The sequence below is a fragment of the Malus sylvestris genome, chromosome 4, assembly GCF_916048215.2.
Source record: "Malus sylvestris chromosome 4, drMalSylv7.2, whole genome shotgun sequence".
NCBI lineage: Eukaryota > Viridiplantae > Streptophyta > Magnoliopsida > Rosales > Rosaceae > Malus > Malus sylvestris.
The window spans coordinates 30,331,739-30,389,053 of record NC_062263.1 but is presented as its reverse complement, the minus strand read 5'-3'; the positions used below and the strand labels follow the sequence as shown (position 1 = coordinate 30,389,053).

Sequence of the window (57,315 nt, the reverse complement as noted above, 5' to 3'; positions counted from 1 at the left end):
AAGGTTTATAAATAGAAAAGAGTAAAGAATATGCATTTAAGGAACGTGTTCAGAGCATACAACTAACTAGAACACTAAAAGAATGATATAAAATTGAATGAATAAAAGAATGGGTCCCACACCAAAAGAACTCGAAGACGCCGATGCGGAAGTGCCTTGACGTCGAGATTGTATACCTCGATTCTAAGCCCTGAAGGGGGCGCAAAACAAACATGAGTGGACCAATTTGATATATAAATAGTAAAACAGTTATCAAAGTACTAACCCCCAAGTTTTATGAAAACACATATATAATGATAAACATAGGTTTTCCGAAACCTAGCATGCCGTGCATTGTCTCAAATCATAACTTGTATATATAATAATCACTAGTGAATTGTCCGATAACCCCCAGGCCCCATGCCGGCTCCCCGTCTCTGAGCAGACAATCAGAGGAAAATACACTTCAGGCCCCATGCCGGCTCCCCATCCTTGTGCTAAATAGTCAGAGGAAACACACTCTAGACCCTATGCCAACACCAAACCGTCGCCCGGGACGGACCGGAATCTATCCCTACGTCCCGTAGCGGAAAGGACCACTAGGTAAATACAAAACCATTGAACATATATATATTGAAAAACAATTTCATAGTATAAAGTCATCTATCATCTATACTATAAAGAGGTGTTCGAAACATGTTCTAAATATCATCTCGTCATCCATCAGATATTCTATAAAAACATGGGTTATAGGAAAAATAGTAATAATTCAAACTAGCCTCAATAAGCATGTTATCTCACAAAACGTTTCATAAAACGTAATCATCAAATCATGCTTTTCATGTATGCATTTCTACTATTAAAGCATGCATTTTTAGAAGGGGTCCACTCACAGTACTTTGCCGTCGAAAAGTCACGCAGCTAGCGAAGACAGAAACGCCACTATAATTGCCCCTAAGCACATAAAGAGTCCAATAAATAAAACTATATAATAGCAATTGAATTTGGGAAAACGGACATCAGAAACGGATTCAGAACGTCGAATTACCTTAAAAAGGGTCTCGGACAAAAACCCGAAAAGTCAACCCTAAAGTCAATGTTGACCGGGGGGTCAACGGTCAAATTAGGTCTAACGGGTTTTAGGCTTGAAATCCGGATTAGGGTTTAGGTTAAATAGGATTAGGATCTATTGGGTTTGAACTAAATAAGGGAATTGGGTTAGATGAATTTGGGGTTTTAAATGGGTTAAAAGGGTATTAGGGTGAGAATTGGGGTTTGGGCTTTAGCCCAAAACACACACACACGGGGCATGCATGTGCATGCATAACCACACACACACACACACGCCTAACATACACACACACACACGGGCACAAAGGCCCTAAGGCCTCACAATAAAAAAACAGGGCTTTAAGCCCTTAGAAATAATCGGCCCAAGGCCATTTAATAAGGCCAGAGGCCCTTGGGGTGGGGGGGGGGGGGGGTTTAACGGGCTTAAGGCCCAAGGGGAAGGGAAAGGGAAGGCCAGATGGCCTTGGTTTGTCGAGAGGGAAGGCCGGAAATTCGGCCGGAAAACTACCCAACTTTAAACGGCCATAACTTTGTCACTACTCAACAAAATTAAGCGAGACAAAAACGAAAGTTGTAGTACTCAGCGAGACGAAGAGATTGATACCTTGCATGCCGGCCAACTTGCCGTGGTTTGGCCGGTGAGGTGTTACAACTGAGGCTTTTCAACTAAAGTATTCATATAAGAGAGAATAGGAGGACAAATATGATGGAAGAAAATAGAAGCAGAAGGAGGAAGTTGTAATTTAGTTTGTCATAGCTGTTTATAGGGGTCAAATGTAATATACAAACAAATATATATGGGGGATTTTGAAGTTGTTAGGATTAAGGACAACCAATGACCCCATGCTGACTCCACCACTGAATAAAACAGTAATTTAAAATTTATGTACTTTTTGCAGATTATATATGTGATATTGGCTCATTGATAACTTGAATTGAAATTGATTCTTCGCAAATAAATGACATTATTAGAGCTATTGGTTATGATAATGGATGAAGAATTGCTTCAAGGCATGTAGTGTTTATGTTATCTTTCAGATTCTATTCGGCCTCACATCCAATGCGCAAAAGGGTGTGTTTGTCAAAGTTTGGCACACGCCTTAAACAAATCTTAATACTCAAAGAAAGTTTACAAGATGGCTCATGGTTCCTAGCTAGGAAATAACATGTTCACTTTGTTAGATCCTAGAAGCATTTGTATGTGTGTTTTCATTCATCTTTTTCATGTTTTTCATATGAAAATCTGCAGGGAATTATCCTATATATACAGTGACGAAGCCAGGATTTTGGGTTAGGAGGGGCCTCTCACAAATATTAAAAAAAAAAAATCGATGGTAGTTACAAAATTGTTAACCAAAACATCATAGTATATAGAAAAGTAACCAAAATTCAAAATAACATAGCATTGATAATATTACATATTTCCAATAATTAAAATAATTGTCCTCGACGAGTTTTCATATTTTGAAACCGTTGCATAGTATATATATGCTAATTTTACAAACTAAAACAAATTAGGCAAATAGTTAAGAGAAATTGCAAGACATCAATTTAATCATAATTTATAAACAAAAAATTGTAAGAGAAATTGAGAGTAAAATACATACTTTGGGTTGTTGATCAATTAACTAAACTTCAATGTCTTTTCTTTGATGGAATGATGGAATAATGGAATTCTTTAATCTGCAAAAAAAAAAATGTTAAATTAATTTACAATTGTAGATGACAACATATATGAATTAGCAAATTGCAAAAAAATTGAAAATGACAACTTAGAGATTCGAAGTTCATACCTTTGAGGATCATGGAAATTGAAGATTGATCGAAAAGCAATACATAGATATCAACCTTAACCCAGACTGACAGACTACAGTTGACTAGAAACTTGGAGAATAATAAAATACTAATTTTTAGTATTGGGAAAATGAATAGAAGTGTTGGAAGTTGGAATCGGTAGGCTTTAGGGTTAGACTAGATTACATAAATATCCTTAAAATATTTAAAGAGGGCTGGATCTTTTGTCTAGAAAATTGGAATGGTTTAAGTGAAAAAGTCATGAAAAAAATAAAAATAATAAGTAGTATTAATTTTTTTTTATATAAACAAAAGCAGGGTGGGTCTAGGACTACTGTGGTTCTATAGTCCCTCCGCCACTGTATATATACTTATATATAGGAGTACTTATGTCTCTCCAATTGGTGTGCAACTCTTCAATTACACGGTTTACACCCATATATGGTTGCAAATTCATGCTAATATGCCCCCTTGAATTGTGACGAAAAATCACAAATCCCTGGGCCTTATAATTCTACAGATTAGTTCTCCCAATAGGTGCGAACTAAAAGGCAACTCTTTATTAAAATTCTTGTAATTTGAAAAGGGATATGTTATTGGCATTCCAAAAATTTCATTCTACATTCCTTACAAGTGTATTTTTATTTCTAAATATAGAAATTTGGAGTGTAGAATGAGAAATTTGAAGTGTCAATAACAATTCTCTTTGAAAATTATTCAACATTCCTAATAGACAAATAAGTGATTTCTACACACCTTTTTTCTTCCTTTACAAGCTGATTTTATTGTGATTATTAGATTGAATAATTCAAAGAAAAATCACCTCAAATTTTTTTAAGGAGAATAATAAGATAGAAATAAACAGGAGTATGTAAAGATGAAAATGAGCTTGTGGAAAAATGAAAATTATAAAATTACTATAAATTTGTAATAAAAACACAAAGAAAAGTAAAAGAAATTAATTGTATGTGTAATGGAGAAGAGTAGCACTAGTTTGTGCGGAAGGATATAGGAAAAAATAAAAATGTTATAAGTTAGAAAAATACAGCAATAATATCCAGCCAAGTCAACTTCACATGCAATGGTACATATATATAAATATATAGTTCAATAGCAATAATGCAAGGAACCTTTTAACGTATCCGATCCAGCCTACTGGCCCACTAGGCTGTAAGTTGGAGGAGAGTTCCTTTCACTCACTACTTGGTTACCCAAAATTTGAATGCAGATAGAGTCTGGCATTACACGGTGATCGTTCATTCAAATAGTCAATTATTAAGTTCACATTCTATAGTGGACCATAATAGTTCACCACTTGAGCAGTAACTTTATCTCAGAAGTAGAAACAAAACCAAGATTCGTCCTTAGCGATGGAGCATGTATATGCTGGTCTTTAAGTAAAAAACCAGCTATAGCCTTGCGTTGGGTAGAAACAATATGATTAACAAAACAAAACAAAACAAAACAAAACAAGAAAGAAAATGAAGTTCGAATCTTCTCTATACTTATGTTCTTAAGTTTATTATTGAATATTTCCGATTATGCAACAAAAAAATGGGGGTAAGGCTAGCCGACATTCACCTCTCCCAGACCCTACGTAAAGTGGGAGTCTTGTGCACTGGGTACGACCATGCAACCAAAAAATAAATTTTTTTAATTATCTTTGTTGCTTTCACCGAGTAAAAAAAATTTTATTGAATAAAGAGAAATACCTTTAGCCATTTTTAAGTGGTTGTTTGGCCAATAGTTAGAAGTCAAAGAAACTTTAAGTTCAATCCAATCATGCTTTAAGTTCAATCCAATCATGTCATATTTTACAAAGAGAAGTTTATTCATTAGTTCATTAGTTCATAATCATTCCATTAGCTAAAATAGACTCCCTTTAATTTTCTTAATACTAAGCATGCAGCATGCATAGATTTTATTCTAGCTACATACATGATCATCAAATCAAACAAGTGGTGACACTACAATCGGGCTCCTGACAGTGTATTTTCCATTTTGTTCGATCCAAACAAGTGCGCCAGCAGAAGCGTTCCCTTTCTTCTTCGCATTGAAATTTATAGTGACCGTAAAACTTTGCTTCTCATACTTGTATGCAAAGATCAGTATCTCTGGGGAGACTGTTACCTGAGAACCCTTTGGAGCAACCACCGAAGCCATGTACCTAGCCGCGCCATCTCCCACATTTGTTACGGTCCTCTGAAATGTTTGAACCCTTGTCTTTGTTTTGTGATGATTGTTGTACAATGCGATGAAAGATGGATAGTTGAGATCAGAAGATGGTTTGGAACAATCATAGGCGTGTGATCTAGTGATGGATAAGATTTGGTTACGCGTAAAGTTCGTGGAGCATAAGAGATTGACATATTCTTGTGGAGTTGCATCGTATACTAGGCCCGGATCAAGTGCTCTATTAGGATCGATGTGACCTGCTCCCATAGCTAATGGTGAAGCAAAGTTGAAATTGTCACCGTCGTCAAGAATTGGATTGCCGGTATTGTCCAATGGGTTAGCTGTGGTCATCAAAGCAGATCTAATTGCTGCTGCACTCCATTCCGGGTGCGCACCTTTCAGTAGAGCAGCTACACCTGAAGCATGAGGGCATGCCATGGATGTCCCGGATATCAAATTGTAGTTGCTAGGTAAGTTCACATTGAACCCGATTTTACCCGCTGCAACCTTAGGAACCCAAGCAGCTAAAACTAATGACCCCGGTGCCATTACGTCCGGCTTCAAAATGCCCGGATAACTTTTTGAAGGACCTCTCGAAGTGTAAAAAGCAGCAGCGGGTGCAGGCTTTGTATTGAGCAACGTTTGTTGGAAATTTATGCTGACAGTAGGGTTTTCACTTTTTAGTGCGTACTCGATCACAGAACGCCCATCCTTCGTATTCACCACAACGCCAGGAGTTGCAACGTGACCTAATTCGCGTATCTCAGGATTATTGGTAATAAAGATAGCTCCAAGAAGCCCCGATTGGATGATGTGAGATATTTGATTACGAATAGGCACAGTGTCATCGCATATGATGATCGCATCTGGGGCAGTTTCTAGCGCTGCGGTTGAGTTGCATGCTGAGAATGTCTTGTTGTAAACCAGTTGCGAGTTTTCGACTAAGGAGTTTGCTGGAAACAAGGTAAATCCAGTAATGGTTAAACCATTACCAAAGGTTAATGCTCCTCCAAATGAGCGGTCTATTGTGCCGGCTGCAACGGTCAAGACCCAAGGGATGCCATTGTGCAATTTCCCAAGCTCGGGGCCTTCATTTCCGGCCGAAGCTGAAACCACCACACCCTTCTCCATGGCTGCAAATGAAGCAATCGCTACGGGATCCTCGTACAATGGTGTGTCATCAAAGCCAGAGGAAATTGAAATAACATCAACACCATCAGCAATAGCTTGGTCCATACCAGCTAGAACATCAGAGGCATAACGCCCCTCATCCCAGCTAACCTTGTACATGGCAACTCTGGCACGCGGTGCTACGCCTCTGGCTGTGCCTTTAGCGTAACCAAAATAAGATGCCCCGTCTACGTAGTTCCCTGCAGCTGTGGAAGATGTATGCGTCCCATGCCCTGCACTGTCTCTAGCCGAGTTCATGCTGAGTGTGACACCGGGGTTTGCAGCCATGACACCCTTATTAAAGTATCGAGCTCCAATCAATTTATAGTTACAAAGAGAGGCATTGAACTCTTGTCCAACCTCACATTTTCCTTTCCACCTAGCTGGAAGACTTTTGGTCATACCTTCATCTCTGAAGCTTTCACTCTCCGGCCAGAGACCGGTATCAATGACACCAATGATGATGTCGTCTCCATAATCCGAAGCAGGCCACAGCCCGGCGAAGGGATTGAGGTTGAGGAACTGAGTGGTGTGGGTGGTGTCGAGCGTAATGGACTTGTCAGCGTAAGCTGAGACGAAACCCGGGGACTTTTTTAGAGTCACTAATTCATCAGCAGATAGAACTGCACTGAACCCATGAAAGGCATTGTCATAGGTGTACAGAATGGAAGGCAAGATTTTGTTGCCATCGAATGAGGTAGGGTATTCGGATTTGAATGAATCGACGATGGAGGAGTACCAATGGTCATGGCTAGTGTAGGACTTGGGCATGAGGGACTTGTCCATGTGGACAATATATGTCGACCTATCTGCGAAAGACACATTGACATGAAGAGCCAATAGAAACAATGCAACAAGAGAGAAAATGAAGGGAAGAGGAACCCCATTGTTATGCCGCATGGTTTCTTTTAGCAACCAGAGCTTTGCTTGTGGAAGGATTTACAGTCTACTGCTTGATATATATGGAAGTGAATGAGATATACCGAATTTCGGAAGTAACAAAGAAAATGCAGTGCAAAAGAAGCCAAAAAATGATGATAAGGAACCGGCATATGTGTTGTTGAAATTTTTTAGGTCCACCACTCTAACGACACCGATATTATTCTCAATTTTATCATTGCCCAATCCGTCAGGTGTGAGTTTTTACCACAAAAGATCTCGGTATTAGTTAGAGTAGGGTAATTATATTTAAACCCATGGTTTCTTTTTATCCCCACCGATGTAGGACTTTAACACTCTCCCTTATGTGTAACCCCATTTAGCAACCAGAGCTTTGCTTGTGGAAGGATTTACAGTCTACTGCTTGATATATATGGAAGTGAATGAGATATACCGAATTTCAGAACAAAGAAAATGCAGTCCAAAAGAAGCCAAAAAATGATGTGAATGAGATATTCCGAATTTCAGAAGTAACAAAGAAAATGCAGTGCAAAAGAAGCCAACAAATGATGTGAATGAGATATTCCGAATTGCAGAAGTGACACGGAGCCGGCATATGTGTTGTTGAAATTTTTTAGGTCGACGGGTCTGGGGAGCCCCACTCCAACGACACCTATGTTATTTTCAACTTTATCACTTATCCAATTCGTCAAGTGTGGGGTTTTTACTACAAAAGGCCTCGATATTAGTTAGAATGGGATAATCATATTTAAACCCATGGTTTCCTTTTATCCCCATTGATGTGGGACTTTAACACTTCCCTCACGTGTAACCCCATTTAGTGGTTCACACGTGGAGATCCACACATCAACAATTGAAACTCAAATGTCGGCTCCAATGGAGTCCAAACTTGTTTTCAATCTTTTTTCAGGAAATGACTCTTAGAACTCAGAGGTCAACTCTATGTTAAGAGTCCAAGCTTGTTTCCAAGCCCACACTTCATTGTGACAAGCCTTTGGCTTGCACGGGCTCGTAACCATAGGTTTTGATACCATGTTGAAAAATTTAGACCAATTGGCCAGGGCCCTACTCTAACGGCACCAATATTGTCCCCAACTTTACCACATGCCTAATCCGTCAGGTGAGAGTTTTTTACCACAAAAAATCTCGGTATTAGTTAAAGTGAGGTAATCATATTTAAACTCATGGTTTCCTTTTATCCCCACCGATGTAAGACTTTAACATGTGTAGCATAGTAGCTTCAACTTGTTGTGCTAAACAGGAAACCTTTTGAATTGATAATTGTGTCTTGACCCAATACAATTGATCCAAACCCATGTACACGGAAAGATTCATGCACATGCTAGAGAGCTATAGCAAAGTCTAAGTCGGTGTGCTATGACTAGAAAACTCTAGCAAAATAGCATCAATTTGAAAAAGCCAAGTCAGTTGACTTAGGCTAGAATAATCAAGAAAAATGTTTAGTTGTAAAATTGTGAGGAAAAAAACAAAGAAAAGAAAAGAGTCACACGCCCCGATCCCGATATTTCCCCGAATACCAGGATAGACACGTGCTAGCCGACACCCGAGGGTGACGAAAGCCATTTATTGAGTGCAATTGCTGAAAACAAGGAATAGATAAGGTATATAAATATAAAAGAATAAAGAATATGCATTTAAGGAACGTGTTCAGAGCATACGACTAACTAGAATACTAAAAGAAATAATATAAAATTGAATGAATAAAAGAATGGGTCCCACACCAAGAGGACTCGAAGATGCCGATGCGGAAGTGCCTTGATGTCGGAATTGTATGCCTCAATTCTAAGTCCTGAAGGGGGCGCAAAACAAACATGAGTGGACCAAGTTGATATATATATATATATATATATTTATTTATTTATATAATAAAACAGTTATCAACGTACTAACCTCCAGGTTTTATGAAAACACAAATATAATGTTAAACATAGGTTTTCCGAAATCTAGCATGCCGTGTAATGTCTCAAATCATAACTCATATATAATAATAACTAGTGAATTGTCCGGTAACCCCCAGGCCCTATGCCGGCTCCCCATCCCTGTGCTAAATAGCTAGAGGAAACACACTCCAGGCCCTATGCCAACACCAAACCGTCACCCGGGACGGATCAAAATCTATCCCTACGTCCCGTAGCGGAAATGACCACTAGGTAAGTACCAAACCATTAAACATATATATATTGAAAAACAACTTCATAGTATAAAGTCATCCATCATCTATATTATAAAGAGGTGTTCGAAACATGTTCTAAATATCATATCGTCATCCATCAGATATTCTATAAGAACACGGGTTATAGGAAAAATAATAATAATTCAAAGTAGCCTCAGTAAGCATATTATCTCACAAAACGTTTCATAAAATGTAATCATCAAATCATGTTTTTCATGTATGCATTTCTATTATAAAACATGCATTTTAGAAGGGGTCCACTCACAGTACTTAGCCGCCGAAGAGCCATGCAAACTAACGAACAAGAAAACGTCACCAATAATTGCCCCTAAGCACATAAAGGGTCCAATTAATAAAACTCTATTTTAACAATTGAATTTGGGAAAACAGACATTGGAAACAGATTCAGAACGTCGAATTACCCTAAGAAGGGTCCCGGATAAATTCAATAGAATACTCCATAACGGAATATTCCCCATAAAGGGTTTTGAGCCGGCTAGGGTTTAGGGTCATGACTTAGGGGTTTAGGGGTTTAGGTTTAGGTAGGTTGGGCTTAGGATAATGGGTTAATGGGTTAAGGGTTTTCTACCTTAAAAAGGGTTTTGGGTTAATAGGTTAGAGGATCGGGTTAAGGGTAAAATGTTAAAGGCTTTAGGGTTTTAGGGAATTGGGTTTAGGATTTGGGCTTAGAAGTTTTAAGGGAATGGGGTATAGGGACCCGGCCTCAAGGCCAAGGGCCTAAGGTGAAACGGCCCGAAGGCTTTTTTAAGCCTTTAAAGGCTTGGATTTTTAAAAGGAATGGCCCAAAGGACCTTTTACATTAAAACAATAAATAAAATAAATAATAAAACTGAAATGGGTTTTGGGTTGGCTCGGCAGGAAAGGCCCAAAGGGCCTGGGTTTGGTGGGTCGCCGGATCCAAGGAAGAAGAAGGCCGGAATATGGCCGGAAGGTTATCTAACTTTATACACTCATAACTTTGTCAATAATTAACGAAATCAAGTGATTCAAAAACGGAAATTGTAGCCCTCGAAGAGACGAAGAGAATGGTACCTCGCACGATGTCTAACTCATCGTAGTTTTGCCGGAAAATTCCTCGAAAGCCGTCGGACTCGCCGGAAACTGGATAAGATTCAAATGTATATAACTTCTTCAATACTCAACGCAATTGGGTGAAATAAAAAGAAAAGTTGTAGTACTCAGCGAGAAGAAGAGATTTATACCTTACAAGCCGGCCAACTCGCTGTGGTTTGGCCGGAAATTGCCTCGAAAGTGATGGAATCCTCGTCGGAAATCTGGGGAAAGCTCCCCGAGTTGTTTCTCACTACAAACCTTCACCAAAGTACCTAAAATGAGTCCTAACTAGAGTTTGATCGATCTAAGGAAGATTAGAGAGAGTCCCAATGCTTACCAAGGTTGAGGGTTCATCGGAGGAGGGAGTTGTTCTCCGAGCTTACGGTTTCGAAGGTTGGTATTCGTTCTGTCCTCCGCTGAGATGGTGACTTGGTGCATCCATGAAAGTGTGTATGGGTGTGGGTGTGTACGTTTGTATGTATGGGTGTCGATCGGGAAAGAGCCCGAGAGAGAGGTGAGCTCGAGAGGGAGAGATAAGGGAGAGTAAGGGAGAAGAGAGAAGAGAGAGAGAGACTTTTTAGAAGAAAGAAGAAAAATAATAAAAGAAAGGGAAAGGGAACAGGGGACAAAACAGGGGTGGGCCCTTGGGCATACCATTTAAGATTCAAAAATAATTTTAAAAGTAAGATAATCTCAAATTTAGTGAAAATACAATTTAAATTAGGGACGGATGTAACAAAGAGAGAAAGAAGTGAGAAAAAAAATGAAGAAGTTTGAGAGTGTTTGAATGTTTCTTCTTGTATTAGTTTGTGTGAGAATAAAAAGTTTTTATGTATTACCTTGAGCGTTCTTTATTTCTCTTGCCTATCAAATATCCGGTACATTATATTCTTCTTTGTGAGATAAACATCTCCAAAGTAGCGAAGTCTCTTTAAGCCCCAACAAAACCTACGTGTAAAATTATGAACTAGCTAAGTCAGTACATTAGGATAGAGTACGTATATATCTTGATATAATTATTACAAACCACGGTTAAGAATAATTAAGAAATGGGAATAATACATCTATCATGTGTTTTAGGCCAGGTTAATTGAGAGCATCATTAAGACGCCAAGAACATAATACCCATCTAATCAAGAAGTTGGTTGTTAAAAATGTTTAATTACTTAATTAGCAAGCAGGCTGTCAAATTGTTTAATTTTTAGTATCCGAAGAGAAGGGATTGAGGTGTTGATCTGGTGCCAAACCGGTCATCGCATGGCTAACGTTTTCTTGTCGTTAGATCATTAGCCGATGGATTAGATCCTAATTCCAAACAGGATTTGGTATATAAATATTCCAGAAACTCACAAAGCATACATTTCCAAAACGCCAGATACCAAACACCAAACAACAAAAGAGGGAGTGAATAATATAAACACCTAATTCAAACAGAAAATAGTGCCAAACACTCACGGTTGTTTCAGTCATTTAGGCCGGGTTTTGCAGTACTTCAGATTGAGCTAATCAAAGTGGTAATCCCAGTCGATGAATTCATTTTTATATCAGGCAACAAACAGAAGAAAACATATCTTAAAGCTAATCTAAGTTCAGCTAAAAGATCTATCTTGGCAGCACCTTAAAAAAAGGAAGAAGAAAAATGTGCCTAATAAAAATTAAATTAAACATGAACATAAGAGATCAGATGATATATGTAACAAGTAAAGCACATAGAACATGTTCATTGTCCCAAAAAAAAAAAATAGTGAATGAATTATCCTAACGGCAGACCCAGATTGTCACAATTTTGCAAAGCATGGGTACTAAACTGTTAAAATTCAAAATGAACGTTCTAACATGCCTTAATTATGGCAAAAAGATGACGCGGCGTTAGTTAATTAATTAAACTTGAGAGCATGGCCGCCAAGCTGATCAGAGAATACATCAGTAGCATCGTCCTCCATTTCGCGCTGTTCAGGAGTTTGATCTTCCCTAACCCTATTTCCATCGAAAGTGAAACGCATTACTTCGAACATAAGATTTTTACGTTCAAAATAATCTTCGCATCAGATATTGGAGCGGCACAGTGCCACCAGTCCTGTAGTACATGTCAGGTTCATGCTGTTTTTTCACCCTGAGAGTTATTCAAACTTCTCCTTCCATAAGGGATTCCTGGATGGCTGATGAGGGATTCCTGGATGGCTGCCGGTCTTCTGTCCATTCCCACAACTAGTACCGCTCGAAAATTCTCTGCTTGGAAAACCTTGCAATCCCTCAACATTGTATACGCGCGCACACAGATATATTGTTGAATTGTAATCTTGTCTTGGGCCGGGTCCAGCCCATGTTGAAAAGGCAACACAAGATTCATGCAAATGCTAGATAATTCTAGCAAGACATGTCGGTGCATACACTGAAAATGCTAGAGAATTCTAGCACCAAAGTCGGTGCATCATGCATGCATATTAATATGCTAGACAATTCTAGCATTTTAGCTTATTAAGTCGGCAAGGCTGCTTAATGGATTGTTATAGAAAACTCTAGAATAATTATAACTTGAGTTTAGGATGAAGAACCAAATTCCACCGACTTGGTAAGTTGGTAATGCTTGCCTATAAATATAGGCGTGAGAGTGTTGTGATGTAAATAAGAGAGCAAGAAGTGAGAAAAAGAGTGAAGAAATGTGAGAGTGTTTGAGTGTTTCCTTTTGTATTAGTTTGTGTAAGAACAAAATTTTGCATAATACTTTGAGTGTTTTTTTTTTTTTTGCCTATCAAATTCCGTTACGTCACATTCTTCTTTGTGAGATAAACATCTCCAAAGTAGTGAAACATTTTTAAACCCCAACATATATATATATATATATATATATATATATGGGGATTTCAAACGCCTTGTATAATTAATTTGAACATTATATTAAAGAACTCTCAAAATTCTTCCCTGCATATATATATATATGTATACAATGGTGGATCCAAGATTTAACATCGGGTGGTCCTAACATAAACAAATCAAGGATGATTTTTGCTTGTAATATCGTTCCATAATTCTAATTTCTACACACATCAATTAATCAAAACAAAAAACCATATCGACTGATGAAGCTAAAAAATTATATAAGAACTAACAACACATCCAAACAATATAAAAAAAAAATCATAACAAATTAATAATAACAACAATTCTATTATGAAATTTGTTGGTATTCAAGAGTTTACAAACTCAATACCAATTATGTGGGTGATAGGTTTTCTAACTCAATCACACCTCTCACTTGTTACTCTCTTTACGAAGCTGGACAAAAGAAAAGAAAGAAGCAGCAAGCTTCTTGAAAAAACATGCACTTGATATATTAAAAAGAGTTTCAACTCTATTGCTGAAAATGGGAATGGAATTACAAAACGCCTTACGGGAAGGCTTACTTATACATGGAGATTAAAGAACCACACAAGTGGTTTTAATAAACAATACAAAACAAAGACTAACACATACAAAATAAATGAAGGTGTTCAAAATCTTTACATCCTTTAAAACACATGCAGCAGCTTTAGACTTTTGCACGCACACACTCTGCATTATTCCACTGGTTGCAATCCACAATTTCGGTCTACACATGGGAAGCTTTAATTTTTGGAAGGTGCAGCTGCAGAAGGATTAAAACCATGCTAGTTGAAAAGGATAGTTGTGCAGACAACTATTTCCATACTATTGGCATTTATTTTTCTCAGCAGCACGCCAACATTGTAATAATGTTTTTATTTGAACTTCCAACAAAATTAACATCCTACTTGACCATCAGCTCAAACAAGAGGTGACACTACAATTGGGCTCCTGACAGTGTATTTCCCATTTTGTTCGATCCAAACAAGTGCGCCAGAAGAAGCGTTCCCTTTCTTCTTCGCATTGAAATTTAAAGTGACCGTAAAACTTTGCTTCTCATACTTGTATGCAAAGATCAGTATCTCTGGAGAGACTGTTACCTGAGAACCCATTGGAGCAGTCACCGAAGCCCTGTACCTAGCTGCGCCATCTCCCACATTCGTTACGGTCCTCTGAAATGTTTGAACCCTTTTCTTTGTTTTGTGATGATTGTTGTACAACGCGATGAAAGATGGATAGTTGAGATCAGAAGATGGTTTGGAACAATCATAGGCGTGTGATCTAGTGATGGATAAGATTTGGTTACGCGTAAAGTTCGTGGAGCATAAGAGATTGACATATTCTTGTGGAGTTGCATCGTATATTAGGCCCGGATCAAGTGCTCCATTAGGATCGATGTGACCTGCTCCCATAGCTAATGGTGAAGCAAAGTTGAAATTGTCACCGTCGTCAAGAATTGGATTGCCAGTATTGTCCAATGGGTTAGCTGTGGTCATCAAAGCAGATCTAATTGCTGCTGCACTCCATTCCTGGTGCGCACCTTTCAGTAGAGCAGCTACACCTGAAGCATGAGGGCATGCCATGGATGTCCCGGATATCAGATTGTAGTTGCTAGGTAAGTTCACATTGAACCCGATTTTACCTGCTGCAACCTTAGGAACCCAAGCCGCTAAAACTAATGACCCTGGGGCCATTATGTCCGGCTTCAAAATGCCCGGATAACTTTTTGAAGGACCTCTCGAAGTGTAAAAAGCAGCAGCGGGGGCAGGCTTTGTATTGAGCAACGTTTGTTGGAAATTTATGCTGACAGTAGGGTTTTCACTTTTTAGTGCGTACTCGATCACAGTCCGCCCATCCTTCGTATTCACCACAACGCTAGGAGTTACAACGTAACCTAATTCGCGTATCTCAGGATTATTGGTAATAAAGATAGCTCCAAGAAGCCCCGATTGAATGATATAAGATATTTGATTACGAATAGGCACCGTGTCATCACATATGATGATCGCATCTGGGGCAGTTTCTAACGCTGCGGTTGAGTTGCATGCTGAGAATGTCTTGTTGTAAACCAGTGGCGAGTTTTCGACTAAGGAGTTTGCTGGGAACAAGGTAAATCCAGTAATGGTTAAACCATTACCAAAGGTTAATGCTCCTCCAAATGAGCGGTCTATTGTGCCGGCTGCAACGGTCAAGACCCAAGGGATGCCATTGTGCAATGTCCCAAGCTCGGGGCCTTCATTTCCGGCTGAAGCTGAAACCACCACACCCTTCTCCATGGCTGCAAATGAAGCAATCGCTACGGGATCCTCGTACAATGGTGTGTCGTCAAAGCCAGAGGAAATTGAAATAACATCAACACCATCAGCAATAGCTTGGTCCATACCAGCTAGAACATCAGAGGCATAACGCCCCTCATCCCAGCTAACCTTGTACATGGCAACTCTGGCACGCGGTGCTACGCCTCTGGCTGTTCCTTTAGCGTAACCAAAATAAGATGCTCCGTCTACGTAGTTCCCCGCAGCTGTGGAAGATGTATGCGTCCCATGCCCTAAACTGTCTCTAGCCGAGTTCATGCTAAGTGTGACACCAGGGTTTGCAGCCATGACACCCTTATTAAAGTATCGAGCTCCAATCAATTTATAGTTACAAAGAGAGGCATTGAACTCTTGTCCAACCTCGCATTTTCCTTTCCACCTAGCTGGAAGACTTTTGGTCATACCTTCATCTCTGAAGCTTTCACTCTCCGGCCAGAGACCGGTATCAATGACACCAATGATGATGTCATCTCCGTAATCTGAAGCAGGCCACAGCCCGGCGAAAGGATTGAGGTTGAGGAACTGAGTGGTGTGGGTGGTGTCGAGCGTAATGGACTTGTCAGCGTAAGCTGAGATGAAACCCGGTGACTTTTTTAGAGTCACTAATTCATCAGCAGATAGAACTGCACTGAACCCATGAAAGGCATTGTCATAGGTGTACAGAATGGAAGGCAAGATTTTGCCATCGAATGAGGTAGGGTTTCCGGATTTGAATGAATCAACAATGGAGGAATACCAATGGCCATGGCTAGAGTAGGACTTGGGCATGAGGGACGTGTCCATGTGGACAATATACGTCGACCTATCTGCGAAAGACACCTTGACATGCAGAGCCAACAAAAACAATGCAACAAGAGAGAAAATGAAGGGAAGAGGAACCCCATTGTTATGCCCCATGCTTTCTTTTAGCAACCAGAGCTTTGCTTGTGGAAGGATTTACAGTCTGCTGCTTTATATATGGAAGTGCATGAGATAAACCAAATTTCGGAAGTAACGAAGAAAATGCAGTGCAGAAGAAGCCAAAAAATTATCAAAAGGAGCCGGCATCTGTGTATCAGTAGCTTCCAACTTCTTTTGCTAAACAAGAAACCTAGGTGTAAAATTATGAACTAGCTAAGTCATTACATCACGAAAGAGTCCGTATCTATATAGCTACCGATTATCGAACCGTTACTCAATTATTACAAACCACAGTTAAGATTAATTACGAAAGTTAATACATCTATCATGTGTGTTAGGCTAGGTTAATTAAGAGCATACTTAAGACGCCGAGAACATAACCCATCTAATCAAGACAGATGGTTGTAAAAATGTTTGATTACTTAATTAGCATGCAAGCGGTTAAATTGTATATTCTTTAGTATCCGAACAGAAGGGATTGAGGCGTTGATGTGTTGCCAAACCGGTCATGGCATGGCTAACGTCTTCTTGTCGTTGGATTATTAGCCCATGGACTATGTCCTAATTCCAAACAGGATTTGGTGTATAAATATTCCAGAAACTCACAAAGCATACATTTCCAAAACGCCAGATACCAAACACCAAACAACAAGAACCAAATACAAACAGAAAATACTGCCAAACACTTATGGTTGATTCAGTCGTTTAGGCCAGGTTTTGCAGTACTTCAGATTAAGCTAATATATGATCCTCGTCGACGAATTCATTTTTATATCAGGCAACAAACAGAAAAGACATATGTTAAAGCTAATCTAAGTTCAGCAAAAAGATCTATCTTGGCAGCACCTGAAAAAAAAACGAAGAAGAAAAATGTGCCAACAGAAATTAAATTAAACATGAACAAAAGAGATCAGATGATATATGTAACAAGTTGTTTATACCATATTTAGGGCCTCGTATTTAGATCTCGTACAAATACTCAGGGGACTTAAATGTAATTATGGGATAAAGGAAGAGGCAAATATGTAATAAGTGAGGAGTCCTTATTCTATAAAAGGACCCCTCACCCTCACAATTGGAGGGGGCCTCACTCTCACTCTCGGAGGCCAATTCCTAGGCCTGAGATCCCCTCTCTCATCCTCAGAAGCTCTCAGAAGCTTTCACCCTCTCCCTCTCTATTCCCTCAAATAAATACATAATCAGTGTGGACGTAGCCCAAACCTTGGGGTGAACCACGATACATCTTGTGTTATTTACATTTCTTGCAGATTCACGGTCGGATTTACGTTGTTCCAAGACCATCCGGTTTTGTGCATCAACATTTGGCGCCGTCTGTGGGAATCGACACAAAAAACTATGTCGGTTCTCTTTCATTTTTTTCATCAAATTTCACCACCGTGAATCTGCAAGAACCATAAAAATTTCAGATCTCTGTGGCTGCTCAAAGCTGTTGCTCAAAATTTCAGATGGGCCAACTTTCTTTTCATCTGCTTAAAGCCTGAAATTGGATCTCCGTGGTCTTTGCAGAAATTTGCAAATTACCTCTTCTCAATTTTGTACCATACTCATGTCCAACACAACCGCAACACAATCCCTCAGAAACCCATCTGCCCAGAATTCCAAAAAAGGTCTCATAGCTCCGCACCACAAAATCCTCGTGGAGACCCTGCCCCCTGATTCTTCCAAATGGGTGAGCTTGATTCGTGAACAGTGAGGGTGGCGGCCGACTCCATCGCCGCCGATCTCCACATCCATCGTCGCCATGCTCACTATGGCAGACACTCTTGATTTTCTGTCTTTCGGGGGAAAAACCTTCACATCAGAAACAGATCCTTGTCCAGTGTATTTCTCCAGAGACGCTGCCACTGCTTCCGGAGACTCGACGGAGGAAAATCCATACAACTGAGGCCAAAAGACCGCAGAGCTCGAAACCTGAGGAGGAGTGAAGCCAGGGTTTTTGGGGTTGATGGGATTTTGGTGGGGGAAATTAAGGTTTTGGGGTTGTTGCGGTGGCTGACCCCGTCTGCTGCAGGAGGAGCGGCGAGAAAGAGAGAACAGCAAAGAGAGAGATAGCAGAAACGAAGTGAGAGAGATGGTGTCGTTGGTCACCAAGAACAACCCACACAACAAAATCAAAGTTTTAAATTCAGGAGAGAGAGAGGAAGCAGAAGCAGCAGGAAGAGCTATGAAGTTGTTGAAATGAGAGGTGGGATCTCTGATTCTCTACGCATCTGCTTTCTACGCCTTCATCATCCATCGATCCCTCCAAATCTCTCGCGATCAGAACCTCATCGAAGACTCCGCGTTGTAGGTGAATTTTGACATCTGGGTTCTGCCTGATTTCGAGCTTCCCTTTCTGGTTTGTTATCAACTAACTGATTCAGCTTTTGGAGAGCCTAATTTCTGCTTCTGGGTTCTCTGAGGAATTTGATCAGCTCGAAGTCACTAAGGACGAAGGCGATGGAAATGGCGGTATCAATTTTTCAATCGAGTCGGTGCACATCCTAGTCGGTGCAAGTTGCTGTAGGCACATGTGGGATTTGTACATGCAGAGTAGCCACACCAGCACGAGTCAACTGCTGTGTTTTTGGCAGGAGGCTTTCGAGGCGGAGTTCAAGCATTTGAGCAGCGACGTTGCTGCCGTACGTGACGCCGCTGTTTCGAAAATTGCCAAGATGTCCATCCGCTCCATCGTTCTTGATCCCATCCCACTTCAATCAACGGGTCAAGAAACAGAAAAAATATCATAAAGAAAAGCAAAAAAAGGAAAAAGAAAGTAAAAGCAAAACAAAGCAGCGCAAGGAAAAAGAAAGAAAAGCAGAAAAGGAAAAGAGAAAAGAAGATAAGTTCTCTATTATTAATTATGTTATTATTGTCTACCATCTTCTAAAAAACAGCAAAAGCAAAGCAAAATAGAAAAAGGAAAAGACAGAGACAGAGATAATGGATGGGCACGACCAAAGCAAGTGGGTTTGGCAAAAAATACATTACAAATCAAGGTGGACAGAGAATGAGCGGGGAGATCAAGAAAAACATCAGGAAAAGAGAAAGTAAAAGCAAGGAATAAACATCCCATCAGAATGATGTAATTTATTATCTTTCGGAGACATATGTATAAACCCCATCAGTGGGTAATATGTATAAACCCATCAGAGGGTAAAAAAAAAAAATTAAAAAAAAAATAAAAAAATAAAAATAAAAAAAGGAAAAGCCCAAAACAAATGGGCTGACATGTTGTGGAAGGCGAAGACCCATAAGCTTGAAATAGCACCAACCAGGCGAAGACTCATGTCATTCATACATAAACATTCATGAGCATCACTCATGATAATCATACATAAACATTCATGACCATCATTCATGTCAACATTCATGAGCATCACTCATGACAACATCCATGAGCATCACTCATGTCAATCAACATAAACATTCATGAGCATCACTCAGGTCAATCAGCTTCAAAAGCTTCATTACAGAGCTCTAACTTCAAAGCTTCACTTGCAAAGCTTCACTTGCAAAGCTTCACCTACAAAGCTTCAGTGCAGGGTATACAAATACCGCCTCCGAACAACCGCCACTTCGGCCCATACATGGATTCAATTTGAAGTCTCCAGCCAACAGACTCTATTGACCGAAGACTTGGGGGACTACATTATGTACCATATATTGGGCCTCAACTGGGCCTCATAAAAAATACTTGGGAGACTCTAGCCCATCACTTATGTATTGAGGAGCGAGCCCTTATTCTATAAAAGGGACTCCTTCACTTTTAGAGAGCACTCATGAAAAATATTGGGGAGACTCTAGCCCATCACTTATGTATTAAGGAGCGAGCCCTTATTCTATAAAAGGGACTCCTTCACTTTTAGAGAGCACTCATGAAAAATACTTGGGGGACTCTAGCCCATCACTTATGTATTGAGGAGTGAGCCCTTATTCTATAAAAGGGAATCCCTCACTTTCATTAGAGAGCACCCATTATTCATGTACTGAGGAGTGAACCCTTATTTTATAAAAGGGATCCACTCACCACCATTAGAGAGCATCGCCGTCTACTGAGCAACCGCCTCGCCGCGAGCATCAACTCTAGCCCATCATTTATGTATTGAGGAACGAGCCCTTATTCTATAAAAGGGACTCCCTCACCTTCAACACCACAAGCCGAGCCAACCAAGGCAATATAAGCCACAAGCTGAGCAACCTCGCAACATGTGACAGTTGAGCATCATTTCAGATTGAGCACCGCCTTATATCGAGCATCAGTTCAAGATAACATCTAGTTACTTCGGCCCACACATGGACTGAATTTCAAGTCTCCAGCCAAAAGACTCTCTTGACTGAAGACTTGGGGGACTACTGTTTATACCATATTTAGGGCCTCGTATTTAAATCTCGTACAAATACTCAGGGGACTTAAATGTAATTATGGGATAAAGGAAGGGGCAAATATGTAATAAGTGAGGAGTCCTTATTCTATAAAAGGACCCCTCACCCTCACAATTGGAGGGGGCCTCACTCTCACTCTCGGAGGCCAATTCCTAGGCCTGAGATCCCCTCTCTCATCCTCAGAAGCTCTCAGAAGCTTTCACCCTCTCCCTCTCTATTCCCTCAAATAAATACATAATCAGTGTGGACGTAGCCCAAACCTTGGGGTGAACCACGATACATCTTATGTTATTTACATTTCTTGCAGATTCACGGTCGGATTTACGTTGTTCCAAGACCATCCGGTTTTGTGCATCAACATTTGGCGCCGTCTGTGGGAAGAAAAATGTGCCAACAGAAATTAAATTAAACATGAACAAAAGAGATCAGATGATATATGTAACAAGTAAAGCACATAGAAGTATAGAACATGCTCATTGTAGTGAATTAATTAACCTAACGGCAGACCCAGAGTGTCACGATTTCGCAAAGTACGGGTACTAAACTGTTAAAATTCCAAATGCAGGTGCGAACATTCCATCGAAAAGAAAAGCACATCTTCGTACAGTAGATGTTTGCGTTTGCAGTAATCTCGCATCACCTACTTGAGCAGCACGTTTTCGACTGATCTTGTAGCACAAGTTAGGTTCATGCTGTATTTGCACCTTGAGATTTTATAGGATCTTGTTCTTTCACAAGAGCCTCATGCAGGATTCGTTGGTGATTGTTGGCCCTCCGTCATCCATTCCCACACTGCTTGTAAATCCACTGCTGTTTAATTTCACAGATTATCTATGGATTTCAAACACCTTGTATACTTTTAATATGAACATTGAACACTATAGAAAACTTATTTGTTTTCGTTTATTCTTTTGTTCTAGTGTGACGGACTCATCCTTATGCAACGAAACCACTTATTAAATAAGGCCACACCATCAGAATAATGAAGAATTAATTATCAATATCAAACACAGAACCTCGAGTGGTGTAGGAGCCCGCATGCCAGAAACATTAACAAACCAACCTCAAACGAAGAGGCCCAAGCAAAAGAAACCAATATGAAAGAGTGACCTAAACATGGGGTGGCAGATAGGCAAAGGGCTTGCTGGTTATGAACATTCAACCCTGTACTCGAGGTCCTGAGTTTCAATTGTATAAAAATAACGATCATGATTGGGGGTGGGGATGGATAGAAGGAGAGTATAGACGAAACCCGAAGCAACTCGTCAAATATCAAAAGACTACATTCATCCAGCTGCAGATTGTCATCAACACAACACTAAAGCAAAAAGTCACTACACATGCTGAATCCAAAATATTGTATCTAGATTTCCCAACAGAAATGAAACATGAACAAGAGAGGTCTTTCTTTCTCCATCAAACAAGCAGCATAGAGACTGTAATCTAGCCTAGGCAAATTTCACAAGATGATGAGTTAGTTAATAGCCTCCTCCGCCACCAATCATATCCACCATTGCATCAATAGCATCATCCTCCTCCATCTCGAGCTTTGCAGGGGTATCGGTTTGTTGGACCCTTCTTCCATCATAGAGGAACCGTGTCACTTCAAAGCTCACATTTAGACGTCTGCAGTAATCTCGAGTTACATGTTTAAGCTGCATATGGAGACCGGTCATGTAGGAGATGACAGAACCCTGTTGGCTCTGCACCTTGAGAAGAATCATAGGATCCCCGTCTTTCTCAGGAGAAAGCCTGACTAGCGGTTCACTGGTGATTGCTGGTACGTGATCGTCCATTCCCACAACGTTCAAACAAGAGTTCTGTAAAACCGCAAATGAAAATCAAGAAAATATGAATCAAGCACAGATATATTAACATTGTGAACTAATGCAGCCGCTAAAGCTACATCCATCCATTTCAACATCTCATCTGTATATACTCTCTAACGTAAATTTGAACAATTTATAATGCTCGAACCTTAAAGATGGATGCTTTATGTGTACATTACAAAGGCCAGACAGCATGTTTCGAAAGCATTTAACCAAACACCTAACCAGTTAAAGATGATATCTTTCAAATTCAAGCAAAACATGTGAGATTTTGAGGACAAATGGGGACCTGATTAAACCATTTCGCTCTTATTTTCGATGCAAAATGCTGAATCGAAAGCATCGAAAAATAGGTCTGATTCTGTGCTAGCCTAATCAGCTTATAGTATGAAAACCAAACCCCCTATACAAAATCACCGAAAACAAACCCAATCCACTCACCATAACAAAACAAAGCAGCAAAATGAACCAAAACAGAACAGAAATCTGCAGAAGTGATAGAAGGAAAGGAAGAACTAGAGAGGAACAAAGATAATCAGCCACGACAACAAAAACCCAGAAAAGATTTCAACCCTCAAGTTGAAATAAGCCAACAAATTCAGAAACTTTCTCAAACCAAAACCAATTTTTTCAAAAAAGATTTTACCTTTCTGTGCCATGAAAAAAGACATCAATAAACACCAAACCAAGATACAAGAAATAAATTTAAAGAAAGCACAAATTTTCAAAAACACAGAGCAAAAAAAGATAACCTTTTTTTTTTCCAGAGGAGAGTAAGAGAGTGAGCTTTCAAGTTTTTGAAGTGGGAAAATGTATAATATATCTCTCAGCCTCTCAGCTGCTTTCTGCAAACATTATTGATCCTTCCTGCCCATCATTTTTCCCTTTTGTTGTGCGAGCTTTTGTTTTGATGGTCCAATTTGTTCAGGTAGTACCAAATATTTCCTTTTTAGTCATCAATCCTGCGTGTTATCTATATGCATTCTGGAGGAGAGATAGAGAAAGAGAGAGAGAGAGAGAGAGAGGAAATCAAATTTCTTGTCCTCTAGTCAATTAATTGATGTTTTTTTTTCTTTTTCGAGTGAAAGTTGCTTAGTAGTTGAATTAAGTAAGAATAGTGTTATTCACATATTTATTTTTATATCTCACATACTCTTGTTAACTTTTTGTCATTAATCTTCTTCATTCATTTGATCTTATGACCAAAATTAAGAGTGTGTAATAAGTAAAAATGAGTATGGATCGCACTACTCTCATTTAAAAATGACATGTTTACTCATATAAGCGAATGATAAAAACACACATTTTTTAGTCTCTCACACGCATGTTTAATCATGTATGTTGATTATGTTTGACTTATTCAATATGATGGCCAAAAACAAAAGAAGGTGTGAGAATTGAGAAACTTAAAAAAGTATAAAAACGACTTCCTATTTCTACCCACGTGAGAGAAATTTGAGTAAAACATTCTGATCGATGATTAGCTGATGGCCAAGCACTAACTATACCCTAATCAAACTTTTCTTCGACCCACATTATCCTTTCTCTACCAACCGGTCTCAAAAAATAACACGCCCAAAGGCCGGCGATTCTTGTTCTTGACATTGAGAGCGGCCGAGAGTTAACTTAGCGATGACAGTTGTAACTTGTATTGTATGTGATCATCCATAATTCCCATAAAAAACACAGAAACAGCCGATGATTATTTTACCCATGTCCTTTGGTAAATTAATTTAAATTGGCTTGGTTTTCCCGCCAACTTTGCTTACTGCCACCATCTCCTGCTCTGCTGCAGCTGCGGCAGCCTGCACTACTTAATGATAGAAAAGATGTCCAGTTATTACTACCTAGTACTATCTTTCACAAAAGAGGGAATTACACAATCCACAACGCAGAAGGGGGATCACATTGTAATTACCACTTTACCAATAAACTAAAGGGGTCCTTGGCCGTTGGATCTTTGACTGCACATCCAACCATATATCTATATTGTACATGTCACATACAAGAGTATAATAGAATTATCGTAAATTAGAATAGGTGTTAGTACAATGGTATTGAAAGAAATGAATAATGGAACTCTCCTCAGGTTGTTAGAGGCTTAGAGCACACAAAGGGATTAATGATTAGTTAACTACGACGAAAAATGCTACGTTTTCTTATCACCAAGGAAGAATGTCATTGGTTCTCATTCCGGAAAGAGTCCAAGTAAAGGACTTAACTGAAAACGTACCTTCCATCCAGAGAAGTCTGTTCCTTCTAAATTTTATTACAGGATCGATGACATACTTATAGTGTTCAATCAACGTGATCGTTGATTTTCCTAAATCAGATTGAAAACAGGAAAATAGATAAACCTAAATTAATGAATGTTTTGTTTTCTACAGGCCAACCAATACTTTGGAAATGAACCTTGATGAGGTTCCCATATACGTTTCCAAACAAATGAGTTTGAAAATCTCTACTTTCCGAGCCCAACCACCATTCACCAATGCATTTGAAATTTATATCACTAGATGCAATCCATCGAAAAAACAGTCTGAATACTTAGCTTAGACCAACACAGAAAACCTTTTCAAGGCATTAATGTTTTTTAGAATGCAAGGGGTTTCTGATATCCTAAAATGTACACACTTCGATAAAGGTCTACAATTCGACGTTCTTAAAGAGCATAACGGCTTCTTTACCCTCGAAATTATTAGGAGATAGGGTGCTAAGATTACTTGTCAACTTATTTGAGCACTTAGAAACAAGAGATAACACGACAAGATAGTTTAGTTATATTTCCCCGCAATTGACAAGAGATCATCTTTCCATCTTGCAAACTTAGCTTTTGCTAATTGGCCTTATCGCGTCAATTAATTACCTTACAAATACTGAAGTTTTTCTTTAATCAGAATAATTGATAATTTTCTGGAAAAACTAAAGTAATGGTGAACTTGTAAATCTAGACTCTTGAACGATCTTATCTTTATCACTACAACCCAAATTGGAAGAAAATAATCGTAAACTCTTGCCCGAGAACACAATATGATATCTGAACTGAATCATACTACATGAAGAATCCTACAGTGCCACAAAATATACTGACAATCATAATGGAAGCATACAAAATGGAGGATGTTTTCTCCTACCTGTAACATCAAGATTCAGTATCACGCCATGGCCGAGCTCAGTCACTTCATTTCAATGGGGGCGAGCCACTTCTTCTACAATAAAGCCCTGTGATCTCCAGACACTCAACTCGAAGATTCAGTATCGGTCTCAAGATGAACGATCATATAGGATTGTGGGTCTCCGTCTCTTATATGTTAACATATAACAAGCAAAGAGGTGGCCTTTGGGTCTCCTTCTCTTATATGTTAACATAGAACAAGGATTGAGCTTTTTGGGCCTTCTCTTATATGTTACCACAGACTGATTAACCATGCTCCTTTTCCTGTACTTGAAGTAAAAAGGATCAAGTTTAGAATTGCGCCTTTTGTCTTTCGGCGCTGTAACACACACACATTCATCTAGCTCTTGTTTATTGAGAGCATCAACGCCATTGGAGCTGCTCCCTTGTCCTTCGATCAACAGCCCGTCATCGTCCTCATTCTCCTCTTCGATAACCAGCTTCAAACAACCAACACCAGTCGACGAATCACAAACACACACACTCAAATTTGGCGAACACAGCTTCTTAGCAGAGCTATTCATGGCAGCCAAATGCCCACTATCATCATCATCATCGACATCGAAAGCCGCATCCTTTGAGCCCTCTTCAGCACCAGACACATCACAAATTGTCCTGCTATCCAGCACGGCCGAAACCCTATATTTCCCCAATCCCAAACAAGCTCTCCCCTTTCCACCTCTTTGCGCCTTCTGACTCCTCATAACCCCTCTCCACCGCGCCAGCGACTCCGGCAGCCAGCAATCGGCGCAAACCCCAACCTCCACCGCCAAGCAAGAATCCTGAGACAACAGCGCAATCCCTCGATACTCAGAATCGCAATGCCTGTGTACTCTCCGGTTACACTGGCAGCAAGTAAAGGAGTCCTCCTGCGACTGCGACGGCGACGTGGCGGCGAAGCAGTAGGAGCAGAGCTCCGATGACTCGACCCGCGAGAGGCATTTCTTGCAGAGGAGGACGACGCGCCACTCGCTGTAGAGGATGTGAAGCTTGCTCTTGGCGCTGGCGTTGGCAATGTCGACTCTCAGGTGGCAACAATGGCACTCCGACAGATTCGGCAACTCTCTGGTTTTCTTCGTCGATTGCGATTGCGGATCTTCGTTGTTCGTCATTGGAGTTTGAATCAAAAGGGGGTTTTTTTTATTGCAAATTAGGGTTCAATTCAAGCAAAATAGGGCCCTCTATTGAATGTGCAGGCCAAGACGACGCCGTCTTGGAGTATAACTTAATAGACCTTTTTGTTTGTATGCCCCTTGTGCTATGGTAACTTTACATTTTCCCCCTTGAACTTGCAATTGTGTCAATATGCCTAGTGTGATGATGTATCTAAATTACCAAAAATCGTTCATTTTATTTATAAAGTTACTCCATTGTCAAGTTCGTCACAAAAATTATTAACTTAGATGTTGTGAAATTATAGGTAAAATAAAGAAAATACCAAGTCTGACCTAAATTTTAGCTCTACACCCAGGCTTAATTTTCGGCTTAACCAAAACATAAACAAATGTTTTCGAAAATAATTTAAAAAGTTTTCAAAATGGATATCAATTCTGATTTCATAATCAAATTGACGTGGTCCTTGCATTATTGAAAGTTTCACTTTCGTCTCTGAATTTGTAATTGTGAGAGGTTACCGCCTCATGTACATTTGTGCCTTGTCTATCCCATTTCACATCAATTAAGTTAACGACTTTCTCAATCAAGATGAGGGAATGGAGAAATTTTTATGTGTGTTTGGAATACAAAATGATATACCACGTGTTATAATATAAGTAAACGAAATAGTTGATATGTCACATATGTAAAGTATAAGTTTTTAATGACTTCACTTATACAATAACGCGGTATATTCTTTTATATTCCGGTTACACTAAAAAAATCTTTCAATGGAATGAGATAGGGCACAAAATGAAAGTACTTGGGGCCAAGGCGCACAATTGAAATTTTAGAGAGAGGAAAGTGAAATTTTCGCAATAATACAGGGCACATAAACAAATAAGCCTACAGTACGTGGACATACCCTCCGAAGAAGAAGAAAGGAAGAAGAAGACGCCGCCGATTTTTACAGAGATAGTGAGCGAACGACGGAGAGAGAGTGACGATGGAGGAGAGAGTGGGAGAGGCAGAACCAGAACAGCAGCAAGAGGAGGAGCAGGTAGTGAATCCATGGACGGTGTCGGCCAAGGGTGGCGGGAAAATCGACTACGACAAGCTCATCGACCAGTTCGGCTGCCAGAGAATCGACCAGCAGCTCGTGGATCGCATCCACTGCCTCACCGGCCGTCCTCCCCACGTCTTCCTCCGCCGTGGCGTCTTCTTTGCCCACAGGTCGCTTCTCTCTCTCTCTCTCTCTCAAGTTTACATTTTTTTTTCTGAAAGTTTTGCAAAAAATTGAATTGGGGGTCGAATTTCGAATTTATGTGTAATGCAGGGACTTGAATGAGATTCTGGATGCCTACGAGAGAGGAGACAAGTTCTATTTGTACACAGGAAGAGGACCTTCCTCCGAAGCTTTGCATTTGGGGCATCTTATCCCCTTCATGTTCACTAAGTAAGCTCCCCCTGCACTGCTATCTGATTATCTGATGTTGGTCTTTTATGAAACTTTTTATCTTTTCGGGTTTTCGTGAGTTTGATCTTTAGTATCTCTGTGCATTATGTTGGATTTGGCGATTGGTCGCTTGTTGATATGAAGTAAATTTTTTAAGGGTTTATGAATTGAAAGCTTTATGCAGATATTTGCAAGATGTCTTCAAGGTTCCTCTCGTTGTACAACTTACCGATGATGAGAAGTGCATGTGGAAAAATCTGACTGTGGAAGAGAGCCAGAGACTTGCCAGGGAGAATGCTAAAGATATTATTGCTTGTGGTTTTGACATATCAAAAACCTTCATCTTCTCCGATTTTGATTTTGTTGGTGGGTAAGTATCAGATGTGTAGGCTTAACTCCATTATGAAGTTAATATTACTTCGTGTTGATACTTGTTATGTATGTGAGTTTATGCTTCAGTTTTGATCAACGGATTTAGTGGATTACTAAGCTATTAGCTTCTCTGCCCATGTCGGAGGGGTTTGAGATTTTATAATCTTATCGAAGCCCTTTTTTTGGGTTCAAACTGATTGACATTCACATGAGGTCCCATTCTTCTTGAACCGGAATGAGATGTCCTTGATGATTTAGTTGGCCGCAAACTGCTTGATAAGCTATGATAATAATTAGGAAGCTTTTTAGTTTCAGACCTAACAGGGCTTGATTCTATCACTTGCTTACTGATTTTATGTCTAATTTCCTGTGCAGTGCCTTCTACAAGAACATGGTGAAGGTTGGAAAGTGTGTCACATATAATAAGGTGATTAACAATCTTTTCCCCCCATGGCGAAATATTTTCCTTGTCTACCTCTTTCCTTGAGTTTTTGTAATAATTTTATGAGTTTCGGATTTAATATCCAGGTTGTTGGTATCTTTGGTTTCACTGGAGAAGATCACATAGGAAAAGTTAGTTTTCCACCTGTACAGGTATTTTCCTTGGCTACGCTGCTTATCAAATGAAGAATTATGAAATTTTAGTTAGTTGTTGCTGACTAGCTCCACAAAATGACTGAAGCTTATATCTGTTTTCCTTTTATATCTTCACTGAAACCTCACCTCCTGTAAGTTTGATTTAGTTCATAAGTGCTTATTCTTTCCTATGAGCTCTTATTGTTGACTTGCTCCAGTCAACTGTACAATTTTTTCACCAGTGAACATCTTTCATACTTTCCATCATATAAAGAAAACAAAGCATTGCTTAGTCCTAGTCGCTCCACCAAGAATATTGACTTTTCTGAAACCTTCAGTTTGATGTTCTGTATCGATTGTGTGACTATGTAAGATGACACATGGATGCGACATGTGCTGTGATACATATTAAGGAGATCCAATATGGTCTTGTTTTAATGCAGGCAGTTCCCTCATTTCCAAGTTCATTTCCTCATCTCTTCTCTGGCCAAGACAATCTTCGTTGCTTAATACCTTGTGCAATTGACCAGGTATGCATGATATGGATAATTCTCAGCTATGATATACATGTTTTTCCCCTTGGCTAAATGTCTACGGATCCACCTTACCTATAAATGCAGCACCTTTTCAGAGTATAAAATAGTTTTAGTAACTTTGTGTGCTAGTGCATTTGATTTAACATTGTTTTTCTTTCTTTTGTTTATTTTCTAATACCATGGTTTATTTGTTTGTGATTTGTCAAGGATCCTTATTTTAGAATGACACGAGATGTTGCTCCACGAATTGGATATCACAAGCCTGCATTGATTGAGTCTTCTTTCTTCCCTGCCCTGCAGGTACTTTTATGGTTTTGGCACATAAAACTTATTTTCTACTGTTAGTAGCCTATGATCTGATTTCTGATACCTTTTCTGGAATGTGGATACTTGCAGGGAGAGACAGGAAAAATGTCGGCTAGTGATCCAAATTCAGCCATATATGTAACTGATGCTGCAAAGGAAATTAAGAACAAGGTTTGCATTTATGTGGCCGTAGTTTCACTGTGCCAATCTTCTACCTGACCTGAAATCACAATCCAAACGGTCCAAAACTCTTCAAGATTAACCTAAAACAAAGAACTTGTGTGTATATGCAGATAAACAGGTATGCATTTTCTGGTGGACAAGATTCAGTAGAGAAACATAGAGAGCTTGGAGCAAATCTCGAGGTATTTGGATTGTCTCGCATGTTAGTAATAGAAATCTCGAGGTATTTGGATTGTCTCGCATGTTAGTAATAGAAATGGGCCCTCCCCGATTGGCATGACAGTGTAATTTGTTGCTGGATGTGCTACCTTAATTTCTCATTAGATTGTCCGAGCAAGAAGACAAATTTTGCTTACCAGTCTACAATTTACATGCCGATTTGATTTCATATGTTATGAGATTTCTTTGTTAGTACTTGGTTTGGTGCCTTGTAACTTATTGAGGAATTAATTTATCTTCTGGAAATTATTCAGGTAGATATTCCATTCAAATATCTGAGCTTTTTCCTAGACGATGATGATAAACTCGAAGAGATACGGAAGGTGAGACTGATCGCCCTGGTGAACTTAGTTGTTTTCTTTGTCAACATATTCTTTTTGCTAATTCACTTGGGGTTGCTATTAGGAGTATGGTTCCGGACGCATGCTAACAGGTGAAGTGAAGCAACTTCTTGTTGAAGTTTTAACCGAAATGGTAGAAAGACATCGTAGGGCTAGGGCTGCTGTGACTGATGAGGTAAGCTTCTAGCATTTTAAGACAATTGGCTGTTCTGTAAGTTATTTGTTGGCGATGAAAGCGTGGTGCTTGATCCCTGAAAGCAAACATTTTGAACCATATGCTCAGGACTTACGGAAATGTTTTTGCATATGCTGCAGATGGTGGACGCATTTATGGCAGTGAGGCCTCTACCGAATATGTTCAGCTAAAGTCGAGGCTAAGAAGCTTTACACGCACATCGTATAATCACTTCTCAAATTGCAGCTTAGCATTCAACTCTTACTAAATCGAGATTTAATCATTTTTCGATTATTGATGCTCAAATACAATAGAAATTGGGATGGTAGTCGACACAGATACACCTGTTTTCTGTAACAGTCGCGTGAACTCGAACTCCATTTGAGCTGAATACAATGGTTTTAAGTTTGCATTTGTACGATATTTTTCGATGATGGCTGTTTGTTCATATCATCTTTTGCAAGGTTGAAACAGAGTTGTTGATTGCAGAATCTGTATGAGCGAACACAGTTAAACAGAACGAAGATGCAATGAAGTTGCAGCGTTTAGCAATCACCGGAAGTTTATGCCGATAGAACTGAGAGATGCGAATCGCCGGACAATTATGATACGATCTAACAGGATAAAGAGATTGAATGTGCAAAAGGAAAAGAAAAAACCGAATCCTTATTTGGCAACTGACGTAGTTAAATTAAAACATACATTAACATTACTTGCACACAACTGTTCTACTGCGTTTTTGAACAATGAAAGGGAAAAAAGGAACCGAAATCTAAGGGGTAAGAACGATTTTAAACAGTTTAATTCAGGTCAATGTGGCAAGGCACATTTCTTTTGAGAATGCCCTAACATATGACAGCGACCGCATTGAACCACCCTCTTCGGCCTCTTGAAGTTTTCTACTCGAAGGACCTTCTTCTTGGGTCTTCCAGGTGGCCGCCGAGTCTTGGGTGGTCGTATCATGATATCAACATTGGTGCTTCCACCCTCTGTTCCGTCGCCTGGCTCCTTCCATGAGCTCTTATCCGGAATGGGATGAATCATCTGCGAATAGGTCTCTCGGTAACTTGCTACTGTGAAGCAAGGCTCAGCAAACAAATGGACATTGTGTCCACAAGACATAAGTGCAGCAGCAGCATGTGCACAAGGTAGACCATATATATGCCAACGGCGACAAGAGCAAACACGAGTTTGTATATCCACAATGTTTGTCCGCTCAGTAGACACAATCTCAAATTCAACTTCATTTGCACGAAGTACTTGATAGCATCGAGCATCAGCCATTGCCTCTAGAATCCGCTTCTCAGCAGATGGTACTAAAATTGACGTCCACCTCATTCCCATATCCCGGCGGTCATTATACCACGATGATAACTGATCACGAATATGCTCCATCATTTGCACAATAGGGAGCTCATGGCATTCAAGAGCCCAATTATACAACAACTCTGTAACACCGAGAGTAAAATGGCCATACCGCACTCCTTCAAAATATGCTACAGCCCAAAGTTGGGGAGGGAAGTGTTGAAACCATGGAATCACGTCTTGCGAGATCTCTGCCATCTCTGCAATCTTGCTGTCAAATTCAACTGCAGTGAGAGCATAAACAGCATTCCAGAAGATATTCACCAACTTCGCATTCTTAAACGTATCACGAAAAATTTCACTAACATAACGCAGACAAAAACCATGGAAGGCACTAGGAAAATGGGTTTCCACTGCCTCTACAACACCCCTTTGTCTTTCAGAGAGTATTGTTAGTCTAGGCATGTTGTCAGTGTTTACTCCAAGAAGCTTTCGCAATTCTGACATAAACCACATCCAATTTTCGTCGCTTTCCACATCAACGATAGCTATTGCCAGAGGAAATAATGTATCATCAGCATCAACAGCTGCAGCACAAAGTAAGGAACCCAAGTATTTGCCTTTGAGGTGCGATCTATCAATTTCCAAAAGTGGCCTGCAAGCATGTATAAACCCATATATTGATGCACGGTAAGAAATGAAGAGACGGTGGAAGCAATTTTCTTGTCCAGTGGTAAAAACTGAAGCGATGCTTCCAGGGTTGGTTTTCTTTATTTGCTCACAGTATGCAGGAAGAAGCCGATACCCTTCTTCAAAAGTTCCATGAAGTGCTGCCATGCTACGCTCCTTGCCACGCCAAGCTTGCATGTAAGAAACAGCAACTCCATGCTGATCGCGGATATCTTGCAGGATCTCTTTTGGTTTATACCGTGGGTTATCCCGAACCCGTGATTCTACAGACCTAGCAACCCAACCTACTGATGCTTGCTGATGATGAAGGTTGAGAACTCCTTCACAGGTATGCTCACCATGCAGGGTTCTTACTGTAAAGGTTGGAACTCCGGGACATTTTGCCACATGGACACGCCATGGGCAACCTTCTTTGGAGCACTTGGCTATAAACCGGCTGCGATCTGATTTCACTATACGAAGATCAAAATGTTGTACTAGAGCAATGTTCTTCAATCTTCTTCTGCATGTTTCAACGTCAGGAAATTCTTGCCCAATAGCCAAGTCTAAAGCATATTCTGTCAATGCAAGAGAATTGTTCTGCACAGCTAAAGAATGATCTTCCATGTATCCACGACAGTAGCAGAAGTGTTACATGATTCTAACCGTTCCCCTCATCCCGACACAAATTGATAATTCTTCTGAAAGGGTGTATTGTAAACACTGCACTACATGAGACCTCCCGTCATATATGGATACAGCATAGGAACACAAGAACAAGGAAGCAGCATTTTTCTGTGCGTGCATGTGTGTGCGCATAACTGATCAACAGGAGACCCAAATGGAAGGAATCATACCTGTCCTAACTAATCAATAATCATAAGCGAAGGGCAGTTGTGATATAGGATAAGAGCATTTCAAGGTATATTCTTTGACCCTGTGGTGTTGATGAATTATATCTTTACAAGGATAGAAACATTATTACCACACCTATGAAACAAAAAAACAAAAAAATACCATGAGCAATTTTATTAATAAATGGTATCAACTATTGAACAAATTTTGAAGACACGGAAAAATTCACTTATCGGCCCAATTTTGAAACTTTTGGATCTACCGGTATTAAGATTACTTGCGTTCGAGCCACATGCAACAAGCCATTCAAATCAGGGGTACACCATTTTATGCAATCAACTGTACTAAAACTCCATATCACTCTTGCTCCATTAGCAGACTCAATTTTCATTTGCCACATAATCTACGGATAACACGGTTAAACTACCTAGTAGCTGTAAGACCTCGCACATTTCTCACTGCTACACACAATTTCTCATCCCATCATCCTCAGACTGACGGCAAAAACAGAAACTGAAAAGCACAGCTTAAGAACAGTCTTATCCAACAGAATGTAGATTGAATTTGATGAACCCTAAGACCCGACTCGACTGCACAAAAGGCAAACGTCACCGGAACAGTCAATGTGGCCATTTGAGTCACTGACAAACTGGTGATTACTTACAACACTATAAACTAAATCACCGATGACCCATTAAATCAAAATAGAGCATTCTGCCCCCAAAATTATTCCCAACTCAAACCCAGGACTTGAAATTTTACAACAACAACAATCAACAACCAGAAATTCCCAAACTTTTTTTCCAAACGACAATTTGGGAATCTCAGAGCGGCGGATCCAAACACTAATCAATCCCAATACCCAAAAGGTTTTTCATATAAGCACTTTTACGAAGTGGGTTCTTCTCCTTTTCAACAATCATTGCACAGAACGATTAAAGTCAACAATTTGTGCTTTGATTTCTAATTTGAAGTGAGTGGTTCTTTTGTGGGATGTGGTGGAATATAAATATCAAATTATGTGAGATTAAAATAGAAAAACTAGAGAAGGAAAGGGAGGAAGAAATGGAGAACCTGGTGGGGGTGAGAGCGAGAAGCTGCGTTCTGCTGAAAGTGCTTTTTTCCGCTTTTGGGTCTTCTTCGTTCTCTAAGCTGGAGTCTGGCAATTCGAGAGGAGATAGACCAAAACTTTTTTTTTTTTTTTTTTTTTTTTTTGCGTTTTGGATTTTACGACAAGTTTTTATCGTTTATATTAAAAAAAAATTAAATACAGAAAAAAATTTCACTTCAATAAACTTGAATATCTTTGAAATAAAAAACTCAGGTCCCATTAGTGTTCAAAATAAATCTTCTCTCCAATCCCCATACACATGAAAGGTCGTGGAAAAGATGTAATTTCAATTTTTTTTTCTTTAAAAATCTAGGTTTTTAGTTAAAATTGTCCTTAAAATTAGCATAACTCCTCATTTTAGTATATGACATTGAAAATCGATAAAAGTAGTTCCTAAGTTTGTCCATAGTTCATCATTTTGATTATTGCATGAACATTCTCCTTTAAATAGAAAAGCAAGTAGAAAGGCTGATTGGACAAAATACCCTCACTTTATCAGTGATGCCGACTCTAGCTTTGGCTGGGGTCGGTTGCCAATTTCCCCTTCTTCTTGTCTATTCTTTTCCCCTTTTCTGCTACTCACTTCCCCTCCTCCTTGATATGTCAACCTCTTCTTACCTTACTGGTCTCCCTTCATCTTGTTCATCTGAGCTTCGATCTCGCTCATCTAAGCTTCGTTTTTCAGTCATACTTTCTCTCAAGATGGTGCATAGAATTCTAGTTCTTCAACCGTCTCAAGTGTTCCTAGCACCACCACCTTCTGATGTCTATTGTGTCTAGCACTATTGCTCGTGATTTTCCATGGGCTTCTTTTTCTTGATAGTCGACTCAATTATTTCAAGGGAACTTTAACGAAAAGCATATGGTACTGTTCACTTTAACAAAAAATCATATTTTTACACTAAAAAGTCAATCCTGGTACTATTTACTTTACCCTTTATTTTGTCCTTATCATTAAAACTCAAAGTTTTCAAGCCATTTTCATTAATTTTCATTCATTTCAATTGCTGGTTATCTTTATTTTCAGCGTTCAAGTAATGTCAAGTGATAAGCGTGGATTGTGCAGATCCAAATGCACTGTTCCAGTGGAGGCAACACCATCTGATTTCTCGGTTGTGTGTTTCTTTATTTTTGAGCTTTTGCGATTTGGCTGGGCTCTTGTTGGTTGGTTTGATTTGACCCCTTTTTTGCTTGTTTATATGTTTCTTTGTTTTTTGGCTTTTTGTATGTAAATCAGTTTCTTTATGGTTAAATAATAATTTCCTTCACCAAACTAAACATAAAAACCAAACTCAATCTTCACAAGTCTTTGACTTTTCTATGGTACCGATTGCTTTGTATTTCTGTAGTACCAACACAAAGCTACAAGTACAACAAAGCTAGCAATTGACCATGACATTGACACGTTTCAATTGCGACATTTTCCAAATGCAAAAAAAAAAAAAGATAAAAAGGCAAACACTTTTTAATCGGGGTGTGTTATCCACATACTTCATTTTACTTTTCACACCTCCCTTGGTAATTTCGGTCCGTTGATCTTCTTCAATTCATTTGATCCGACAACCGAAAATTAAAAAGATGTATGAGAAGTAAAATACAATGTGGATATTACATCCGTTTTTAATCTGAACTACCGTAGCTCAATTTTATAATATTTTGAATTCAAAAGGACAATATTACCCTACCGCCACTTGATTTCTACATCCTTTTAGGCCTGACCTCAATCCCTTGAAAAATGAGGCCACCCTTCCACTGTCCACCCCTAACCTCCATGCAAGTCATCTCCAACTCCCCACCTTCACCCCCTTCACAGAAGAACTCCCCCATCTCTATCTCCAGCCACCCGTCGTTCCGCTCTTTCGGGTACTGGGCCTCGTTGATCTCCCTTGGCTGGAACGACTGGAGCGACTGGAGGCCGGGAATGTGTCTGCGGTTGAAGAGGCCAATATGCCAAGGCCCGGCAACGTGGTAGCCCTGGCCTTGGGTTTGGCCTCTCTGCACGTCCAGAAACACCACGTGTTTCGTGGGCTCCTGCCCAATTAAACCTACTGTGACCTCCACAGGTTGGTTCTCAAATCCATGAGCCCCTGCAATTGACTTGAATACAAGAAAAGCTTTGTAAAGGGTGGATGGGGACAGCATCCGTGTCCCAATTTTGCCACGGATTTCAAGCCAGCACACACTAATAAGCTCCGCCACCTCCTCAAACCTGTTTGTTTACAATAACAGAGAGTTTATGTAACAAAAGCATGGAAATTATCTACAGTCCTCAATCACGAGGAATGGGTGCAGAACGGATGACTATTTCAAAATGCTGATAACAATTTCTTTAAACGAAAAGAAGAAAATTTTAAGAGACCTCGAGTCGGGGACAGAAATCCATCTCCAGTAGTGAGGAGTGTCAGCCCAAACAATCGAAAGGGCCCTTGCAGCGATCATATAGCATTTCTTCCCACTCCATTTGTCCAGCGAAAAGCTCTGCATTATCATTCCAATTACAACTCGGGATCTTAGAACAGTGAGAAATAGAAAACGCTTTTGAAAAACAAACAAAAAAACCGGAAACAATAGAACGCATTCGAATTTCTAACTCAGTTATTCAACCCTTTCATCTTACTTCCTCTAATGCTAAAAAGAATTGAACACTAACAATTTGAACACTGTTATCTCAACCATCTGCACTTCAAACTTAATAATTCATGATTCATCATGTAGTAACGAAAAATAAAACAAGTGCCAAAATTGCTTAGACAACTTTTAAACTACGAAGTACAAAACAAATGGACATGATATCTCATATATGTCATCACAATTTTGTCAATATTTTTCCTTCTTCATTTTTGTCACATCTCATAAATATTCACATCACCAAATGTACACAAAATATTTGGTCCCACCGCCTACTCACCCTCTCCTCGGCCAACAACAAAACCTATGATCTTGCCGGCCCCCAAAGTTCCAAACTTTGTACTTTCCAGTACGGAAATTTCCCGACAAATCCATATCAACTAAATGTCTATCACATCAGTGAAATAGTACACTAATCCACAACTAAAATAAACAAATAAATCCCACAAAAGAAAAGGAGAAAGGTAGTAAAGTTACCAACTTGCCCTGTTCAATGAGAACAGGGTTGTCGCACACAGCGAGGAAAAGCTCCTTCTTGGTTTTGGAGGTGAAGGAGGGAGACACAAGCGGCGGCTGTGAGGGTGACGAGGAGGACATGATAGTGTGGATCTCGGGGGGAAGGAACTTGTCCCAAACAGCGTCGGATTCGGCGGCCGACCTGAAACTCCTCGAAACCGACGACATTGTGCCCGCGTCCCGAGGCGTGGTCAGCGAGACAACGGTGGCTATGCATCCCTCCGGCAAGGCCTGCAGATCCATGGGGTCGCCTCCGCCGCCACCGACATCATCTGTTTTCTCCTGGTTTCCGCCACCGCCTAAGAAGAACTTGAACATTTTTGCGATTTAAATGGGTTCCTCGGACAATGGAAAAAACGTTGTAATTTGCCTTCGTATGTTTTCTGGTTGCTGTGGCGCGGTTGTGTATTTATAGAGAGAGGAATGCTTAGCCGTTAAGTCTCTCTCCCGCTGTCAAAAGGTGTCAGGATCCTCTGGACCCTTCTTATATACCACAAAAAAAAAAAAATAACATTAGAATTTAGACAACTTTAGCTAACGAAAAGTTCTCACAACTGTTTATTTTAACGAAAAATCACATTTTTACAATAAAATGTCAATCTTGATACTATTCATTTTATCTTTTATTTTATCTAAATCGTTAAAACTCAAAGTTTTTAAACTATTTTCATTAGTTTTTTTTTTAATTTTATTATGCTCAATTTTTTTTTGTTTGGTCAAATGTTAAATTTATTAGATTAGATATGATTTGAACTTACGCCAACGCCGTTATATAAGAATAAGATTCATCTCGTAATAGGCCCACTTGCCAAATCTTGTTCAAGTTAAAGCTAAATAAAAAGGTGAAAGAAAAAGGTGATTTCTTTTTCCCATATCAGAATCCGTTTTATTTATTTGACTTTCCCTTTTTAGCTTTATTTTTTTAAAGAAAGGTGAATAGAACATCCCATGTACTTTATCTTTTGGTTGTCACAACAATCTACTAGGGATGGGCACTTGGAACCGAAAATCAAAACCGAAATACAGATCAAATTGGATCGCATCGAACGGTTTAGTTTTGCGATTTTGAAACGGTTGCGGTTTCGAACCGAACTGGGCAAAGAAAACGGTTTGGTTTTGATTTTAGGTTTTCAAAAGATATCTGATGATATCATTTGTGTTTTCTGGAATTGCAGTTGTTAAGGACATCCATAATGTTATTCGTTGGTCAGGTCCAAGTTTGATCTCCCTTTCCATAGTCCAGTTTGCTTGTTGGAACGTTAGGGGTTCTATTTCTACCCTAAGTTGATGGTATGAGAAAGCTTATTGCTGCTCAAAATCCTGACTTTGTTTATATTGTTAAAACTGGAGAGATTGGTTGTTGAAGATGTAAGTTCTAGAAGTTTTATTTGGATTACTCTATGAATAACTTGGGTAGTTAATATATGAGGAAAATAAGACCGTCTTATGCGTAAATAGGTGTATATTTTAAATTGTACATTTTTTTCTTAAAAACCAAACCGAACCGAACCAAATGGATTGGCTTTATTTCGGTTTTGGCTTCAAAACAGCACTGCAAAAAATTTCGGTTTCGGTTGCGGTTTCACTCGAAACCGCACTGCGCCCACCCCTACAATCTACGAAGAATGTTACAACAATTACTCATACTCAAAATTATTGGTTGTCGATTTACAAAACTTTATGCTTATAATTTCCGTTCATATTATGAAATATTTTATAAAGATCATTTATGCGAAAAATAAAACTAAAGTCGTCAAACTGTATAAAACAGATGAACGATATTAGTAAAAGCATTATGAACCGTTTATATATTTTTCATAGTAAATTAACTAAACGACTTTAGTTTTAATTCATTTTTTGCATAATGATCTTTATAAAGTGATTCATAATATGATTGATTCTGATCATAAGCACAAAACTTTGTAATTCGAACATGAAGAAATTTTGAATAGGAGTCCGCACTCATCCTTAAGCAGTCAAACATTATTCCTTACATAATAAACTTTGCATAATAAGATATTGAATTTGTTATTTTATATGAATCGAGCGTGACATCCCCTACTTACAAATTGAAAACAACATTTTTAGTCTACAGTAACTCTCTTGTTAGAAACGGATCTTGCACATTTTTTGGCTAAAAATGACTTGTAGTCTTTAGTTGGAACTTGGAGATGGCGTAAAGTTACCTCTAACACAAAACTCACATTTTTTTATATAGGTAAAAAATGGTGATGAATTTGAATTTTCTTATTTTCTTTTCAATGCACGCACCTTGAATTTGAGTCTTAAGTCTAAACCTTATATTGGATGTAACGACCCGTCCCCAATTATTACGAATTTTATAATTTTAAAATGTGAAATTTCGAAAATGCCCTTCGAGGCAAATACGATTGACTTTTGTTGATCGCCTTGTCATGTCATGTAAGATTCGTTTTCTTGTAGTACTCGTCGCTACGAATGTGTGGGCTCAAACGGAACGTGATTTGGAGTTATAACGAAGAAGTTATGGACGAGTAAAAATAGGGACAAAATAGTCATTTAAACATTTTCTAGAAGGCTCCAGATTTTTTGGAGGCAAATCTGGAAAGCCACGTGTGTGGCTGAGATTGAAGGAAAGGAAAGATGGTCAGTGGAGATCGAAAATAAAGGAGAGAAAGGAGGGAGAGGTGAGGACCAATCAGGAGAAGGGAGAGAGTGAGTGATCAATTAGAGAGGAGAGAAAAGAGGGGAAATGAGAGAAAGGAGAAGCACCAGATCACCCTTCACCCGGTTCCTCCCCGCCCACCCGACATGGCTTCTACACAGCCCGGTGGTGATTCGGCAATTTCCCAGCGACTTGACCGTCTCTGCCACCTATAATCAATCCCACAACCTCCCTTCTTCATGTTACACCTAAAAATCGAGGTATTTGGGCCTTAATTTGTCAAGATCGAAGGCACAGCTTCAAGGGCACCCGCAGCGGTGAATCCACCATTCCTACAATGTTTCTGTTCAATTGCCACCACCAATGTACTTCCCTTAAGCTCAGAAACAATGCCCAATCATTGGTTGGAGTGTCAGAATCGATTTGAGGACGAATCAGGAAACACCCTTTATAAGGTTTTCGACGGGTTTTAGTGAAATTGGGGATTTTCTCGGCCAAATTGGCGTTAGTCATAGGTATGAAAGCTATTCCTCTCATCGAGATATTCATTCTTGTAAAATTTGAGAATTTTTGGAGTTGTTGGATTTTCCGCCAAGTCGGGACGGTCGACCGCCACCCACGGCGGCGCATGCGGCAGAGCGTGGAGGAAAAACCCGAGGTTCCTCGATGTGCCGAATTTGAATCCTCCATCTGTTTTCCAAAATTATAACGTTTTAGTAGAGTTTTACTAAAGGGTTCCTAATTATGTTTAGGTGCGTTGGCGGGAAGTGATCACATTCTCGATAGTTCGAGTGGCTTTCGGGCAATGGAAAACCTGTGAGTGGACCCCTTCATAACTTAAATATTTTTATAAAATATTAGCCTAGCATGATTTTCATAATTCATGCATTTAATACATTTTATATTATGTTTTCTGGATTTATATCATTATAGTTTATATCGAATTCATGGTTTAATAGCTTTTACGAAATATTCATGATTTTATTGAAATTACATTTATGAATTATGAGATTTGCATATATGGATTTCTATTGATCTCGAATATGACTTATATTATGAAGTTACGAAGATGATTTATTTTATAGATTTGTGAACATGATTTGTCATGGATTTATGATACGAGATTTTGAAATATGTTTTTAGTACTTATTTAGTGGGTTATCATACGACACATCCGCACACCACGGGTATTATATCTATGGCCGCAGGACACAGATGATGGAGGAGTGAGATATGATATATTATATACCCCCAGCTTTACCGCCGAAAACGATGTCGGACAGCTTCACTAGCCACGGCTAGTGTCAGTGTGGATGTTATACTATTTGATTCAGCTTCACCTACGGGTGATGGATATGTTATTCAGCTTCACCTACGGGTGATGGATATGTTATTCAGCTTCATCTTCGGGTGATGGACATGTTATACATCTTCACCTTCGGGTGATGGACAGGTACTGCCTTCGGGCGACTATGATACCCCTAGTTGAGTACTTCACGGATATGATTTATAGAGGTTTTACAAATGTTTTACATGGCATGCTAGGGTTTTTTCATAAGACCTATATGTAGTATTCTATGTATGTTTTCAAAATAGGGGGTTATTATGTTCAAAAATAAAGTGTTTTCCTATTATTAGTACTAATATTATAAACTCTGGTCCACTCACCTTTTCTGGTTTTGCGCCCCCTTCAGGAATTAGATTCAAGGCACACGATCCCGGCGTCAGGACATTCCCACTTAGGCATCTTCAAGCCTCTTTTGTGTGAGTCTCATTCCCTGGTTCGTACCTTTCTATAGTAGTTCTTTCACATTATTCTTGCTTAGTTGTATGCTCTGAACACGATTTTGCTTTAGTTTAATCTGTTCTAATTAAATATGTTAGTTATATGCGTGTTTTAAATGGTTTCGTCACCCTCGGGTGTCAGCCAGCACGTGCCTACCCTGATATTTGGGGATATCGGGGTTGGGGCGTGTCATTGGAGAAGGAAATAAAGTATATTTGTGTTAATTACTAATATAATTTTCATGATATATTAAAATACAAATTTGAATATGAATTTGGCAAAAACTTAAATCAGAAATTTGAGATTCCAAAGGAAAAATATATGTTTTTACCCAAATACAATATTTCTGCATTTGGGTATAACATCTCAGTTATGTTACACGATGACAAAATTTGTAAGGATAATGTTTAGTGAAAACAAAAAAAAAAGGAGATAACAAAAACAAAAGCGTACTAGTCGTAGCAAGTGGTTGATTGTCTTTGTGTTAGAGTATTTCTTTTTAACCCAATGCATTTTGGATTTATACCTTCTCCCTCCTTAGGTTGTAATAAGAAAAAGCGGTTCACTTGAGTTGCTCAACCGCCCCTTATGCCAATGCTCATGATGCGCGACGGAATCTCTATCGTGCCGAAGGACCAAGCAGGGCATAGCTAATATCATAGGACTGACTCGGTATCAGCGACATACAATTTAGAATAGAAATATCACTTTTATTAAAAAAGAAACATAAGTAAACGTAATGCTCCTTAACTATAAATGCCACTTTGGCATTGCTGATCATAATACTGGTGACGATAACCTAGGCTACATCAGTGAATACTGAAACGTTCGTCAATCGTCAAAACGTTGAACAAAAAAAGAAAGATGTATCGTCACACTAGTTGCGAGTAATTTGACCTAAGAACAACAATGACGTATAGGTGAGTTTGATCAACTGGTTGTAACAATGCATTTGTCCCACTGCATTTAAATTTGAATTAGTCTCCCGTAAATTAGTAAAAGTTTTATATTATACCAGTGCTTAGAATGCACCAACGTATTAAACGGCTAGATTTGTAATTGGACTTTTACAATGTTTCATGATAAAATCAATTGATAATATGAAGAGTAATCAAACTCTTTATAAACACATAATATCCCTTTTTTTTCAATGTGAGATTCTTTCATTCTCAACCGTTCAGATCTTACAGAGCATTCTAACAAAACCGCCAATTATAACAGATCATAGTAAGTAATTTTGTTACACATAATTTCGTTTTATACAAACTTTTTTTTTTATTTAGCATTTGGACTAATTAAAAATCACGAAAAAACGCACGCATAAAAAGAAAAGAAAAAAAAAGTGTTCTAGAATCTTTCGTAGATGGTAATGTCACTTTTGTCAAAGAAAATGACGATGGAAAAAATAAAATAAAAAGAAAAGAGGGTTTGGGAATTGAGACAACACAAAAAGATTAGGATGGGGGAAGAATGTGAATATGATGAAGGAACCATGTGGGGTGTTTTTGACGTGTCGAATAGGGACTTTATATGTGTCGACTGTTTGGTTTGCATGTGCTCGCTAATTGCGGCCACGCATGTCACAATCCTTGTACTCCTCCTCCTCCTCTGTACTAATCTTTTCGTCACTTTGCTTTGGCTTTGGCTTTGGAGTCGGAAGCGCACTCACACTTTGTTTTACTTTCTATTTTCCACTTCACTCCCACATGTTTACTTGTTTCCTCAATATAAAATTAAAAGTAATAAAAGATGTTAAAAGGAAAAATTAAACAAATGTGAGTTAGGTTAAACGATCAATGTAGCCCAAGTATGCTTCTTTACGAGTACGAGTTCAGAAGGACTTAGAGATGGATTTAGCTTGCATGACCTGATGTGGAAAGATCCAACAAGATCACTAAGCGATAATGATCCTTATCGTGGGCCAAACATATATAGTGTTGGAATTTTTTAGATCCACGGGCTTGGGGGCGTCCCGCTAACGACACCGATATTGTCCCTAACTTTATCACATGCCCAATCCGTTAGATGTGAGGTTTTATCACAAAAGGCATCGATATTAGTTAGAGTAGGGTAATCATATTTAAAGCCACCCTTGTTGACTTCCCCCATCGACGTGAGATTGCCAACACGCCCCCTTACGTGTAACTTCATTTAGTGGTTCACACGAGGAGATCCACACATCGGCAATTGAAACTTAGAGGTTGGCTCCAATGGAGTCCAAACTTGTTTTCAATCTTTTCAGGAAGTGCCTCTTAAGAACTCAAAGGCCGACTCTATGTTAAAAGTCCAAGCTTGTTTCCAAACCACACTTCCTGGTGACAAGCCTTTGGCTTGCACGGGCCGTAACCGTGGGCTCTGCTACCATGTTGAAAATTTTTGATCGACGGGCCCGAGGGACCCCACTTTAACGATACCGATACTAATGTTGAAATTTTTTAGATCGACAAACCCGTGAGGGCCCCACTTTAACGACACCAATATTGTCCCCAACTTTACCATCTGCCCAATCCGTCAGGTGTGAGGTTTTATCATAAAAAATCTCGATATTAGTTAGAGTAGGGTAATCATATTTAAAGCCACCATTGTTGACGTCTCTCACCGATATGGGACTACCAACATATAGGTCATGATTTTCGATGTTCTTAAAAGCCTTCTCTAAATGAGACTCTTAACTAGTGTCCCTCATCACGTCTCTATTAGTTAAACGTTAACTAGGGCAAAATAACTTGGGGTTCAAACTTACCACTTAGAGTGTGCCACACGTGCCCTTATGAATCACCATCAAGCTCAAATTTGTCACTATATAAAGGCATGATAGCTCCTTATAAAGGTATATTCCTTAGCCAAGAAACCTAAAGCTTTGTTATAATATGTAACAAGAGGAATGTGAATATTGTCATTGATTATACTGGGGCTCCTTTCTTAGGTTTTCTAGATCAATTGTGATTAAGGTTGTACAACTATATATATTTGCTCCTAGTAAAAGGAATAAAATTGAAGCATTCATGAATTCTAATTTGGCATCACAAGCTAGTCTGAAAAGAAAAAAAAACGAAAAAACTTTTTGAAAAACAGCCAAAGTGCCTACACCGAAACCCTAGTCCACCGAATAGCTGCACCTACTAGGTCGAAAACCTAAGATCGAATAGTCACACCTCCTAGGTTGAAAACATAGAACTTAAACTTGGGAATTTGAGGTCCCAAATTCCAAATAAGAGAATTAATGCATGTTAATTTAGAAATTTTGACTTTTGTCTCAAATTCCAAGTTTATTTCCCTCATCCAAAAATAATATTATAGATATGCATGATTGATTGTGCAAGGGAATCATAATTTAGAGTTTAGACTTTAGAATTCTAGTGTTAAATTGGTTAATCGCTTTGATTTTCTGTTTTACGTACAAAACCCTAAGTAGCCATTTTATACCATAAATGTGACTAGGATTAATAAAGAAGAAAATTGAATAAAAGTAAATTAAGTTTGTCAATGCTTATATTCTGTATTTAAAAAAGAGACTTCACGCACATAGACTTATACTAACTAATTAGTGTTTGGACGTTACTTTATATAAGTAAAGTTTATTTTAATGAGGCTCCCTTCTAAGAGGACGCCTATGAGTCCAATCACTCTCTCATTGGGATTTAATTTGGTATAAAAAAAAAGAGTACTAATACACTCATACTACTCACACAAGCATCTAATCCTATTATCTTACTCATTTTAGGTGTTAAAATCTTATTAAAAAAATTAAAAACAGAGAAACTGAAGAAATGGAGTTGGAACTAAAATGGCAATGCAAAGTCAAATAAATAATTTCTGTCCTTAAAATAACAGGGTTTTTGAACTTTAATCCCTCAAGAACATTAAAATTTAAAAAAAACCTGGTGTTAGATTAAATATTGATTTTAGTCCTTAATGTGCCCTTAATTCAAAATAATTAATGTACATTTTATTTAATGTCTCCCATTAAATATTTAAATTTATTAATACACAAATTTTAATTTATTTTTTGACTAAAAAAGAGTTTTTTAATTTATTAATTTTATTTAACATTCTTCAAACTTGAAAGACTCAATTAATGCACCTAAATGTTAGTACCGAAATATATTATATTGAACTAATATATTTAAATGTTAGTACCGAAATATATTATATTGAACTAATATATTTAAATGTTAGTACCGAAATGTATGTACCTAAATATATGCACCGAAATGTATTAATATTAAATTAATGTACCTAAATGTATGTACCGAAATGTATGCACTGAAATATTAGTACCGAAAATGTATTATATTGAATTAATGTACCTAAATGTTTGTATCGAAATGTATGTACCGAAATGTGTGTACCTAAATGTATGCACCGAAATGTATTATAATGAATTTAATATACCTAAATGAAGAAGATAAAGTACATCAAAATATATTGTATAACAAAAATTAGTTTATCTAAATGTTCACAACAAAATATATTACGATGAATGAAATGAAAATAAAAATTATAATGAAATAAAATTAATACATTAAAAATTAGAAAGAAAAAGATAAATAATTAAAAAATCAAAATATAATTAATAAAAGAGGTTATTAATGTATCAAGGGACTAAAATTAAATTTTGATCTTACTCATGATTTTAATCAAAAAATCATCTTTGCCAAGGATTAAAATGAAGTTTTCTATTAAAATACTGCTGACGAAAATTCCTGGGCTGTAAACCCTCCATCTATAGCCTGTCTTTTTAACTAAAATTCAATAAAATTCCCACATTTCTCTCTCCTTAGTTTTAAACGGCCAGACACATCCACTCACATCTCCACCTTTTTCTGCGAGAAGTCTAAGGAAAAATCTCACATTTCCCGACCCCCCAAAACCATGCAGATGCATTGCCTCCCATTTCTCCTTCTCCTAAGTTAGTTTTTTTTTTTGTTTTTTTGTCCTCGACATTGCAATTAGCTACCCCCTCCCCGCCTCCGGGGTCCTCCTCCTTCAATACTCTCGGAGGACCCTGATCCGCTCCTCCTCCTCCTCTATGCGCCTTCGTTTGTTTCTTGTCAAACAAGTTTTGAGTTTGACCTACATTTTTCTTTTTAACTCTTGTTAGCTTGATTAATTTTTTGGAAAAAGTCTGGCATTGTGATATTTTAACTACATTTTGAATTAGCAAGCATTCGATTGTTTGCCAAAGTTCTTCTGTATGTTGAAAGGAGATTCTTGAATATCAGAGATTAGTCAGGAGACATGAGTTGTTTTCCGTGTTTCGGCTCGCAGAGAAGTAAGAGATCAAATAGCAACAAGAGATTAGAGAATGACCCGTCTTCTCCTCCTGTCGCGCAAGGTAAGTTTTCGTTTTTATTTTTCTTTCACTTTTCTCAATCTTTGGTTATAAATGATTTCGAAACAATGAAAGGCTTGGTTGTAATTTACGGTGAATAATGAATGTGTGTGCATGAATCTGTCGCTCAATACTTCTCCATCTATATATATATATATATATATATATATATGTGAAGTATGAAGTAAGAAATATCAAGAACAATCGTTACAGAAATCGCGTAAATATTAAAATGAATGCATGTCTAAATTACAATGCCTTCACAATTTCAGTTTTGCAAAAGGTTTTAGAGGAGGTTTTCCATGACTAGGCGACCATATTTTTGCGCTGCTATCTGTTGTGGCATCAATCTGTAAATTGCTATAGCTACGCAATGTGGACTATCAAAAAAGAATCAATTAGCTAGGGCATTTATACACTAGATATAGAAACTAATGCAAAACAACGATTAACAATGCTGTCAAAAGGTATTGGAAAGGGCCTAAAACCTTATCATTTTTCTGCAGAATTGAAGAAACAAAAACCTGCAGAGGCCACAGAGGCAGTTAACCCAGCAGATATTAATGCAAAGGCTTTCACTTTCCGGGAGCTTGCGACAGCAACAAAGAATTTCCGGCAGGAATTTCTTTTGGGGGAAGGTGGATTTGGAAGAGTCTATAAGGGAACTCTTCAGTCGAGCGGGCAGGTTATAAAAATTCTCGGTTTCTTTTGGTTGTTAGGTTTTAATGAGGACTTGCAACTGAGTAATGAATTTACAAAGACTGGTTTTTCCATCTTGGTTATAGGTGGTGGCGGTGAAGCAACTGGACAGACATGGAATGCATGGGAACAAAGAGTTTCTTGGGGATGTTTTGATGCTAAGCCTCCTACACCATCCAAATCTGGTTAACCTAATTGGATATTGTGCTGATGGAGATCAAAGACTTTTGGTGTATGAATTCATATCCGGGGGTTCTGTAGACGATCGTGTTCTTGGTACGTGCGCAACCCTCCCTTTTTCTACCGCTTTCTTGATTTAGAACCCTTTTATCAGCTGCCTAACTATGGATGAACAAAACTATCTGCAGGCAATGGACCAGATGACAAGCCATTAGATTGGTACACCCGAGTTAAAATAGCTTATGGTGCTGCTATGGGACTGGAGTACTTGCACGAAAAGGCCAATCCCCCAGTTGTCTATCGAGATTTGAAATCTTCAAACATCTTGCTAGACGAAGCATTCAATCCAAAGCTCTCAGATGTTGGACTTGCCCAGCTTGGCTCCGAGGGAGATAAGAGTCATGGACCATCAAGACTGATGGGAACCTATGGTTTCTGTGCTCCTGAGTATTCAAGATCGGGTGAATTCACAATGAAGTCAGATGTGTACAGTTTCGGAGTTATACTTCTGGAGCTCATTACCGGAAGAAGAGCCATTGACACAACAAGGTCAAATGATGAGCAAAATCTAGTATCTTGGGTAATTATCTTATCATTTTTCACTTATCTCATACGTCTCTTTAATTGACCTAATGATTTGCACACTCTCGTTCATCATTACCATCGTGTGTAACTTCGTTCTATTTTTAATGTGTGTGAGCAGGCACAACCCTTATTCAGGGACCCGAAAAAGTATCCTGACATGGCAGATCCTCTTCTTAACAAGCAATTCCCAGAAAAGGATCTAAATCAAGCTGTTGCAATAGCATCCATGTGTTTGCAAGAGGAGGCAGAAGTTCGTCCCTTCATGAGTGACGTTGTGAATACTCTAAGTTTTCTTTCCACAACTCCTCCTCCTCCTGAGGCTGTCCCTGCTCCTCTTCCAGCTGATCTGACCCCAACTGAAAAACGTGAAGAGAACAATGACGAATCAGAATGTGTTTCTGAATATTCAGAAGACGATGATCTTGATGATGCAGGAGATGATGACGAAGATCAGGAGGCTTCTGATCAAGAGAGTATCAGAAATTCAAGGAGCAACCGCCGTAGCGTTGACATTTCAGAAGGTGAAGGTAGCAAAAATGAACGCCAAGTAACTCTTACAGAATCCAAAGAATGGCATTCATTTACAAGGGGCAGCATGATATCACGGAACGACAGTGTTAATTCAAGTGACCAGGGCAGCAAGGGTGGTAATAATTTGGATGGTAATTCAAGCCAAGTTAGCAGCAATCAATCCAAATATGCAAGTGCATCTTCTAGAAGCAGTAGCAGTGGGTCAACAGAAGAAATCGTTTCCAATAGCAGAAAGAACAGCAGAAAAGCATCACAAAAAGAAACTGCTACTGTTACATTAGCTGGCAATAGCAGTACCGAGGAAAAATCATCAGAAGGCGGAAGTGTTTGCACAAATGATCAGGATCAGAAAAGCATAAGCAAGGTACAACAACTACCACCAATACTGAAAGATGGAAAAGTTTCTGTAGACCAACACAGAAACAACGAGGAATCGCATGATTTTAAATCATCGAAAAAATGTCAATCCAGTCGCTACTAAAATGTCTCTAACTTGCACACATATGAACATGAGATATGTTTTTGTTTGGATGAGCCATGCATGGCTTTTGTCATTCAAAGATAGCAAACGAGAAGCATTGCTACAAAGGTGCCCTATTGAGATGCATAAGTACGTTGGTAGAAGGAGAAATGCTGCCCGAGGCCAAGAATTTAATGATGTGCTCCCTTTCAGTTTTTTTAAGCTTTCGATTATATTTCATTTTGAGGACTTCAGTATCGTGTTTCTTCATTGACATACCCTTAAAGTAAGAGAAAAAAAAAACTGAAAGAAACAAAAGAACCTACTTAATTATGGGTGGCTTCAGATAAGAAGTTAGTGTATTTACCAATGGTAGATTGCACAGAGCGTTGACAAGAAAAGGACATGTACGTATAATAACTTACCTCCGCGCTCTTACATTTACGGTGTTTATGTGCGAAGTTGCCAAGTTGGATATACGGATAAACATGATCTTGTAAATTAGCTTTTGTGAAATAGAATGCTGCATTAACAATTTACTCTGCAACCAGTAAAATCAATTGAAGCATAACCTGTAATATCAGCTTACATTCTACAAAAATAACCTGTAATATCAGCTTACATTCTACAAAAATAAATAAAATACAATATGGTGTAAACAAGAAGCAAGATGCTCACTGTTTCATAACACTCAACTATGTTAGCTTCTTCAGCGGAAGAGTTTGTCCAAAAAGTTTTTCTGCTTCGCCTGCTTCCATTTTTAGCTTGCTCAGCTGATCCATCTCTTCTTTGAGAAGACCTCTCCAGAAGTTCTCCTCGTCTTGTTTAAGTTCGTTAAACCCTCCCAGTAACTTTTGGAACAATGTCAACTCAGACTGTTCACCCTTTTCAACCTCCCCCTCTATCTGTTTAACTTCCTCTATAATGGTATTTGTTGGTATATGGTCCAGCCCATGATGAATGTTCTAGATTATTTTAGTAAGCAAGTGAGGTGGCCGGAGCATGCTAGACAATTCTAGTATGTTATCAAGTTGATGGAAGAAGCTAGAGAGTACTAGCTTCCTTGGTTGCAAATGGAAAGATCCATGCACATGCTAGAGAATTCTAGCAAAGTTCAAGTTGGTGGAAGAGTCTAGAAGAATGGTGAGGATTCCACCAATATACAAGATTAGTGTAGATAATACTAGCTTAGGAAGGTAGTGGAATTATCTAGATATCTCTAGCATGATGTTTCCATGCTTCTTCAAGGTTCCATCCATGCCAATAAAAGGAGAAGGCATCCACACCATTTGTATCAACCAACCAATCAAGAGAGTAGTGAGTAGCAAAGGATCAAGTCCAAAGCTAGAGTTCCACTCCAAGAGTGAGAGTGAGAGTGTTCCACTACACATTGTGTGAGTGAAGTTTAGAGTGATAGAATGTGTGTGTCATACTTTCTTGTATCCATCAAGCCTTGTCCTTGGCTTGGTAAGACTACTCTTGTTGTACTCATCTTTTTCATATAGTGAAGATTGATCCTTGTTTCGTGGACATAGGCATAAACTGCCGAACCACATAAATTCTCGGTGTCCATTTTTTACTTTACCTTGTGCATTCTCTATCTTGTAGTACCGATATTCCTAACAAGTGGTATCAGAGCCCGGTTGGCTCGTACTACGAGATGGAAGGAAGTGGCACTATGATCAAACTCACCAACTCTAATTGGGTAACATGGAAGCCAAGGATGGAGGACATTCTCTATTGCAAGGATCTGCATGAGCCAATTGAAGGAGATGCCGCTAAGCCAGAGAGCATGTCCGATGCCGAGTGGAAGAAGATGAATCGCAAGGCAATTGGCACAATTAGATAATGAGTGGACGATAGTGTTTTTCACCATGTGTCTAATGAAACCAATGCTCGCGAGTTTTGGACGAAGCTTGAGTCCTTGTTTGAGAAGAAGACCCCAGCCAAGAAAGCCTTCTTGATCAAAGAGCTCATCAATGTGAAGTACAAGGATGGTTTAAGTGTAGCAAAACACTTGAACAATTTCCAAAATATCATCAACCAGTTGGCTACTAAGAAAATGACGATTGAGGACGAGCTACAAGCACTCTTGTTACTTGGATCCTTGCCAGACAGTTGGGAGACCTTTGTGGTGAGTATAAGTAACTCTGCTTCTAATGGTGTTCTTACTCTTGATAATGTTAAAAATAGCATGCTCAATGAAGAAACAAGGAGAAAGACTTCTGGCACAGATAGCAGCCAAGTATTTGTCGCAGAGAACCGCGGAAGAAGCAAGAGTAGAGGACCTAGAGGTCATGGCAGGAGTCCTAGCCGATCTAAGTCGAGGTTCAGGGGTGCATGCCATCATTGTGGCAAAGAAGGTCACATGAAGAAGCATTGTCGTAAATGGAAAAAGGAACAAAAGGAACAAAAGGATGGAAACAATACTGCAGGTGTTGTGAGTTACGGTGAAGAGTTCTTTAATGCAGACAAGCAATGTTTTTCTGGCAAAGAAGTCTATAATTGCCTTTGCCAATAACGATGGTAGTTCTGATTAGGGGGAGCCTAGTCAAGAGAAGTCTAATCAAGAGGGTCTTGGTTAATGAATAGTTCGATCAATGGGAGTTGGTCAAGAGGACCAATCCTATTTTTTGGTATTCCTCCCTCATGGACTGGAGGGGGAGATTGTTGGTATATGGTCCAACTCATGATGAATGTTCTAGATTATTCTAGTAAGCAAGTTAGGTGGCCAGAGCATACTAGATAATTCTAGCATGTTATCAAGTTGATGGAAGAAGCTAGAGAGTACTAGCTTCCTTGGTTGCAAATGGAAAGATCCATGCACATGCTAGAGAATTCTAGCAAAGTTCAAGTTGGTGGAAGAGTCTAGAAGAATGGTGAGGATTCCACCAACATACAAGATTAGTGTAGATAATTCTAGCTTAGGAAGGTAGTGGAATTATCTAGATATCTCTAGCATGATGTTTCCATGTTTCTTCAAGGTTCCATCCATGCCTATAAAAGGAGAAGGCATCCACACCATTTGTATCAACCAACCAATCAAGAGAGTAGTGAGTAGCAAAGGATCAAGTCCAAAGCTAGAGTTCCACTCCAAGAGTGAGAGTGAGAGTGAGAGTGTTCCACTACACATTGTGTGAGTGAAGTTTAGAGTGATAGAAAGTGTGTGTCATACTTTCTTGTATCCATCAAGCCTTGTCCTTGGCTTGGTAAAACTACTCTTGTTGTACTCATCTTTTTCATGTAGTGAAGATTGATCCTTGTTTCGTGGACGTAGACATAAATTGCCGAACCACATAAATTCTTGGTGTCCATTTTCTACTTTACCTTGTGCATTCTCTATCTTGTAGTACCGACATTCCTAACAGTATTTTCCCCTTCTTCGATTGTCTTTTGCAACCTCTCCACAAGCGGAGGCTCAGGTCCACAAGTATTGTCTGTTCAGATAAACTTGCTGAAGTCCCTTCCCACACTTTTAGCTGCTCTTTCAAGGTCAGGAACAATGCGTTCTTGCAAAACTGAACTCCTTGTATATACAACAGCACCACCGTTTCCATCCCATGCGTCATTCCTTCCACAGTACACAAATATGTAGTTATCCGGTGTGTTCTATATCTTACGCGATATACATGCGTTCTCGTAAGGTTTCTGGATTTATGCAGAAACCAAATGAGAAACAAAATGTTGGAAACCGCCACATAAATGGATGGAAGCATGAGCAATCCAACAGGAACAAGATAAGAAGGTAAAGACGTGACATATATTACCAGTCATCTTGATAGTGAAGATAGTCATTGTCGTGATTGTATAGAATGCCTTTCATCACTTGTAAGTCCCAACCTAATACAAGCATTTCCTATACTATTTTTATGGGAAAGGAAGACCGAGCATCCAGCCAATGCCATACTTCAGAATTTTCACTTCGAATTCCGGCCTGCACACAGTTCATTATTTCAGAGGTATTCGTTCATTTTCCCAGGAATGTAAATAATCAGAAATCCATTCCCTTAAAAAATGTTACGACAGCCTTTCATTTGCTTCTCCTTCACAGAAGTTAATTGCCCTCAGTACATTTTTTTGGGCCTAATTCTTGTGATAGTTGATTCAACCTCAGATTATAAACGAAAACAAAAATTTACAACAATTCAATTTGGTCTCCACTCTCTTCAAAAAATTACTGATGAGCAGAATCACCCAAATGTTTCAACGAATATAAGATCCAAATCGCATTCTGAATGCAAAAAAGTTAACTTTCCATGCATATACCAAATGAAGTGAATTCTCTAATAACCTATGAAAACCGTATAGTATATTAAACCCTTATAAATCTTGACATGGGAGTAGAACACATTCAAATAAGAAAACTTTGTTTTTTTTGTTTTTTTTTTCTCTCAAGACTATAAACACAATTCGAATTTTGAATTTCTATGTTTGGACAAGGACTCTATACAAAAGTTCTAAGGGACTCAGATTATTAAAAGGAGTTAGGTTTTCATCCTTATTTTTACTACTCTATTGATTAAAACCTTTTTACTTTTCAATTTTTGATCAAGGTCCTTTGTATTAATAATATCATTAATTATTTCAATAATAAAATATTTTTTATTTCTAAATATATTCATTTAATATTTAAAATGTTACAATTAGTATATTTATATTTATGGCTAAATTTTTTATCATATATTTTTATTTTTAGTTTGTACCCATTTTTAATTTGCAACCCTTTTTTAATTTGTACCAATTTTCCTTTCAGTTTTAATTTGTACCCATATATTAATTTCTTTTTGTGCCCATATTTTTTAAAGTTTTATTTGTATTGTACCCATATTTTTTTATTTATTTGTACCCATTTTTATTTTTGCTAAATGTACCCATTTTGAAGAATGTACCCATGTTTTGATACAATAATTTTTTGGTTATTTTTATGAATGTACCCATGTTTACACACACACACACACTAGTATATTTATATTTTAATATTTTTAATCCCACAAATTATGGTTTTTTATTTAAAATCTCATTACTATAAACAACTATAAATTTTAATTTTTAATTTAAAAAATATAGTAACGTACATAGAAATAAATTATCAATTAATTTCAGGGACTTGGATCAAAAATTGAAAACCAATAAGGTTTCAGTCAAAGACTGTTCATAACTAGGGACCGCATCCAAAGTCTCCCATTATTAAAAATACACTGCAAGAATAATATTAACTAACTACTCAAGCACTACCTGTCCTATTTGCCTTTCCCATGATGAGACTATTGAGCATCTGTTTTTTACCTGTCCGTGGGTTGAGCCTGTTTGGTTTGGAGGTGCCCTAAACTACAAAATTGATCGTGCTGCTATTCACTCTTGGGTGGAGTGGTTATCGGCTGTGTGGTCTTCTTCTTTAGTGCCTTCTAACCATGCTGATTGGATGCGGTCTTATATTGCTTATACCTGTTGGGTAATTTGGAAGACTCGCTGTGACTTTGTTTTTAATAAGGTGCCCATTTATCCTTCTAAAGTGCTGTTTGCTATTTCTACGGCGGTTGGCTCTTTTTTGGCTGCGAATGTTAGTTTGGGTGTGTCCAGGTCAGCGGGTGCTGGTGGGGTGGACCTTGGTTCGCGGTGGTGTGCTCCTACCTCTCCTCTTTTCAAGATAAACGTTGATGCTAGCTGGTCTAAGGTCTCAAAGTTGGGTTTTGCTGGGGTGGTTATTAGGGCTGCGGAGGGGAGGTTTGTTGCCGCTGCCAGGTACCCCATTTCTGCTCCCTCAGCTGCTGCAGCTGAGGCTCTAGCTTTGCTTCGTGGTTGTGATTTGGGTGTAGCTTTAGGTATCAATGAGGTGATTATTGAATCTGATTGTCGTGATGCTGTTAATTGTCTCTCTGATTCTCTTGAGATGGGCAGTTGGGAGGCTTTTCCTGTGTTGGCTCGGGTCAAGCAGCGTGGGGAGGCTTTCCAGTTCTGTCGCTGGTCTTGGGTTCCTAGATCAGCAAATGGTGTGGCGCATGAGCTGGCGTCAGTTGGTTTTACGGAGATGCGTGAGTTTGTTTGGGTCGAGAGGCCTCCATCTTCGTTGGTTTTTGTCTTGAACAATGATGGGCTTCCGTGTCCTCATTAATTCCCTGAGGTGGTGTATGGGGTGACGTCTTCACTTGGTGGCGATGTCTCTGTTGTATCCCCGTTCACTGCTTGTTTTCCTGCTTTGTGTTAGCCTCTCTGTAGGCTCTCTTGTTCTGTGGCTTCTTTGCCTTGCTGTTCAAAAAAAAAAAAAACAAAGAACTGACACATGAAAGGTGTCATTTCAAAGTTTTCTGTATTCTAATCATTTTCAAGTCCCTTGATCTAAAACAAGAACTTATGGCAAAAACGAAGTATTCATATAATTACAAGATAAAAATTAAAAAACTTGGCTGCCCAGGGAGCCACATCAAACAACGTGAAACAACTTTGGCTGAATTTCTCGAAATATACCCGAACGAGCAATATTTGAAACAAAAAGTTTGGTAGAAGTTCTACACCACCTTTGACTCACAATACAAAATATCTAAAATAGCAGATATTATTCACACAAAAAAAAAAAAAAAAAAAAAAGGGAAAAAAAGAAAAGAAAAGGAGATATTAACTCCAAAAGAGGATATCAACTCAAAGAATTTGTCCAATTTAATAGCTTCAGGAGTTTTACAGCATAGAGTTAGCTTTTTACACTCTTATCGTATCATATATATATATATATAATTTTTTTTTTTAGGGATCCAACCTATCATTCGCAAGACGCCAACTATTTTCCTGTACTTTGGTCTTCTCTTTGGTTTCTTTGGATTAAACTTCATACAGATGGAGGAAAATCCTAGTCCTGCTGCTTGTGAAGGAGTTTTCCTGGATAGCCATGGTCAGTTTTCTTGCTGGGTTCTGCCAAGGGATTGGTCATAACAAT

At 38.8% G+C, this 57,315-nt stretch overlaps 7 protein-coding genes and 1 long non-coding RNA gene across 14 annotated transcripts; 3 read left to right on the top strand and 5 right to left on the bottom strand.

Moving 5' to 3' along the window:
- Positions 1-4,656: 4,656 nt before the first annotated feature.
- On the bottom strand, positions 4,657-7,193 carry LOC126620160 (subtilisin-like protease SBT3). The gene has a single exon (XM_050288651.1). It carries the CDS (start codon positions 7,087-7,089, stop codon positions 4,795-4,797), a length of 2,295 nt encoding a protein of 764 aa, XP_050144608.1. The 5' UTR covers positions 7,090-7,193; the 3' UTR covers positions 4,657-4,794.
- Positions 7,194-13,741: 6,548 nt separating this feature from the next.
- On the bottom strand, positions 13,742-16,431 carry LOC126620161 (subtilisin-like protease SBT3). Its single transcript, XM_050288652.1, has one exon. The coding sequence runs from the start codon at positions 16,429-16,431 to the stop codon at positions 14,140-14,142; it is 2,292 nt and encodes a 763-aa protein (XP_050144609.1). The 3' UTR covers positions 13,742-14,139.
- A 7,902-nt stretch (positions 16,432-24,333) lies between these two features.
- On the bottom strand, positions 24,334-27,004 carry LOC126620019 (uncharacterized). Of its 3 annotated transcripts, none has more exons than XM_050288478.1 (2): positions 25,784-27,004; positions 24,334-24,462 (listed from the first exon to the last, which is right to left on the bottom strand). In XM_050288478.1, the coding sequence occupies exon 1, from the start codon at positions 26,934-26,936 to the stop codon at positions 25,914-25,916; it is 1,023 nt and encodes a 340-aa protein (XP_050144435.1). In that variant the 5' UTR covers positions 26,937-27,004; the 3' UTR covers positions 24,334-24,462; positions 25,784-25,913. The 3 variants fall into 3 exon arrangements, with proteins under 3 accessions (XP_050144435.1, XP_050144434.1, XP_050144436.1); XM_050288477.1 differs by having other exon boundaries at positions 24,334-24,459; XM_050288479.1 differs by having other exon boundaries at positions 24,334-24,454.
- An 816-nt stretch (positions 27,005-27,820) lies between these two features.
- LOC126618919 (tryptophan--tRNA ligase, cytoplasmic-like) lies at positions 27,821-31,517 on the top strand. Its single transcript, XM_050287140.1, has 12 exons — positions 27,821-28,152; positions 28,256-28,375; positions 28,560-28,745; positions 29,123-29,174; positions 29,276-29,341; positions 29,767-29,853; positions 30,067-30,159; positions 30,256-30,336; positions 30,459-30,530; positions 30,822-30,890; positions 30,973-31,083; positions 31,224-31,517. Exons 1-12 carry the CDS (start codon positions 27,926-27,928, stop codon positions 31,272-31,274), a joined length of 1,215 nt encoding a protein of 404 aa, XP_050143097.1. The 5' UTR covers positions 27,821-27,925; the 3' UTR covers positions 31,275-31,517.
- A 232-nt stretch (positions 31,518-31,749) lies between these two features.
- On the bottom strand, positions 31,750-35,146 carry LOC126618917 (uncharacterized). Of its 5 annotated transcripts, none has more exons than XM_050287136.1 (3): positions 34,987-35,146; positions 33,915-34,047; positions 31,750-33,785 (listed from the first exon to the last, which is right to left on the bottom strand). In XM_050287136.1, exon 3 carries the CDS (start codon positions 33,682-33,684, stop codon positions 31,894-31,896), a length of 1,791 nt encoding a protein of 596 aa, XP_050143093.1. In that variant the 5' UTR covers positions 33,685-33,785; positions 33,915-34,047; positions 34,987-35,146; the 3' UTR covers positions 31,750-31,893. The 5 variants fall into 5 exon arrangements, with proteins under 5 accessions (XP_050143093.1, XP_050143092.1, XP_050143094.1 ...); XM_050287135.1 differs by having other exon boundaries at positions 31,750-33,780; XM_050287137.1 differs by having other exon boundaries at positions 31,750-33,758.
- Positions 35,147-36,331: 1,185 nt separating this feature from the next.
- LOC126617788 (putative F-box protein PP2-B12) lies at positions 36,332-38,570 on the bottom strand. The gene is made up of 3 exons (XM_050285842.1): positions 38,129-38,570; positions 37,383-37,501; positions 36,332-37,232 (listed from the first exon to the last, which is right to left on the bottom strand). Exons 1-3 carry the CDS (start codon positions 38,483-38,485, stop codon positions 36,722-36,724), a joined length of 987 nt encoding a protein of 328 aa, XP_050141799.1. The 5' UTR covers positions 38,486-38,570; the 3' UTR covers positions 36,332-36,721.
- Positions 38,571-47,493: 8,923 nt separating this feature from the next.
- On the top strand, positions 47,494-50,641 carry LOC126618589 (probable serine/threonine-protein kinase PBL26). Its single transcript, XM_050286698.1, has 5 exons — positions 47,494-47,935; positions 48,439-48,617; positions 48,718-48,907; positions 49,000-49,391; positions 49,515-50,641. Exons 1-5 carry the CDS (start codon positions 47,839-47,841, stop codon positions 50,406-50,408), a joined length of 1,752 nt encoding a protein of 583 aa, XP_050142655.1. The 5' UTR covers positions 47,494-47,838; the 3' UTR covers positions 50,409-50,641.
- A 698-nt stretch (positions 50,642-51,339) lies between these two features.
- LOC126618588 (uncharacterized) lies at positions 51,340-54,301 on the top strand. Its single transcript, XR_007621771.1, has 2 exons — positions 51,340-51,635; positions 53,372-54,301. It is a non-coding gene; the product is annotated as an uncharacterized LOC126618588 (long non-coding RNA).
- The last annotated feature ends 3,014 nt before the right edge of the window (positions 54,302-57,315 follow it).

Coding starts and splice junctions, on each gene's coding strand:
- LOC126620161 (XM_050288652.1), bottom strand. CDS start 16,431: ATGGGGCATAACAATGGGGTTCCTCTTCCCTTCATTTTCTCTCTTGTT.
- LOC126618917 (XM_050287136.1), bottom strand. CDS start 33,684: ATGGAAGATCATTCTTTAGCTGTGCAGAACAATTCTCTTGCATTGACA.
- LOC126617788 (XM_050285842.1), bottom strand. CDS start 38,485: ATGTTCAAGTTCTTCTTAGGCGGTGGCGGAAACCAGGAGAAAACAGAT. Junction 37,502..38,128: donor TCATTGAACAGGGCAAGTTG/GTAACTTTACTA, acceptor ATGATAATGCAG/AGCTTTTCGCTGGACAAATG. Junction 37,233..37,382: donor ATTTCTGTCCCCGACTCGAG/GTCTCTTAAAAT, acceptor GTAAACAAACAG/GTTTGAGGAGGTGGCGGAGC.
- LOC126620160 (XM_050288651.1), bottom strand. CDS start 7,089: ATGCGGCATAACAATGGGGTTCCTCTTCCCTTCATTTTCTCTCTTGTT.
- LOC126618919 (XM_050287140.1), top strand. CDS start 27,926: ATGGAGGAGAGAGTGGGAGAGGCAGAACCAGAACAGCAGCAAGAGGAG. Junction 29,854..30,066: donor TACCTTGTGCAATTGACCAG/GTATGCATGATA, acceptor TGATTTGTCAAG/GATCCTTATTTTAGAATGAC. Junction 30,337..30,458: donor CAAAGGAAATTAAGAACAAG/GTTTGCATTTAT, acceptor GTGTATATGCAG/ATAAACAGGTATGCATTTTC.
- LOC126620019 (XM_050288478.1), bottom strand. CDS start 26,936: ATGACGAACAACGAAGATCCGCAATCGCAATCGACGAAGAAAACCAGA.
- LOC126618589 (XM_050286698.1), top strand. CDS start 47,839: ATGAGTTGTTTTCCGTGTTTCGGCTCGCAGAGAAGTAAGAGATCAAAT. Junction 48,618..48,717: donor CTCTTCAGTCGAGCGGGCAG/GTTATAAAAATT, acceptor TCTTGGTTATAG/GTGGTGGCGGTGAAGCAACT. Junction 49,392..49,514: donor AGCAAAATCTAGTATCTTGG/GTAATTATCTTA, acceptor GTGTGTGAGCAG/GCACAACCCTTATTCAGGGA.